The sequence below is a fragment of the Lygodium microphyllum genome, chromosome 18, assembly GCF_053477565.2.
Source record: "Lygodium microphyllum isolate KBCC chromosome 18, Lygodium_microphyllum_v1.1.10, whole genome shotgun sequence".
NCBI classification, from domain to species: domain Eukaryota; kingdom Viridiplantae; phylum Streptophyta; class Polypodiopsida; order Schizaeales; family Lygodiaceae; genus Lygodium; species Lygodium microphyllum.
In genome coordinates this window covers 45,973,149-46,045,237 of record NC_141152.1, presented here as the reverse complement: position 1 = coordinate 46,045,237, position 72,089 = coordinate 45,973,149, and the positions used below count along the sequence as shown (strand labels likewise).

The 72,089-nt window shown below is 39.1% G+C and overlaps 1 protein-coding gene across 1 annotated transcript; it reads right to left on the bottom strand.

Moving 5' to 3' along the window:
* Positions 1-30,856: 30,856 nt before the first annotated feature.
* Positions 30,857-48,598, bottom strand: LOC148020825 (gibberellin 3-beta-dioxygenase 3-like). Its single transcript, XM_087698635.1, has 3 exons — positions 47,183-48,598; positions 31,279-31,606; positions 30,857-31,133 (listed from the first exon to the last, which is right to left on the bottom strand). Exons 1-3 carry the CDS (start codon positions 48,064-48,066, stop codon positions 30,903-30,905), a joined length of 1,443 nt encoding a protein of 480 aa, XP_087554761.1. The 5' UTR covers positions 48,067-48,598; the 3' UTR covers positions 30,857-30,902.
* Between the last annotated feature and the right edge of the window lie 23,491 nt (positions 48,599-72,089).

The following is a 72,089-nucleotide window of genomic DNA, read 5'->3' as shown; positions in this document are numbered from 1 at the left end:
TGGTCAAATGGCAGATCAAGGATTGCAGGTGAGAATCAATAAGTTTGGATGTTTCATTGAAGAGTTCCATAATGGGAGAACTGGCAGGGTGATTGCTCATGGTAGAAAGAAAGGGAGATTGTTTGCTTTGGATGCAGGTACCCCAGTGATTTAAAACTCTATGTATGTTGAGAGAGGACATGGGCAAGATAAGGATGTGGAATTATGGCATAGATGGATTGGTCATGTTAATTTGCAAAGATTGAAGCAAATGCAATCAAAACAGATAGTCCGTGGTTTACCGCATCTAGGATATGTGAATTTTGATCATGTATGTGAGGCTTGTCAATTTGGCAAGCAGTCCAGATTGTCATTTCCAAAGTGGGGGAGAATAAGCAGCTATCCTTTGGAAATAATACACTCGGATATTTGGGGCCCATGTAGAATGTTTCCATGAGTGGAAAATGTAGATTCTATATCACTTTCATTGATGATTTCAGCAGGATGACTTGGGTGTACTTTATGCAGCATAAAAGTGAAGCATTTGAAAAGTTCTTGGAATTTAAATCTATGGTTGAAAAGCAGTTTGGATGCTACATAAAATGTTTGAGGTCAGATAATGGTGGAGAGTACATGTCATATGAGTTTTGTGACTTCTTGAGAGATCATGGTATCAAAAGGCAATTGACATGCAGGTATACACCTCAGCAAAATGGTGTGGCTGAAAGGAAGAATCGGATTATTGCAGAGGTTGCAAGGGCAATGATGAACCAAATGAACATGCCATTGTCATATTGGGCAGAAGCAATGCATACTGCAGTTCACATTATGAATAGAACACCTACAGCCTTGATTCATAATATGTCACCATATGAGAGAATGTATGGCATGAAACCCACTGTTGCATACTTTAGAGTCTTTGGATGTGTCTGTTATGTTCATGTTCCAGATGATTTGAGAAAGAAGATGGAACCTAAGGCTGTAAAATGCATTTTCCTTGGATATCCTAATGAGAAGAAGGGAACAAATGCTATGATCCAGTGAAATTCAGTGAATATGAATCATGATACAAGCCCAAAATTGTAGTGGATGTTTATTCCTATGAAAGCAATGATGATAATGGCTATGGAAGAAAAATTTCAGCAAACAACAAGGCTGAAAATCAGCATGTGGAAGATGCTTCAGGACCTCAAGAGAATGTGGAAAGCAGTGGCAGCTACAGTCCATGGAGTGGTAGATTGAGAAATGCACAAAGGAGTGCAGAAGCTGCAAAAGGTAAGAGACCAATGAGTGAAATTTCAGAAGATGAATCTATAGATGATAAGTATGGCATTCCGCATGTTAAAACACCTGGCACTAGAAGTGCAGGAAAGTATGTGCCACCACATGCCACACGGTAGTGCACCTCAATTGAGAAGGTCAGAAAGAGTAAGGTATCCAGTTGATAGATTGACTTACAATGGGTTCATGAAGATGCATTATGCATACATGGTTTCTTATGTACAACATGTGGAGCCTACTTGCTTTGAAGAAGCAGTAGAGAGGAAAGAGTGGAGACAAGCAATGGATGAAGAGATGAATGCACTAAGGAAAAACAAGACTTGGGATTTGGTGAAACTACCTTATGGCAAGAAGTCCATTGGATGTAAATGGGTTTACAAGGTCGGATGGTTCTCTTGAAAGGTATAAACCAAGGCTAGTTGCAAAAGGATATGCACAAACTTATGGTTTGGACTATGAAGAAACATTCAGTCCAGTAGCTAAAATGATGACAGTAAGATCAGTAATTTCTTTGGCTTCTATCTATGGTTGGAGGCTTTATCAAGTGGATGTGAAAAATGCATTTTTGAATGGCAACTTAGAAGAGGAAGTGTACATGGATCAACCAGAGGGCTATGTGGATCCAAAATACCCACATTATGTATGTAGGTTGAAGAAGGCTTTATATGGATTGAAGCAAGCACCAAGAGCATGGTGTGATAGAATCAGTAAATTCTTATGTAGTATGGGATTTCAGCAGAGCACAGCTGATTATTCACTTTATGTGAGGCATACAAAAGATGGTATGGTTGTTGTGGTCATCTATGTTGATGATCTCATTATTACAAGTACACTTGAGAAGGAGATTATTGAAGTCAAGCATGGGTTACATAAAGAGTTTGATATAAAGGATCTTGGTTTGTTGAGATACTTCTTGGGTATTGAGGTTATTGACACACCTCATGGTATATGGCTGATACAAAGGCAATATGCATTGGAGATGTTGGAAAAATATGGCATGACAGGATGCAAACCGGTTGATACACCATTGGATCAAAATTGATGGATGATGGATCTTATGTTGAGGATGTTACTATGTTCAGAAAGATGGTTGGTAGTCTTATCTACTTGACCATTACAAGACCAGACTTGAGTTACGTTGTTGGATTGGTAAGTCAGTTTATGCAGAAACCATGCAAATCACATTTGGATGTAGTAAGAAGAGTTCTTAGATATGTGAAAAAGACAGCTGGATTTGGGCTGTTTTATGAAAAAGGAATCAAGCCTACATTGTTTGGATACTCAGATGCAGACTGGGCAGGTAGCTCTATGGATAGAAGATCTACTAGTGGCTATGCATTCTCATTTGGATTAGCCATGGTAAGTTGGAGCAGTAAGAATCAACCTCCAGTTGCTTTATCAAGCACTGAAGCAGAATATAGAGGCATTGCATTGGCAGCATGTGAGCAAACATGGCTGAGATTGATCCTATATGACATGGGGATAGAGATTGATGGTGGAGTTATTATGTCTTGTGACAATGTTAGCAGCATTATGTTGGCAAAGAACCCAGTCTACCATGCAAGGACAAAACACATAGAAGTGCACTATCATTTCATTAGAGAAAAAGTCATTGATGGAGAGATTGACTTGGTCCATGTGAAGACCAATGACCAAGTTGCTAATATCTTTACCAAAGCATTAGGTAAAGATAAGTTTGAGTACTTCAGGAGTGCACTTGGAGTCTTATGTGTGCAAGCTCATTCTGAGCTTGAGGGGGAGTGTTGAGAAATAAGCTAAAGTCTAAGGCATAGTCTAAGCCTTATCATATTGGTGTATGTAAATGTAATATTCCGCATTAAAAAAAAACGAATTGGATAAATGGAAATTTTCTTATTTCCCCCTATCCCTCCACCCGACTGACGAGCTGGAGGGGGAGGGAAATAGTAGGAGCCATTAAGCTCCTTGTTGGAGCCTTATGGAGGGAGGGGGGACATGCGTGTCGACACGCAGGGGAGGGAAGATCCCCCTCCCCTCCACTATTTAAATAACGGACTAGAGATGAGGGAGGAAAAAAAAAAGGCTGCTGCCGCCTGCTGTGCCGTCAGGAGATGCCATTGTTTAGCCTGAGGGAGGGAGAAAGTCGTGTAGTGCTGTGTGGAGGAGAGGAGCTGCAAGGTTGAAGGGGAGTCGTGAGGATCGGATTTCGAGAGGCCGTGGAGGTGAGGAGCTGAAGGGCTGGATCTGCTGCGTCTCTGCCAACATCTGAAGCTAACGAGACAGGTCGAAGACCGCCGTGAAGTGAGAGGGCCAAAACTGGCCGCCAACAAGCATCGCCAAACCATCTTCTTCCTCCACGCGTCGAAATCACGAGCCCCAGAAGCTTTAGAAGCTTCTTGGGAAGCTTCTAAAGCCCCCTTAGGAAGCCCCCCTTCTTGTGGGCTTCCATAAGCTCTTCTAAGTGGATGCTATACCCCCTCCCCCGTGTTTTATTCCACTAAGCCCTTTCACCCCCCCCTCTTATGCCCTTTTTAAAACCCTTCCCCCCCCCCCCCCCCCTCGGGTTTAATCCCCCCCTAATCCCCCTTGTTTCCACCCCCCCCCCCCCCCCCCCCCCCCCCCCCCCCCGCGGGTTTAATCCCCCCCTAAGCCCCCTTGTTTCCCCCCCCCCCCAGTTTTAAACCGGGGAAAGTAGCCGTGAGATAAATTATAGGGAGGGAAAGTAGAGGGAGTGAAAAGAAGGAGCGAAGGAGGAAGAGTCGGAAAAAGATAAAACGAAAGGGAAGGAAGGAGAAGACGGTGGAACTCCAGAAGAAAGAGGAAAAGGCTATCTCACATTCGAACTACGATGCCGCCGAAGAAAGTCCAAGGTGTAGCTGTGGGAGGGTCATCTCCCGGTATCCATGTGGATATCTCACCCCAAAACCAGGCTTTTCTTCTTGGATTTAATTCGGTTTTAAGTCGATCATGCAAAGAAAAATTGTTAAGGATAGGTTATAATTGTTCGAGTTATTTGTAACGAAGGAGTTTAGCTTATGAATGACAATGTATACAACTTAGCTTTCTTCAAATTGCATCAAGCATTATAAATTACGAGCAAGATTAGCCATTTACTATAGTAGTATATTTTACTTAAATCCTAAGGTGTTGAAATTATATCTTGCACCATTAGTCTTATTCCTTTCGCAACGAATCGTTGTAAACGGTTAAATTCATGAAAGGTTTCTTTCGATGCTCAAATCACTAGGAAGTTATCTTTGTTAATTGCACATCTTAGCAAGGCAAATGTTGTTATTTGGCATGAGTTCATCTATAAGGAAACAGAAGTTTAAATTGAACTGTATTAACTGAAAAAAGTAAATAGTCACAAGAATAGCAAAACTGTGACAAGACGATTAATATTATCTTCCAAAAATTATCCAAACCAATCTAGACATAGAAATATTCATACCCTAAGCACTTGACTATTTTCCTTATTGTAGAGTCAAACAATTTCGTAAAGATAAGGAATTAGGGCTGTCCCTAAGATCCTTAAAAAGAAACCCTAGGCCCGACATATGTCAGCTTAAAGGATCTATAACGAATTACTCTATCACAGGACTTGCGCAGCAAGTACGAAATCATTTAGTCTTGTGATTGATTCACAAGGAGGAAGGGTAAAAAAAAACCCTCATCAAGGATGGCAGATCCCTATGCAAGCTATCTTGCAAAAAGACGTATTTTTGAATATCCTTCTAAATAAGGAAAGTTGTAAACCGGAAACTAGCATATCTAAGAAACTTTAGGGTTAACCAAGTTGGGTATGCCCTACACCGGAATGTAAATGATCTTGCCAATTTACAAGACACCTTGGGAATGAGTGCTAATACACTCAAAAGGAAAGAACACTTCCTTAGTAGTTTGCCAAACAACTCGGTTGATTAACGGAAATGTTTGTGGTTGCTAGAGATTTTAGAGCTCTGTTTGAATTATGAATTACAAATTAAATGAGTGCCTATACTTCAGGTTAAAGGCCTGAAGGGAGAGGCAGGTTTAGTTACCCCCCACTGCCTGCCTGACCCTAACCAAGGGGGTTGTTGACCGCGCCGGGAACGTGGACCGAACCCGCCGCGAGAGGTCTCTCCGTTGAGTTCTACTTGGAGCAGGAGGACGCCTGGGTGCTAGGGGGGGCTCTGGTCATAGATCCCTCGCCTTCCGGGTCCTGCACAAGAGGCTAACGTAACTCGGGATTGGATCTCGAGGCCCACATACTAGTTGACGGGCGGAAGCTTGGAATAGTGATCCCTGAGGATTACTGGATAGCCTTCGGGCGGATTATGGACAAGCCTACGGGCGGAACTCCTTGTATTTCAAAGATAAAATGATGAAATGTAAAGAAAGAACTTGCTTGATATTGTTTTTCTATGTCACGTGATAAGATTATGTGAAAGAACCAGTGCTTAAAGGGATTAATTAAAGGAACTGATTGTTATGTCAAATTAATGTGTTAGATAATTACATAACTAAAACAAACCGAGGAAAGTACGGAGGATGGGCCATGGGTCCGTCCTACGGTTGGGTGGTCCCGGTTAGCCGGGAACTTTTCTCAAAAATCTCGAAGAATAGCGGAATGATCATCATCATCAAAACGAATAAAGAGAACGATGACCTAAAGTTACGTCTTACCCGATTTACGCTGTTTTAGGGGAACGAAATGGAACTATGCCTTATGGCAGAGAGGTTGAGCTTTGCATCCCTCTCGTTTCCCATTCTCCTTGAACCAAGTGCAGCGTGAATCCACTTCGGACCTGGCGTTTCTGCGTAAAGTAGTTTGCTCGGGTCTGATGCTAGTTGCTGTTAGCTAATGACCAAACAGGAAAACCCTAATTCCAGTCGATCCTAAGTGGGAAACGGCCAGGATACTTCTGCTACGTGGCAGACGCGGGAAGACCTAGATCTCAAACCCCGTAACGTTCCTTGGGAGTGCCGGGCGGAGTTTTCTAGACATCCTTTCCGATGGACTGCTAAGACGTGTCCTGGATGATATCAGGGGACACGTTACAAGTTGGTATCAGAGCCGACCAACAACGGAATTGTTTTTACGAGATCTCAATAAAATGAAGTAAAGAAATTGTTGCTGTCCAAACATTTTCTCATCTTTAAAATGCTGACTTGCAGAACTATGAAGCGTGGAACAAGTTTTTGGTAGTTCGGGTCATGTTTATGACTGCAATGCATTCTCCCCTTTATAGACAAAGAATTGGGATGATGAACATCTTGGAGCAGATTTATAATCCATCACCTTTATATATAGAACGAAGATGGATGGGGTCTTCAAGAATCTACTATATAGCCGCCCACCGGTTTGCTTATCTACAGACTAACCTAAAGAGGATTAAGTGGTTGGAGGCAATGTCCCAAGCTCAGCGGAGGACATCGTCAAACGCCTTTCCAAGGTGCAGACCGCGGTCAAGGAGCCGCCACCCGTGGAAGAGGAAGAACTGCTTGCATTGCCAATAGGCAAAAATGCGAAGAAGAAGAAGAGGAAGATCCGACTATGGAAGCAGAATTTGAAAGAGCGACAGTCCATGCCGCTTTACATAAGAAAGGACCAAATTGCCAGTTCTCGGTGATTTAGACACCGTCGGACTATCAAGGTAAAAGTTTCAAAACCTTGATTGATTGTGGCAGTACACATTCCTTTATCTCACCAGCATGTGCAAAAAGATTAGGAATAGCCACAGTAGAAGCACCTATCCTGCTTGTGGAATTGGCAAACGGTCGCGAGGTAACTTGTACCAGGCAAACTGCTAAGGTGAAATTCTTTCTGGGAAGAAAGAAAACCTCAGTCAAATTCAGAGTCATGAATTTAGGTATCCATGAGTGTCTACTCGGGATGGATTGGCTTAAGCCTAATGACGCCCACATCCATTGTGGAAAGGGTCAAGTCTCCTTTCGAAACTCTGAAAGGGAGTTTGTCACAACTCAAGGTGAGGCAGGAGTGCCAAGAATCCAATTAGCCAAAGTATCTAGGATCATAAAAGGAGTCAGAAAAGGATTACCCGTTTACCTGATCAAACTCAACAAGTTAGATCAAAAGCAAGAGTCTCATGAAGGACCTTCTTGGCTAAAGGAATAAGCTGACGTATTCCCTGAGGAATTGATTGAACTTTCGCCTCCAAGAGAAGTAGATCATGAGATTAGGCTAGTGCCTGGAGCTACACCAATTGCAAGGAGACCTTATAGAATGTCCATACCGGAAGCAATTGAGTTGAAGGAACAACTCAAGCAACTGTTAGATCAAGGTTACATCCGGCCTAGCAACTCACCGTGGGGAGCTCCAGTACTATTCCAGAAAAAGAAAGATGGGACACTTCGACTATGTATTGATTACCGAGGGTTGAATCAATCAACAGTCAAGAACAAGTATTCTATTCCTAGAATAGATGAGCTTCTTGATCGTCTTCAGGGTGCAAAGATCTTCTCCAAGATTGATCTCAGGTCAGGTTACTATAAGATAAGGATCAAGGAAGAAGATATTCCAAAGACGGCCTTCAATACAAGATATGGGCACTTTGAGTTCTTGGTTATGTCATTCGGGCTTAGAAACGCACATGTCACCTTCAACAGATTAATGCAAGATATCTTTAGACCATATCTTGATGATTTCGTGCTTATCTTCTTTGATGACACTTTAATCTATTCTAAACAGGAAGAAGATCATGAACCTCAACTTCGGATTGTCCTTGAGACAATGAGGTCTCATAAGCTGTATGCAAAAATGAAGAAGTATGCATTCTTCAAGCGTCAGATTGAATATCTGGGATTCATAGTATCATCAGAAGGAATATCAGTAGACCCAACCAAGGTCAGAGATGTGCTTGAATGGCTAATACCAGTATCCGTCAAAGAGATACGTAGCTTTCTTGGATTGACAGGATGGTATAGGGTCTTCATCAAAAACTATGCTTTGATTGTAGCACCTCTTACAGACTTACTAAAGAAGCAGACTTCTATTACATGGTCAACTTCCGAACAAAATAGCTTCGAAAAATTGAAGCAAAGTTTGGTATCAACACCTATTCTAAAACTTCCTGACCTCAATAAGGAGTTCGAGGTAGTAACTGATGCTAGCATTCTTGCCTTGGGATATGTACTTATGCAGGAAGGTCATCCAGTAGCATACTCTTCAAGGAAATTGAAGAGTCATGAAAAGAATTATGCCACGCATGATCTGGAATTACTAGCTGTCATCCATGCTCTAAAGCTTTGGAGACACTACCAGTTGGGTAATAAGTTTACTCTAATAACCGATCATAAGAGTCTCAAATGGATTTTTACCCAGAACGAGCTCAACATGAGGCAACGTCGGTGGATTGAAGTATTGGAGGAATATGATTTTGAAATCAAGTACCGACCAGGGAGGGAGAATGTAGTTGCCGATGCACTCAGTCGCAAGGCATTCCTAAATTCCCTAATCTTGCAAAATCCATCAACGGCCAGATCTCTGGCTACAAAAGTATCTATGCCAAACAACCCTATACTTGAACTAGCTAGAGAGGAAGCATGCCATGATTTGGCCTACCAAACAATGATAAAGGAAATATCTACCAAGGAGCAGAATCAGAAGTTGCAAGCTAAGTAGCAGGAATTTTCCATTGATAATGGACTTGTCTACTACAGAACAAGGTTGTGTATACCAGCAAGCCAGTCACTTAAGCAGAAGATATTATGGGAAGCTCATGATTCTCCTTTCACAGGACATCTTGGCTATGCTAAAACTCTTAATGCAGTTAGGAAGAGCTACCATTGGGAGAGGCTTAAAGGTGACGTTCTCAAGTATGTCACTGAGTGTTTGTCTTGCCAACGTATCAAAGCCGAACATGTCATGATGCCACGGAAACTACAACCGCTTGACATTCCCCAAATGAAATGGGAATTCATCAGTTTGGATTTTGTTGTGGGCTTACCCCAAGTCCAAGGAGGATACAATTCCATTATGGTTGTGGTTGACATGCTTACCAAGGTTGCACACCTGATTCCAGTAAAGACAAACTATAAAGCCTTCGACATTGCAAGATTGTTTATCAAGGAGATATTCAAGCTACATGGGTTACCTAGAAGAATCATTAGTGATCGAGATTCTCTCTTCACATCACACTTCTGGAGAGCTATCTTTGAAGCTATTGGGACTCAACTCTGTTTTAGCACCGCCTACCATCCCCAAAAGGATGGCCAAACAGAGCGAGTAAATCAAATCATTGAGGATATGCTTAGGGCATACTGCTTTCAAATGACCCCTTTCCAGGCATTGTATGGTCATGATTGTCGAAGTCCCCTAAACTTTTCTGATCCAAACCTCAGAGTTGAAGCTTAAGACAAATGTTGGAGGACATGGATGATCAAATAAGGTCAATAAGACAAGACATACATCAAATCTGACTTGGAAGGAGACCTTGAGTTGCCATGGGAACTTCTATAAAGAGTGCTTTTAGGGTGTCAAAGGAAGCTTCTGCTACGAGCTCATTCTCAGCTTTGATTTTTGCATTTTCTCTTCTCACATATCTTTGGACTCATTCTAACGCTTGTCTCTTGATTGCGTCATTCATTAGGGGGTTGGCTCCAACCAGTTGGTCTGTACTCAACATGATAGTATTAGAGAGGGCTTCAGTCTCTCTGGAGGATTCTCTGGCCAATATTTCTTCTACTTCCTTCTTTTCAACATCTCTGAATTTGGCTTTCAAACCATCTACAGAGGGGGAGATATTCCATTTTGAAAGTATCAAAACTCATTCTTCTTAGGATCATTGTTGTGTCATTATAATAATGCCAGCTTCTGAGGGTTTCAACAGTGTACATTGTGAAAAACACTCTGTCTACCAACTTCTAGTGGGTTGCTAATTGGACAAATAGAAGATTATCAGTGCACCAAGCATCCCACGTATCTCGCTGTTGAGCATCCACGAACAAATTCCAACTCTTTTCCTTCTTGTTTTCGTGAACCTCCACAGACCACAACTCCTGAAGCTTCTTCACGATCTCCCACTTGGAAACTTCTCAATGAATAGCAAATCTTCCATGGATGGTCATTCTCTCTATTTTTGCTCTTTAGTTTATTTCCAAACAATTTTTCACCAAGATGCAAGTTTCTACTGCTTCAACAGGAAGAGGAAACAATCCACCGCATAGAGCTTGTATCATGATGATAATATGTTTCCGCCATTGTGGGATGATGGAAAGTGGCTTTGATAATGAGAATCTCCAACTCTCCAATGGAAGAAGGAACTTTGCAAACATCCATTGAATTCTCCTCTTCTTGGCAATGCCATTTCCTTCATTTTCAGCCTCTTCTTATGCTTGTTGATGGCAAGTTTCCTCGGCTGTGCTATGGACCAAAAACATGGAGCCCCAAGAGAGACACCAAGGAAAAGGAGATTCTACTACAAGAAAATCTATCTTGTAACATCAACAAGCTTTCATTTCATTCTTCTGATGACCAAAACAAAGAAAATAACAATTCTTCAAGCAGCATCATAGTAGATATCTCCCATGAATTTGATAGAATCAACCATAATCTTCAACTTCTTCATAGAATCCTTCAATATAATAATGACCATAAAACAATACACCATTTTTGAATGGAAATCAATCACATAGTATTCATCTTCAATGTCTTCATAGTTTTCTCTCTCAATCTCTCATATACAGTTACATTGTTTTGATAGAATTAACTATCTTTGGCTCTCCCTCTCTCTCTCTCTATCAATAGTACATCATCTCCTCACTACAATACTCTCATAATGACTCTCAATAATCCTTCTTAGGTCGTGGATGCACCTCCCAAGAGGTATGTCTGATGTGAAGAGGCACCAGAGCCACTAGAGTGTCTCTTCACAGCTCACTACTGTCACTGTCACTCTAGTCTTCTCTCCAGTCTTCAATAGTTGCTTCTTCCATTTGTTTTTAGCTCTTTTGAACTTAGATTCATCCTTTCCAAAAGTTAGAAAACTTTCCCAAAGTCACACATACATTCTATAGAACACTTACAGAAGATCTACAAAATAGTACAGTACAGTACCAGAGCAGAACAATTACAAAGCAGTTACAGAGCAGAGATAGAGGCTCTATAGAAGGTTTACAGAGGGTTATACAAGGTTATCAGAACCTTATAACTTATACTAAAACCATTCCAAACTATAAAAAACTATTCAATAAGCTTCCAAAAGATTTCAATCTTCATCAATCCATCAATCCATGCTTCATACAGAATAAAATCAAAATAAAACAGAAGCTATATAGAAGATATATAGAACCAATCAGAACCTCAACAGAACCTATCAGAACATCAGTGAGCTTCATATCTTCAGTAAGAATCATCATGAACTTCCAAAACATAATCAATATCATCCAAAATACTCTCAAACACTTCCATTATCAACCATACATCACTCTAAATCCATCAAAAATCAATCATTCAGACCTCAAAAACAACAAAAATCAGTCAAAAATTCAGTCTTTTTTCACTCTCAACAAAATGAGTACCTTTGTCACTTACCAGCTCGAGGGGACTACCAAAATGGGTGATAATATTCTCGTACATGAACAGGGCTATGCTATTACCATCGTCCCACTTCAGAGCTTTAGCTTCACACCACTTTGTAACATAATCCGTACATACCTAGATGTATCTGTTCTGGTTCCATTTGGAGGTGGATCAATGGGATCCACGAAATCAATCCCCCACTTCTCGAAGGGCTTTAGGGGAAGAATAGGTAATAGTGGTGGATGACAAGCATCGCATCTCTTGCAGTAGTCATAGGCATCCTTGTGGAGGGTCGACCACCAGTATCTCGCTAATAGAGCCCTCTTGGCTATTGCTTCTCCTGCAAAGTGTCCACCACATGGTTTGTCATGGCATGCTTTTAATACTATACTGATTTCTATCCTGCAACACATCTTCGCAACACTTCATCTTTGCCTCTCTTGTATACTGCACCGCCTAGCAAGGTGTAGGGGGACTGATTTTAACAGAAGCTTCTTCTTCTCATGGCTTGAGATGCAAGGAGGATACTGTTGAGTTTCTAGGAGGTTGGTATGTCTGCATAACATGGAGTAACTGTGTCGACTAGAAACAAGGAAGCATCAAGAAGGTCTGGATCATCATGTTCCTCTTCTGCAGTTTGAGGAAGTCGGGGTTGAGAGAAATCCCATACTCTCGGCATCTGTCAAAACATTGCTCTAGGTGTCCCGAATGCTCACAGATTAAGCTATAGACACAGAAGTCATCGAGATACACCTCAATGAAATCATGCAGATGATTTTTGAAGGCAGTCATCATTACTCATTGGAAGGTGGTAGGAGTATTACAGAGCCCAAACGACATCGCTCTATAGACATAGGTTCCCCATTCTGTTGTGAAGGTTGTTTTGGATTGGTCCTCTTCTGTGATTTGGACTTGGTTATATTTGCTGAATCCATCTAAGAAGAAATAAAGCTCATGGCCTACCATTGTGTCCAATAGTTGGTCTGCGAAAGGGATAGGGAAACGATCCTTCTTTGTTTTCGAGTTCATCTTTCAAAAGTCCACACATATTGAAAGTTTCCTATTCTTATTGGGTACAACCACAATGGATGAAACCCATTCACTATTAGCCACGGGATAAATGAACTCTACTTCAAGTAGCTTCAATAATTCAACTGTGGGATCAATCTCCTTTAGATCTTTATATGACCAAGCAAACATGTCTAGGTTCTCCTTTAGTAAGTCTCGCAGGATCACTAATTCTTCTTTTGGAAGATTGAGACCCACTTTCAGGTGACGTTCAGTACCGTCAGTATCCAAGAATGTAACTTGCCTTTCACCTTCCACTTTGCGGATAAATGTCCCACAGATTGCTTCTGGATAGATGTCTCACTCCTTCAAGGGAGTAGTGTCATTGTCTAATGTTCTACTAGAACTAGTGTCCTTCTGAACAAATGACTCATTTGTCTGTTGGGATTGCTGGAAGGGTATTAGAGCTTTGTTTGTTTGTGTGAGTGGTGATTTCTTCTGGACTTAGAGATTCATCTTTATAGGATGTGTCTAGGAATGTCACATAGCACGGACCTTCTATAAGCCGTGGCTCTGATTATCTGACTTCTATTGACAAGGGGCATTATTATCATCTTTTCTCCAAAATGAATGGTCAGGGTGACAAGAGCCACTGGTGAACTTAATTTTTACACATTTGATCCATTGCTTATGTAGATTCTACATACTTTGTGGTCCATTGGTCAACCCAAATGGAACCATGGTCATTCCATCCAACACCTCGAGATCTTCACTCTTTGAGGTCTCTAGGAACATCAATAAGATCATCCACTATCAAAGGAACTTCTTCATCTACACTTTCATAACCTGCTTCGTTTTCTTCCTCATCATTGTCATCCTCTTCCTTTGGAGGCTTTGTCTCTGCTTCTATAGAGGCTCTGTAAAAGAACAAACAGGTCCTCTGTCTCTGTGTCTACTTCTGCTTCTGCCTCTGTCTCTACTTTTGTCTCTGCTTCTGACTCTACTTCTGTCTCTGCGACTGCAATGTAACAGGGAGAATAGTACATCCATACTTCTATCTCACTGTTAGAGGTGATTTCAGAAGTCAATTCAGTTGAGGCAGGAGGTATTCTCCCATGGACAAAGACTTTGCTTCCTTTGGTAGTTGGCTTACAGTGCCCACTATTAGGGACTGTGCCTCTGTTTTCTTGGGAAATATCTATTTAACAGTCTCTTTGTCTCCTGATGTACCATCTGTTACTTCATTGGAGGAGTCTATTATGGCTTCGATGGATATGGATCCATTTTCTTTTTGCGATCCATACAATTTCAACACCACTTTATTGGGTCCTCTGCCTAGGGTTAGGATGCCTTTGAACCAGTCCGTCCTGGCTCTTGATTCAAAAAGCTAAGGTCTTCCCAAGAGTAGAGGGTATGAGGTCCCATAAGAATTTGGTTTAACCACCAAATATGTTAGCCAATAGTCTCTTCCTGCAAGGGTTGTTTTTATGTATGGGAGGATACTCAACGGTTTGATTCTGCTTTGGTTTGCCAATCTGATAAGCCAGTGGGTAGGTTGCATTCCTTGCAAACCTAGATCCTTCATTGTCACATCTATCATGATGTCTACTGATGAGCCTCCATGAATCAATGCATCTAAAATAAAGCATCCTTCTATCCATACACTAGTCTCTAGGGTTCCAGGATCTAGGAAGGCATTAGCCACCTCCACTTCCTTCGCAGGTTCTAAGGCCCTACTAAACTTTGTTGTTGTTCGGGGAGCAATCCTGTCTGTGTCTTCTTGTCAATATGCTTTTGAATCTTTTTCGGCAACTGGGAGATAGCATCAGCAACTGTTGGAAGGTTAGGTTTGGTTTAAAGGTGTCTAGGTCTTTGACCAAATCATACTCTTTGATAGGATCCACAGGCCTTTCCAATCGACTGGGAAATGGGGCCACACCCATTTTTATCTTCCCTTTTTCTTCTAGGAGCGGCAACATATACGTTTCGTCTTCATGAGGAGGGACTTCTGCATCTCTATTCCTGGACCTCTAGTCCTACCTCTGCAACTGTCTCTGTAGCTCTTTGTGGCTTTGTGGTGCTCTATATCTCCTTATTTTGGATTGCATTGTTCTATTTTTCCCGAGGGAGGTTGAACTTCATAGTCTTGGCAGAAGGAACGTTCTCTTTTGGAACTACAGGTTCTCCTTTCTTTGCTCGCATTATTGCGGCCACTTCCAATTCCACCAACTTAGAAGTAGGTTCTTGGGTCTTCTGTTGGGTATCACAAGTAGATTTGATAGGAGTTGGGCTTGGACAATCCTTTGCAATATGGCCTTCTTCTTTGTATCGGCTGCATAAGGGCTTGTAATCCATAGATCTTCTAGGGTTTGGACAATTCGGTGAGATATAACCCTTTTCTCCACATCTGTAACATTCCACCTCTAATCTCTGACCACCGCCAGACTGTCATCCTCTGTAACTTTGAGAGGGACACCTCCTTGGACCAAAATTAGGACCAAACTCCCTAGGCTTTGGTCCAATGTCTTGTGTTGTCATTTTGGATTCTAGCAAGTTGAATCTTGCATTTTTATCCTTCTGTCTTCGTTTGTGCATCTCTTTCACAGAGTAGATATCCTCTGTATGGTTCTTCCTCAAACAATAGGAATAGAAAGCTACAAGAATGGTTGGTTTTCGAGTACATTCAGTGGCTAAATGTCCTGCTTGATGGCACTTTCTGCACCATATATTAGAATGCATCACATCTCTCCCACCTCCCGCATGAGTGGATATATTGGCGGTATTCACCTTCAGCATATGTAGCTGCTCTGTAATCACATCCATAAGCTCTTTCTTGATACTTGCGATTGAGTTCGATAAGTAGTCCTTTAGATTTTCACTTCTTGGAGTACTTGTAGTAGGGTTTTGAGAAGCTTCTGTTATTGCTGCATACACTAGTTGGGTTGATCCAGAGGGTCCTTTGTTCTAGTTCTAATTCAGAGCTCCTGTTGAGACTTGGGGTTGTTGATTCCAATTGGTGGGGTTCCACTGTTGTTGAGTCACCATTGGAGGAACTGTTTGAGGCCACTGATGTTGTGGTTGAACCATTATTTGAGGCATTGTTATTTGCGGCCATTTTGGATTAGGTGCATTGTACTGCGACACTATTTGCATATGGGAATAGGGGTAGGGAACTGTCCCTGGGACTGCATTTGGTGGGTATACCATTGCTGGCATGGGAGGAGGTAAGACTTCTCTTCCTGTAGTCATTGAAAACCTTGCTTCAACTTCATCATACAATCTTCGTCCCATGTGCCAAAAGTTCATGGTGCTGGTCTCTCGTACCATTGAAACGCCACTCCCTTGAAAGTGGCGGGGAATATCGCTAACCAATGCTCAGGGGTTCTAGCATTGTTAGCCAAACATGCTACCATGAATTTTGCTACATGAAGATCGGGGTCTTCATTGTACTTTCCCTTAAAAATTGGCAATGGGACTACATTTTCTGGCTTGTCATCAATATTTCCAGGACGAATTTGACTAGGAAGGGGACCTTGAGTTGCCATGGGGACTTTTGTAAAGAGTGCTTTTAGGGCGTCAAAGGAGGCTTCTGCTACAAGCTCGTTCTCAACCTTGATTCTTTCCTTCTCTCTTCTCACGTACCTCTGGACTCATTCTAGCACTTGCCTCTTGATTGCGTCATTCATCAGGGGGTTGGATCCAACCACTTGGTTTTACTCAACAGAATAGAATCAGAGGGGGCTTCAGTCTCTGGAGGATTCTCTTTCCAACATCTCTTCTACTTCCTTCTTTTCAACATCTCTGAATTCAGTTTTCAAACCACTATAGAGGGGGAGATATTCCATTCTGAAAGTGTCAAAACTCATTCTTCTTAAGATCGTTGTTGTGCCATCATTATAATAATGCCAGCTTCTGAGGGTTTCAACAGTGTATGTTGTGAAAAACACTCTGTCTACTAACTTCCAGTGGGTTGTTAATTGAACAAACAGGAGGCTGTCACAACACCAAGTATCCCACGCATCTTGCTGTTGAGCATCCACGAACAAATTCCAACTCTTTTCTTTCTTGTTTTCGTGAACCTCCACTAACCACGACTCCTAAAGCTTCTTCACAATCTTCCACTTGATGATGTCTGAAAACTTCTCAATGAATGCCAAATCTTCCATGGATGGTCATTCTCTTTGTTTCTACCCTTCAGTTTGTTCCCAAACAATTTGCCTCCAAGATGCAAGTTTCTGCTGCTTCAATAGGAAGAGGAAATAATCCACCACATAGAGCTTGCATCATGATGGTAATATGTTTCCGCCATTGTGGGATGAACTTTTTGTAGAAAGTGGCTTTGATAATGAGAATCTCCAACTCTTTAGTGAAAGAAGGAACTTTGCAAACATCCATTGAATTCTCCTCTTCTTGGAAATGCCATTTCCTTCATTTTCAGCCTCTTCTGATGCTTGTTAATGGCAAATTTCCCTGGATGTGCACCCAAAATATGGAGCCCCAAGAGGAACACCAAGGAAAAGGGGTTTCTATTACAAGAAAATCTATCTTGTATTATCAAAAATATTTTATTTCATTCTTTAGAGAACCATAACAAGGAAAATAACAAATCTTCACACAGCATCATAGTAGATATCTCCCACGGATTTGATAGAATCAACCATAATCTTCAAATTTTTCATAAAATCCATCATAACAAACAAGAACACGAAGGAATACACCAATTTTGAATGGAAATAAATCACATAGTATTCATCTTCAATGTCTTCATAGTTCTCTCTCTATCTCTCATAGTAGATACATTGTTTTTAGGCATAGAACTAAGTTTCTCTCACTTCTCTCTTTCACATATTCTTGCTCTCTCAATAATGCATCATAGCCTCACTATAATACTCAAGAATGGCACTCAATTATCCTCTCTTGGTCATGGATACACCTCCCAAAAGGTATGTCAGATGCGAAAAGACACCAGAGACATCATAGTGTCTTGTGAGATCTGGCTTCTGTCACTGTTCTTCTATAACCTTCTGTGAATCTTCATCAACTACTTATTCACTTCAATTAGCTTGAATAGAGCTTCCATTAATCCTTTCCTAAAACAAAAACACTTCCCAAAACATCCATACATTCAACATAACACTCCATAGAAATGAATAGAACAAACCACAGAGCAATAGAAATACAGAACAACAAAACCACAAAACCTTATAGAAGATCAATAGAGACCATAAAAACCATAAAAACAAAACCCAAAAAAATTCAACATTTCATAAACCTTTCAGCACAACCTCAAAGATCTCTCAAAACATTCATTCAACCATTTCAACTACCAAAATAGAAAGAAAAGAGAAGAAAACAGAAGAAAATAAGACCTTACAGAACCAAAAAGAAAAAATTACAAAACCCTACAGAACAACATATCCTCATCAAAAACCATCACAAACCCTTCAAACATACTCATAAAATTCCAAACACTTCAATTCAAACAATCCATTACCAAAAACAACCATTCAGTCAACAAAAGCAACAAAAAATCAGCCCAAAAAAACATATCATTTCAGCACTCAACAGTAAGATCTGAAATCAATCATTCTTTGGGTGACAAAGATGCCCTATTCGAGTAATGGGGCAGTATATCTAGAGAAAAAATATCATCAAGGGAAGCTTATCTAGTGGAGCAAAGGATACAAAGTGATTGAGCAAGAAGACGGAACCTTTGTGTGGAAAATCAAAGTTTTCTGCCATCATTGTTTACAAATTTTGACAAGCATCCCTGTTGAGTTTAATGAAGAAGATGGGATGGAGCCATCAGTTCATCCTCTAAGTATGTTGAATTTTGACTATCATGATTATGAATAGGGGAGTTCTTGATGGCATGTTGTGTAAACCCATTGTGGACGTACACATTATACTTTGATGGAAAGTCCAGGGGCCCTAATAAAAAAGGGAGTATTGGAGTAGTTATCCAAGATCCCTGACATAGAGTTACAATGAAATTAGTTGTTTATCTTGGGGTAGGATTCACTAACAACATGGCGGAGTATAAAGCCTTGATTATGGGATTAAACATTGCCAAGAAAGGTTGTATTCAGCGGTTGTTAGTAAAAAGGGATTCCCAGTTGATCTTAATTCAAATAAATGAGACATACACAGTCTAGAATCCTATCCTTTGCATGTATCATCGAACTGCTATGACCCTACTTGATGAATTTGAGAGAGTCTCTCTTTAGATGATCCCATGATCTTGGAATTAGTTTGCAGATTCATTAGCCAAATTTTCTTATGAAGATGATCTCTTCTTCAACTGTGGTCCTAGTCCGGATGTTGCTATTGATAATGAGATAGTATAAGGTTATTTGTGGGAAATTTTATCAAACCAAGTATTATATGGCAAGCGATGGTTGGTATGGGTAATGCGAAGAGTGGATGAGACCCATCTACCATTGTTATCTTGGATCCATAGGTTGATCAAACGACATGTTATTTGTACGCCTCTTGTTATATATGCAGGAGGGATGGGTCACAATTTGATACATTTAGTTTAGGGCGAGAGCCTTATTTCCTCCTTGGGCTGCTGGAGCATCTGGTTGCCTATTTACAAAATTCTCCAAGGAGAGATGTATATAAGCTGGTTTGCTTGATTTCTTTAGGCCAAAAGGGCCAGTTTCTTTAAGAGTTTTAATGCTTGATTTCTTTAGGCTAAGAGGGCCAGTCAGTTTTGTAGTGACATGATCTCTTTCATTAGGCCAAGAGGGCCAGTTAGTTTGTAGTGAAATGTGCTATTTCTTTAGGCCAAGAGGGCCCTGTGTTTGTTTGGTGCAGGTATGTTTAATGGTTTTCTATTTTAGTGATTGCATCATACATGTTGATGAAGTCATTGGAGGGAGCCTTTACTGCAGAGGAGCTTCTTGTGGCCATTCTAGGTGGTTTCATCCCCTTCCTGAGTCTTTTCCCTTAAGTAGATAATGATATATGTGTATGTAGGGGTTACTTTCTTTTTGTTGTTGGGGACCAACAATCATGGCATGAAGTCTTGGGTTTAGGTTACGTATGTCTTTGATGCCTCCTGCAAAGGCATTGTCAGGCAAGACCTGTTTTAGAAGGTAATCCTAGTGACTCTATTCTATTGACCTGCTAGGTGGCCATTCTAGGAGTTCTTGTTAGTGTGCGATAATCATAGAAGACTGCCCTTAAATATCCAAAGAAGAGCAAGTTCTAAACCTATCTAAAAATACATATACGGAGGTGTGTAAAAGGGGTTCTAACCCCTCTTTTAAAAAATAAAAAATGAAAGAAAGAAAAAATTGTGCGCAGTTGTTCATCGCCTTGCGAAGGCCTCGTAGATTCCTGTGGACAAGTTAGACCCGATGCCGATGCCTTATCTTCCTAGGGATGGAGTCTAGCTATAAAAATAATGAAAGGAAAGGAAGATTGGAGTGAAAATAATAGTGAGCGTTAAAAAATGATTGAGTGTCGCCTTGCGAGGGCTTGGTAGGTTCTTGGGTATTGAGATAGGACATGAGGCCGATGCCCTGTTCTCCTTGGGTCACTACACTTAGCTCTCTCCTTTTTACATGCCTAAGTATGGAAAAATACAGGCCTAAAAGAAAAGAATGTACTCAAAGAAAATATTTCTTGATCAGGCTATAGGGGTCTTTGCCTAGTAGGAACTCCTGGTTGAGTTGTTCTCAGTTAGCATGGTAGTTCAGACCACCACTTAGGATGACCTCTTTGATAGTTCTTTTTAGTATGCCTGTGTTGGAACAATTGGTTATTGGCTAGCTTTCAGCTTTTTATCAGATTATACTAGACCTACCCCTCGTGGATTTCATGCCTTGGTCTTGACAGGGGATAGGGTGAGCGCTGTGATGTGTTTTGTTGAGTATTTTCTGTGTCAACTTGATGCTTTTTGTGGTTGTGTTGATGTGGAGATTTGTTCGTGGGGTTTGACGGGTTGAGTCACCCTATCCTGTGGTTGCCAATGCGAGCTTATTTTTTGACTTTGTGAAGTGCTTAAAATTTGCCAAAAAATCCAAATTTCAAGGGGAAAATAAACTCCGTCGAAGGCAATAGCTGTAGTCAGTTCGATTTTAAGCGGTAAGCAAAAGACGGTTTTCAAAAGCGCTTTGAAGGCCACTCGAGCATCAATTACAGATTTTTAGTTATTTTTTCGAGCACATGGGTGAGTTAGAGTAGCTACCCGATAGTGGAGGACTTCGAAACGGGTGTACAAAAATTTTCAGTTTGCAAAATGGGCGCCGAACGCGGGAGATAGGCGGAAAAGAGGGCCAAGATTGAGAACTAAAGGGGTGTGACCCTTGGGACCCCAAAATTTGATGAGGGGGCATTTTTCAATCGCGCGTGGAGAAAAATTGATGCCATTGTTACAGGTGATGTGATTTTGGAGATGGAGGAGGCTATGCCACCTCAATACCACCCTATGAAGTGAATCCACCTAGTAGATGCTACTTCTCTTTGCTCTCCATTGCCACCCTTCACTCCTCCAATGGCTGTCCGGATTGAAAGATCATGTTTTAGTCTTTCTCTCTCCTCCCTCTCTCTCCCCTAAGAGGCAATTCATGTGGAAGAAGCCCGAATGGTGAATGCTCATCCAGCGGTGTACCGGATTGCTTCCAAATCGAGTGGGGCTGAAGATGGATGAGTGAAAAAGGACTGATCATCAATGTTGGACTATTTTGTTGTTCCGAGTTAGATTTTAAAAACCCGCAACATGCATATAAGCGGTATGCCTCATTTTTACAATAAAAGAAATTCATAACCATAATAATAAATAGTCACAATAATTAAATTACAACTTGAAAAGCGTATTTTTAGAGTAAAAATGAAGATTTTGTTGGTTTCGGGTGGGAAAAAGAGATACACATGGAATTAAATTATGATAAAAACCATTTTTTAACTATCATAATCACCCAATAATCATAGATCAGAAAATAACCCATTTTTATGTACAAATAAATAGTAAAAATTAGCAAAAAGGAAAAAAATAAGATTTTCGCATTATAGAAATCTAGAAAAGTATGATTAGAAGGGAAGCTAAATGTTGGACTGTGTCCTATTATAAATGCAAGATCAATATTAGAGTTTAGTGTAGTGTGAGCCTTAGACGCTCCTATCCGCGAGGCCGTGTGGGGTGTCTTGTGTGTCTTAGAGGTCCGACTAGTGCTAGAGAGCTAATGTCGGGCCCATATTAGGTCCCGAAAAAATTTCAATAACCAAAATACCAGCAAAACCAAACAACTATGTCTCTTGTAACATCAAATATACCAAAATCACATATTAAGTAGAGCATTGACAAACATCAAAGCATAAAGATACAAGTCCAGAAAAAAACATAACCTCTTTCTATCTCTAGTTTTTGTGATGAGAAATTGAACAAATTGATTTTTGTGCTTGAAGACACTCAATAGATGTCTACCTAGCTCCAAATTTTTGTATAAAACCCTATTCTTCTCACAAAGACAAGAAAATGCAATTCCAAGACAAGGATCCCTTCCCCTAATGCTTAAGGGGTTTATAAGGTTTAACAATTTTCTTGAGTATTAAGGCTTTTTAAAAAGCCTTATCATGTCATTATTTTCCCTTGGTTTTGCATAAGCCTTTGAATTAGATTTTTCCTTTAAAGTGTTTTTTACTTTTCCTGGTTCTTGCATTAGCCGCCACCCTTTTTTTGTCCTTATTTGGCATCCGCCCGCCGCAATATCGACCCTTCCACCTACGTACTCTCCTCGTCTATGCTAGGAACATTGCTTTCATCATACACTCTCACACTCCAAGGATTTGACAGCACAACATACCACCATCAAGGTTGTTAGAGATTTCGATAGAAGATTACCTGTTCAATATCACATATAAGAGTGAGTCAATATTTGTGATTATTTCGTGCCATGAAAAAATAACAAATAAAAAGATCATGTAGTTGTTCACAATGGGCCGGTAGGACAAACGTGTCATGCAGATCCATCCATCGTTTCTCGGAATCTATTTTGAGAAATCCAGATGGACCTTGCCAAATGGTTACTGTAGCTCCTTCCATTACCACTTTAAATCACTATACATCAAACATGATCATGGAGAAGCTATGGTAATCCATTGAGATAACACTTTGCAAGTTCCCAAAAATACTCCATCTCCTCTACAAACAATGGTGTTCGGATTCATGACCCACCATCGGCTCTCTTACTTAAACTTTTCCATGATACCACAATCCATTGTGGAGTGCATTTTGTTGATACACTTACCACAGAAATATGGCCCATGCAACCACGCCGCACTATAGATCTTATAATGTACAATGAAATGGTTAGATTAGTTGTTGCATATAAAATCTAGATATGGTAGCTTATAAAACATGCAGTCACCTTCAAACTACATCCCCTTGAGGATTCCAACTCCTCGATAGAGATCTCTATCTCTTCTTGTGAGAAGCTACCATCAAAACTCCATGTAACCATCACATAGACATAAACCATTGCATCTCCTCCATACCCTCAAGATATCAAATTGGTCGATGGCCTATCCTGTGTTGAAATTCAGATCACACTTCTTCCCAATCTTTTTTGACCTGCTCGTACCTAGCGAGCCACTTTTGCATGATGCAACATATAAAAATGATTCACTTTCTCCTCCATGGTAGCATCCATCATTTTTTCTACTCCATTTCCAACTACCACATCTCAGATAAGTCTATCATCATTCTTTGGCGACCATAGCATATAGTTGTCTTAATCCACCATTGGTAGCCACCCTGAAAGATGCACTAATGTCTCCCACACTAGCCAACCTTTAGCCATGCTACCTTCTGGCTAACGAGTTTATTGTCGCACAAAGCCCTTCAAGATTTTCATGAACCACTCTAGGAAGAACATCCATCATGTATGGACAGGTCTTGCAATCTCCACTTCATCTACAAGATGCACCAAGAGATGAGTTTGTATCGTGAGCATGTTGGTGGATAGGTACTTCTCGAAGAGGCAGACCATCTCCACCGCTTCCTGCATTGCAGATTCAATAGAGGATGTCTTTATCTCCTTCTATGAGATCCATGCCAAATTTACTTAAGTTTATTTTAGATCTTATTTCAATTAAACTCTCATATGTGTTGTGTAATGAACTTTTCATGTTAGTTTTGGTTAGATGTGTCCTCGGGGAGTTCACTATATATATATTCTCTATATAACGTGCGTTTATGGCCTATTTATAAATATCCTAACCTGTGAATTTTTCTTGAATAAAACACAACCCTTTCCTATTCAATCAGCAAGTAACCCCTTTATATGACACCCTTCTTTATGTAAAAAATGGTATTTTAAAAATCTCTTTTTTTGAACTCACATTATATATACATATATTCATGAGTGACCTCCCCGAGGATGTGTCCACATGGTCAAATCTCTTCTCTTATAATCTTTTTTACTACATCACTAGTGTATGTTTATGCATGTACCTTAGGATAAGAGAGCCAACAATATATTGCACATACCAAAAAAGTTTCACCTCATCCCCCAAAGGAGTTTTACCTCACTAGCAAATATTACAATAAACATTTCACCTCTGATGTGTCTTTTGAGATGTGTATATGGAATATTAAGATAAAATGCTTGTTATAATTCATAGGCTTAAATATCTATGGGATATAACTAGTTCAAAAATAGAATGGTTAGTCCTTAAGAAGAAACTATGAAAACTTTATCCAAATAGAGTATATCTTATCTCAATTAAATTGTCATGTGTCACTTATACGTGACAATAGTTTTGGTCACATAGTCAAATGTATCATGTTTAAATTTTCTTTTAATAATTAGGACTAATAAACACCTTCTTTGTATATGCCATTTTGAAGGCCTTTTTAGAATCTAATTATGTTTAATATTATAATTATAAGATAATTTTGCAACTAATTACAATCCTCTATTGTTAGTTGCCCAAGTATACTTATAATTAGCGATATAAAGTAGGTATGGAAAAATGACTTTATCAAAATAGATTTACCTCAAAGAAATCATTGTATATATTTTCTTCACCTCATGATATTAGTCTAGGTTAGATTGGTGTTATGGTTTGGTCCATAGTCATTTGTAGACTTGAACATAAGAGAGAGCCTACTAAGAAGCAAGCATGTGTTGGTTATGTTAAGACGTGCTAAAGCAGTCTGCCAACTTGGCTTGCATAAAGCTAATATGTAAGAGACAAAGGGGCTAATGCCCTCATGGAAAGTCTACAAGGATAGTTGCATAACACAAAGGCATCTTTGCAACTGGGACGTGACAAAGGAGATGCATAGGATGCATCTAAAGTGGAAATTCCAATAAGTTCAATTCACATGCTATCGCTCACTATACAAACATTGTAGGAAATAATATTTGACAAAGCCTCGACAAAAGCTTTAGATTACTTACAAGAAGAGCGTGATCAACCTAAATATGAGGAGATGCTTGCACATGTGCATCTCAACTTTGTTCAATGTATGCAATTGAAGAGAGATACAATTGTTCTATTCCATGTCCTGGCACCAAAATTGCCATGCACTGATAGTTTTGTATGTGAAGAGGAAAAGATTTGTACTTGTGGCCTTCTAATGTATGATGAGGATGTTGTTGTGAGAATCATACTACCATGTAGCCATACTTATCATATTTATTGTTTGGCACATGCTGCTACCATGCATCGGAGCACATGCATAGATTCATGTTATAAACAAGGAATATCATACATAATGAGGTTGTCATTTGTCATGCAGAGTACTAATGCACAAGAAATACTATCTTTAATGCTAGTCAATAATTCTAATCCTAAAAAAGGTCAAAAGTCAGGCATACCCCTTAAGTTTTCTTTTGAGCTTTAAAAAGTAACCATCTTTTATTTATGCAATGATAGGTCTTGAAGTGGTAATTAGCAATTCCAAACCAATTAGATGACTTGTAGCTATATGTCCTAGACTCATAGCTACCACTCCTAGCTTAGAAGGTACCAAACTAGGGTTCTACTATTGCCATTTTCTAGGAGAGTCTACCACCCCTAGCTGTGGTAGCCACTAGTCCAATACTTGTAGCTACTACTGGGATGGGCAACTAGTAGCTACTAAATGAGATACAACAGCTAGATGGGCTACCAATAGCAACCAACTAGATACAATAGCTAGACTATTATTTCCAAATCTAGACTTGATAGCTACTTGCTAGCCACCACTTCTAGCTATGAGTTCTAATGCTAGCTACCATTTCCAAACTAATAGATTGGTAGCTACTAGTTCCATCTTTGTGGGTACCCCAAACTAGTAAACTAATAGCTATCACTCCCATTGTAGTAGCTACCAGTCCAGACTGGTAGATTGGTAGCTCCTTCTCTAGGAATGGTACATACCAGAGTCCTAGATTAGTAAATTGGTAGCTATCAAACTACCAGTCTAGGATTGATAGCTTTGAGTCTAGGTTTGGTAGCTACAAGGTTAGTAATGGTAGCTACCACTAGGGATGTTAGATTTCAACTTGGACTAATAGCTATTAGTCTATAAGTGGTAGCTATCGGTTTGGGATTAATAGCTACAATTGTACTAGTCAAGGATTGGTAACTACCATAGGTGGGACTAGCTTTTCTAGTCTTCAATTGGTAGTTGAATGCAAGCTACCATCCTTGCTACTAGTGCTACAATGATAGATTGATACCTACCACTAGTAGCAGCCTGTTGTTGCATTGTTTCCACTCCTTTGACTAGTGATTTCATGCTTGCAACTTGTTATGAGTGTAGAACGTGAGTTTGTATCAAAGAATATGACAAAGGAGGAGATTGCTCAAGAACAGTCGATAGATAGTAACACAAAGGAGATATATGCACATGTAGATGGACGTAAAGAGCACACAATTGCCACAAATGATGATGTAGGGGTGGAGCAAGGTGTTATCGACCCATCTCACAATGAAGCAAACAATATTACTAACCCCTCAAACATGCATATCAACGATGGCAATGCCATGCCCTCCATCAAAATCAACAACCCTCAATAATTGTTGAGAATTTTGATGTGTGGAGGTGGAATGAAACACACTCCATCTCTGCTTCTTGGCCTACAACTTAACAAAATCCATGGTTCCCAGTCAACTTGTCCGAGGTTGTGAATTTTGTCTTAGGTCAAAAAGGCCAAACACTTCACACTGCAACTTCTCCTATCCAGGGAGAACAATCCTTGATCAGAAAATAATAATAAAGCAATAAATTTACAATGATATTTGTGTGCAACACTTCAAATTACTAACATTCATATATGTATGCAAAAATATCCATAGATACACCAACACCATCATGCGATACCTCTATGCTTGGGGTGTTCAGATTGGCCATGTTGTGTTTCTACTTCTTTGAAGCACTAGTCAATGAGGGTGAAGATATGGAACTATTTTTTCTCTTCATATTGGATGGTAAAGGTATATCCAAATCGCTCCTAGAATATGTAATGGATGATGGTGAGTAGACTGGGGAGTGAGAGGAAAGTAGAGGTCTCTTCATACTCCTAGAAGAACACTGCTAGGGGGGCAATTTTACCTTTGCCATTATTTTGATTTCATTGTGTAGATGACTTATTTCCCACCTAATGGGTTCATTATTGCTACTTCATGTTGTTGGCCCATGGAGACAATTTCATAGTGGCACAGACCACTACCTTTGGCCTTCAATAGCCAATGTAATCATAGTTGATTTGTTGAGCACTAGAAAAATCATTTTTCTCATTTGTAACATTTAATGATAGCATTTGGAGGATTATCCAATTTTCCCAAAGGTAATATGAAAGTTTTTTCCTCCTTGAAACTAAAGCGTTTCTTTTTTCTAGAATCACTAGCTATAGGAGCACTAAACCTCTTATCACCATCCCCAAGAGTGGGAGGGGTGATCACTATCAACTAGACTACTTATGTTGGTACATCCAAGAGCCATATCCTGGTGCCTCATTAAGGGACTTGGGGATATGGGAATAAGAGCTCCCTCTAGTGTAGTAGATGGAAAAACTTGGAGGTAGATTAGCAATACCAAAATGCACAAAAACATACTCTTGTAGGCCCAATGTGCTAGTCCCCCCCCCCCCCCCCCCCTAATGCAAGTGGTGATGAAGATGAATGAGAGGTCATGGTAGAAGGTGGATGTGATGGCTTGATGGAAAAAGGGAGTGAATAGTCATTTGGTGGTGTTTTTATTTGTGAGGTGGAGGGAAGGGGGGTTGCATTATGCTACACACCATGGGGGTGGTGAGATATTATTGTTGCCACCACAAGGATTGTAGCACCACCACAATTGTGAGCACCTGAGAAGTGCCAACCCCAAGTGCATTGGCTCTATACTTTAGAGTTGTTTTCTCTAACTCTGCGCATGAAGTAGACCATAACAAAAATCATGTGATGTGATGATGAATGTTTGAATGGACTTGAGATCTATGAAGCATTATATTTCCTCATCTATGCAATGTGTGCTCATGTTGACAATTATGATAGCAACCTCTAAAAAAGAAAAGGATCAATATGTAGCGTTGATCCTCTATTGAAGACTTCCTCTCTTCTCCATCTATCTCTTCCAATCTTGCTTCTTGCTCTTGCTCATCAATAAAAGGCATGTCATTGTATCAAAGCACCATAGAATAATATGAAACTTGATAAAGTTGAGGAATTGTAGAGTTTGAATCATTATATGAAAATCCAAAAAATATATTACATGCATAGGTTGCTTTTGATTCTATAAGGATTTAGAGATCTTAATATTATTCTTCATTTCATTGCAATGTAAATAATTGGAAATTTCTAAATCTGCATCTCTCTCTCTATTGAGAGACAACTACAATTCTCATCACATCGGGGTCCTCATCCTCATCCATGCAAGCAAACCCTTCGTCATCCTTCTCTGTAAAATAGCAAATGTTTGTGTTCTCCTCCTTTTGTTCAATGTTGTAAGTCAAGACAAAATGCCATAAAATTGTTGCAAATCAAGAGAAAATTCAATTAAATACTATGCATATATTAGTGAATATTTAGTTTAGTATTTATCTTTGTATTATAGCGTTGATAATTAGACTATAGTTGGATATTTATTGTTAAGACTAGTCACAATATCCTAGAGATGTGAATGACCCATAGGTATTTGTAAAGTAATCATAATACTCCAATCATAAATATATGCCTTTTATTATAATATAAGCAATACATTATATAAAATATTTATTATAAAAATTATTAATTTATTTATGAATTATGATTCACTATTAATTTACTTTTGTTAGATCATTCGGCCAATAATGTTAATTTATTCTATGTAGTCTATTTTTGGAAGTCTTTCCTGGCTTTTTAAAAAAATCAACACAACAAGATCACATGAAAAAGTAAAAGAACAAGGCAAAAGATAGATTATTATTTATTGCACACCCAATACTAGAATCAAAGCTTTGAGTTGTTTTAGTGGTTCAACATGATCCAATGGCAATGCTAAAAAATCTCTACAACTACCACCACCACCTTTAGGAGATACTCTCATATACTCTTATAACCTAGTTCTCAATTGGTATTTATATATCTTTGAAATATAAGCATGATAAATGAATATATAGATCTGCTCACAGCAATCATTTTCCTAGAGTTGCAAAGGCATATCCATCACTCTAGTCCTCTAAACTAGATTTATTTTAGGTTACAAGTCACTCCCATTCGAGAGAACCAAACTTTGTTAGTATATATACACACACAACCTTACTTATTCCAATGTAGAGTTCTTCAAAGAACATCATACACATACCATGAAAACATTGAAATAAACCAAGTCTCTTCATTTATGTAGACCTCTAATTACAAAATATGTTTATTGAGCTATGGTTCTCTATCAAAAATTTCCACCCCTCTTTATTGAATTGTTCACATCTCTTTCATAATTGTGTCCTAGGCCATGCATGGTCACATTATTTTCCCATGTCATAAGGGAGAGAGACTTGTATAGAAGTCCTCTAAGCTTTTTAACCAACTCAAAATAATAATTTCATTCCCATCATTAAACACCAATTTTTTTAATGTTTTTCACAAAAACTATTTTCTGCTTGAAATTTGATATTAGAACTCATCTATCACCTTTCTTTCTACGGGTATGTGGGATACATTTTAAATGTATGTCACTAATACTTTTTGTCAAATCCAATGAATCTAAACTTATCCTTGGTTAAATTCAAGCTCATGTTTTAACCACATCATAAGATTATATGAAAAAAGATTAGTATAACAAAGTTGTCTACATTTGGCATTTCCATTCGCCAATAATCAAAAGGGTTTTCTTATTCCAAAACTAATTCCTTATAAAGCCCCTTTGTGGGTATAAACTTTTCGAGCAAGTTTGATTACACTTTTCTGTTCCTATGCATTCCATCATTTCACCTCATCTCTTTTATTAAGCTAGGGCTATGATACAAATTCATATGGTTGGCTTACAAGATAGAAGTGTCATATTCATATGGATTACTATGTGCACACTTTTAGTATTGACTAACCTCCATAGCTCTAGAGGTGTAAGAAATTAGGTACTCCCACTCATAGTGTTTTGGATTTACCCTACTCTAGAGGGGTAAGAAATTAGATACTCCCACTCATAATCCTTTGGAGTTACCCTCTTCATAGATATGTAGAAGTTGTAATGAATAATGGGGAGGCCCTAACAACATAAGGAGCTCAAAAGAGAGTAAGAAATTATTTGCATATTAAATCAAAAAGTTTTGACAAGTTTTCAAAATATGTCAAGGTCAATCTTCCACTCAACAAACTCTTCCTAGTGTAAACCTAAAAGTAAAGACTTATTGCAAGTAATGTTTTTTAGCAATTTAGAGGTTAACAATATGAGTATGATAACTGACATAGGATCTTAACAAAAGGAAAATGATTGCGGATAAGAGCTTGGTACCTTACCATGTCACCAATAGAATGTAATAAAGAGATTTAAAAAAAAAAGAAATGACACTTAGAAGAGTTCGAAAGGTCTACTATGAGAAGATATCTACAATCTCTTTAGAATTTCTCGTGAGACTTGAATAATCATCCATCACAACTAAAGAGTTTAAATCAATAGAGATATTGAAATAGAATTTAATATTTTAGTAAAAATAGACTACTTAATCTTAAAGTACTCAAGGGCACCCATAAAGTACTTGCCTTTAGCTTGAACGTAGTCAAGCCAACTTAAGGGCTTGTACAATGACCTTGAATCAATGCCTTTGTGGATGGGATAGAGAGTTTTGGTTGGCGGAGGTGGAAATAGATACACAACAGAGAGCCTTTCTTTTCTCTTATTCACAAGTGCTCGATGCAAGGGGCTTTTGTATTTGTCATTGCTGATCATCTACAAAACAAAATGAGTCTTGATCAATCAAGACAAAATAGCTACTTTGCTACCACATTAACTACTCTCAATGACATGTATAGTAGCACTCAAAAATCAACATGGACACCTACTTTATATGTTTGTGTCTCATAATACAAATTACCTGAAGTAAGTCACCAACATGAACAATAAGTGAGTCCTTTATAGAGGCAACAAGTTTCCATTGTCCTTTCCATGTCTCCAATCCAACAATATCACCTTGATAAAGAATAGTTAGAAGTGTGGAGTCTGTATGAGGTGCGAGGCCAATAGTCATCATTGGTTGTGGGCAAGGAGGGTAATGATTCAAATGAATGTATGAAGGGCAATCTCTTAGTTCAAATTGTGTAGACTCAAATTGCTTCATGCCCACATTCAATCCAAATAGCATTGCACCCAAAATCTTGGATGAAAGATCCCTCAAAGTATTTGCATATTCTTCAAATGATGACCTACAATATGAGATAAAAAGAGAAGATAAAGATTGATTTAGTGGGGGGGAGAGTGTGTGTGCGTGAAAGTGTGTGCATGCATGCGCACAGCATGCATGTGTGTAAATGTGCATGCTTTTGGCATAGATTTGCAAAGTCTTTACGAATCTAGTTCCACAAACATAACATCTTAACATGAACCAAAAGTCATACCCAAAAGTTGTAAGAAAAGTAATAGGGTTCCTTATATCATAGCATACTACATATGATTTACATATAAAAGAAATATCAAAGTAAAAAAGAAAGTTTGTAATAATATTGAGTATCAACCTAATGGGGTACTCATCACATCAGCAAAGCCATATGATTTATTAAGTATTAAGTTCATTAATAAGTCTCTACTTTTGTCCTTATTTTAGGAAATGTAAAACTACTACTTGCATGTGGCATGCAAATATAAAATAAGGAGTTTCAAATATTTTTTTAAAAAAACATGCAAAGATGCAATCTATAAAGAAGGTGCAAACAACCAAACATAAGAATGTGTAAGGATATATGTGCATCCATGCATATGAAAATTTGTCCAAATTCCACCAATCAATAGCATCATGTCCTTGGGTAGGCTAGATCGATCGGGGTTTTGGGTCCAATAAAAACATGGATGCAAATGCAGCGGTTCCTTCTAGGGAAAGTGTTAGATTACGGGGACAGATTTCTTGAAACTGATGGAAGCACGAGACAGTTCATCCTCCCAGCCACGCCTAGATAAGTGCTGGCCCTCAAGCTTATCTTTTTACCAGCCGTCAACTTGCTGGAGTCCTACTATTCTTGGACTCCGTTACTTTCTAGGCTCCCCTTAACCCCGTTCGGGCGCCCAAGAGCCCGGACGGTCATGCTCGTGCATGTTCCCCTAAATTTACCTTATTGTAACATTAAATATCCCTTTTAATGTCACATTCCACACTTATGACCTTAATGTGACATTAAATATCACTTTTAATGTCACATTAATGTCACATTTCCTTCCCCTTAAGAATCGGTTTCGTCCTCGAAAACGATATTTGGAAGGTCTAACTGTAAATCGGGAAACCTTTTCTTTAAAGTACTTACTCGCTCCCATGTTGAGCTTTCCTCTGAACAATCTTTCCACTTAACCAAACATTCTTGATAAATAGTATTCCTCGTTTGTCTATTACGAACATTTAATATTTTTTCTGGTTCATGTGGATTAGATTGGTCATAGAATAACTCCTCAATATCATCATTTAAGATTAGATTATCCAAATCACCCAGCTTCTTCCTTAGTTTGCTTACATGAAAAACTGGATGTATTTTACTACCAGCAGGTAGTTGGAGCTTGTAAGCCAATTCTCCCACCCTTTTAAGTATTATGAAAGGACCACAATACCTTGGTGAAAGCTTTGGACAATGTCCCTTTTTCATAGTTTTAGTTTGTTCAGGCACCTTAAGATAGACCCATTCTCCTTCTTTAAAGGAGATGTCTCTTCGGTGAGGATCTGCATATGCTCTAGCTCGACTTTGAGCCTTTTTAATATTTTCTTGAGCAAATTTTAACATACTATTCATATCCTCCAAAAAGTCTTTAGCTGCCTGAACCTTTTTCTTATGCAGTCCTACTGCAAAAGGAGCTCTGGGCTGAAATCCATACAACATAAATGGACTATATCCAGTGGAAGAGTGTTTGGCACTGTTATATGCAAACTCTGCTATCGGTAAATACTCTTCCCAATTAGTTTGCCTTTTGCTTACATATGCCCTAAGCATATCTTCAAGAATTTGGTTAACCCTTTCAGTTTGCCCATCTGTTTGCGGATGATCCGCTGTACTCATGCTAAGTTTAGTATCCAATTTCCTAAATACCGCACGCCAAAAATGGCTATCAAATTTTCTATCCCGATCAGAAACTATATTTGCCGGAAGGCCATACAATCGGTATATGTTCTCTACGAACAATCTAGCCAATTCTGGTGTTTTAACATCAGTTGAAGTTGGAATAAACCTAGCCATTTTGGTTAACCTATCCACAATTACCCACACAGAGTCGTGCCCCCTCTGTGTTCTAGGTAGAGCAACAATAAAATCCATGGAGATACTCTCCCATTTTCCCGAAGGAATTTCTAATGGATGGAGAAGTCCTCCCATTTTTAATTTTTCAGTTTTATTAACCTGGCATTTATTACATTTGACCACATAGTCAAGGACGTCCTTATTCATTCCAAGCCAATAGAACTGCCTTTTAATAAGACTATAAGTCTTATTAACTCCTGGATGTCCCGCACTAGGGGTATCATGACACTCAAAGAGTATCTGGCGCCTTATTTCTATATCTTTCGGGACACATACCCTACCCTTGTAGAGTAAATAACCATTATCAATGGTAAAATTCTTCCACTTGAATCCAGTTTGAGCAACCCCTGACGCTCCATTTCCTAGTTGAACATCCTCAGATATTCCTTCCTTAGTAGAAGCATTTTCATTTGGATCCCCATTTTTTATTGCTTCCTATATGTTGGAATATGCCGGATCAACCTGGCATTTCCCTTTTAAAGATTCAAGCAAACTGGAAGTGAACTGAGTAAAACTCAATTCATTAATGATGGGCATTCTGCTGAGTGCATCAGCTACTATATTATACTTTCCTCTTCTATATCTTATTTCATAGTCGAACTCTTGGAGGAGTTCGGCCCATCTGGCTTTACGCCCATGTAAATCTGGTTGATCATTAAGCCACTTAATGCTTTCATGATCCGATAAAATCAAAAGTTTGGCACCATACAAATAGTGCCTCCATTTCTTCATTGCATGTACTATTGCATACAGCTCCCTCTCATAAACAAAATAATTTTGTTTTGCACGATCTAATTTCTTGCTTTCAAAAGCAACTGGTCGACCTTCTTGTAATAAGACCGCGCCTATTGCCTTATCACTGGCATCAGCTTCAACCACAAATGGTTTATTGGGATCCACTATTAATAATATTGGAGCTGTAGCAATAGCTACCTTAAGTTTTTGAAAACTTTCATTTTGGTCTGTTCCCCAATTAAAACTTTTCCCTTTCCCTTTAAGTTGGTCTGTCATTGGAACAGCTATTTTGGCATAATCTCGAATGAATCTACGATAAAATCCAGATAAACCTAGGAAGATCTACAGCTCTTCCAGGTTCCGTGGAGGTGGCCATTCAATAATTGCCCTTACTTTTTCTGGATCCATGTTGATTCCCTCTTTCGAGATTATATGCCCTAAATATCTGACCTCTTGTGCAAAGAATTCACATTTAGTTTTCTTCGCATAAAGGGAATGTGTTCTTAACAGTTGGAATACTAATTGTAAGTGTTCCAAATGTTGTTCTCTTGATTTACTAAAGATCAAGATATCATCCAAAAAGACTACTACAAAATGTTCTAGATAGGGCCGTAAAACACTATTCATGAGCTTCATAAAGGTAGCTGGTGCATTAGTGAGACCAAAAGGCATCACCAAAAAATCATAATGCTCGTATCTAGTACGAAATGCCGTTTTGGAAATATCTTGTGCCTTAATTCTTATTTGGTGATAACCTGATCTTAAGTCTATCTTTGTGAAGAATTTTGCCCCTTGCAATTGATCAAAAAGATCTTCCATTCTGGGCATAGGAAATTTATTCTTCACCGTTATTTTATTAAGTGCTCTATAGTCAACACAAAGTCGCATAGAACCATCTTTTTTCTTTACCAATAAAATTGGTGAAGCCCAAGGTGAATTACTGGGTTGAATAAATCCTTTATCCAAGTAATCCTTAATTTGTCTCTCAACTTCTTGATGCTATGTTTCACTTAACCTATACGGTGGTTTTGAAAATGGGTGTGTATCCTTATTTATATCAATTGGGTGATTTATTTCACCCCTATCTGGTGGAAGGCCACTAGGTAAATCAGAAGGAAACACATCTTTAAAATCATCTAACAAACTGATCAATTCATTATTTACATTCAATTCGCAAACATAAGAAAATTGTTGCTTTATATTACAGAAAGTAAAAGTATTCTGTACAGGAAGAGACCATAACATATATACCTCACAAACTTCCTTCTTTATCAGCTTCTGAACTTCAGTAGAACACAGCAAAGGATTATTAGATACTTCATGTTCACCTTGAATGACAAAAGTCTTACCATCCCTTTCAAATTCCAGTGTATTATGGTGATAGCTACGTTTTAAGGATGGTTCCAATCCCCATAGCCACTCCCTCCCTAGAGCAATATCAGCTCTTTCCATATTCATTATTTGGAAATCAAGCTTATCTTTATATCCTTGAATCTCGATTTCCAAATTGGATACCATTGTATCCCATATTTTATTGTCTTGGCCTTGCATCATACGCACAACGTATTGATGCTCACTGTTTTGTTGGGGAAGTTTCAATTTTTTGACAAGTGCATAATTTATAAAATTATGTGTGGCAGAGTCATCAATCATGACTCTAACCCAAACCCGTTTTCCAGCTATCAATCCATGTACTCTAAGTAAATCATGTGGCCCAAAAGTAGGCTGCCACAAAGAAGTTGACATACAACACTTATGTTGTATATCCTTGTGCAAGACCTCTAAAGATTTTTACTTTTCATGACCCTTTAATTCTAAGGTTTGCACTACATGGATTTGTTTTTCTTTTCCCTTGCCCTTGTCCTTTCCTTTGTCTTCCCCCTTTTTCTTTTAAGGGCAATTCCAAGCAGCATGGTTAGGGGATAGGCAACTAAAACACAATTTTTCTTTTTTGGCCTTATCAAAGTCATCAGGACTTAGCTTTGGCCTCATATATGGTTTCTTTTCAAAAGGTTGTTTTTTACCCTTGAAAAATTTCATTTTTCTTTTAAATTTTCCCACAAATTTTGAGGTTTCTAATTCCTTAGACTTGGGCTCCATATCAGTGAGACTGGTGAGTGTACCTGGACGCGTACTATCTTCATAAATTAATGCAAATTTAATTGCCTCTTCAAGTGTCTTAGGTAAACTCCGTTTTACTTCCTTTTTACAGGCTTTATCCAGTCCCCTAATGAATCCTCTTGTTTTTTGGAATTCATCAATTCCTTCCAGTTTGAGGATTATCTCACGATATTCCTCCAGATATGTCGGTAGGGGCCGTCCCTTTTGTCTGACATAATCCCAATCTTCCCAATTTCTTTCCATTTCATTTTCAGGAAGAAATTCCTTTAAAAAGACAGATTCAAATTGAGCCCAAGTTTCAGGTATTTTATTCGCCTCCTTTAAAGTTCGCCACCACTTATATGCTTTGGGCCCCAAAGTTAAACTGGCCTTCAGTGCTTGGAGATGTGGTGGGGTATTTTTTAATTTATGTAAATCTTCCCATTTTTGGAGGAAATTAAAGATTGTATCTTTATTCCTATCTTTTTCCTCCCCGTAAAATTGAGGTGGTTTCATATCTTTTAAAACTGGATTATCCCTCAATTTATGGTAGGTTTGGGGTTCCTTAGGATCTCGCATAGTCACATCTAAATCTTTCGATGAAGATGGGACATCCGAGGTTTCTATCTTATTTTTATCTCTTTCCAACAATAAAGTTAGTTGAGATTTTATTTCAGTAAGTGTTTGAGTTAAAAACTCCATTTGAACCCCCTGAGTTTGCACACGAGCAGAAAGATTATCAAATTGCTCTCTCGTGGCAAAAAATTCTTCCCATTGTTCTTCTTGTATGTCTGGTTCATGGGGATCTGCCATAGGTTGATCCCCGGAACTAGAACTTTCCATTACCCTTTCTTTCCCTTTTTCTGCCATTAATACACTGGAATTGGAAAGCAAAAATAAGAATTTTGCATACAAGATAAAATACTTCCCAGATTTTTAATGGTAGGCTGTGGCTTTAGTTATGTATGAAGGCTGTAGCTTCAGTTGTGTATGAAATTTTCTGCCTGTCTCACAGCAGTTGCAGTCCTATCCGTCTCAGGAGCAGTCCTATCCGTGAACAGCAATCTGATACTGGTGGCTCCACTTCTGATCTAGTTCTCGCAGCTGCTGGCAGCTTCACATCTAATTTGGTTGGTCTTCGCGAATGCTGGCGACTCCCCGCCTGGTCTGGTTAGTCTTCGCGACCCTGGTCCTTACGCTTTTTTTATGTTTCTGGCCGTTTCTGCCCGTAACGTGACGGGTCACCTTTATGTGACGTGACGTAGCTTCTCCCTTTTTATTTCTCTTCACGGCCCGTTTTCTCACGCGACGGACCGGACAGAAGTGACGGCCCGTTTTCTTACGTGACGGGGCAGGGCAGAAGTGCCACGTCAGATCGCGTGACCATCTAGAACTAAGTGTCGTGAAGACGCGACGGGACGGGACGCTTCTGCCTTCCGTTCTTCTTCACAACTGGCTTCCGTTCTTCTTCACATTCGTCACTGTTCTTCTGTTGAGACCTTCAGGAATCCTTACGGCTACCAGCTCTGATACCAATGTTAGATTACGGGGACAGATTTCTTGAAACTGATGGAAGCACGAGACAGTTCATCCTCCCAGCCACGCCTAGATAAGTGCTGGCCCTCAAGCTTATCTTTTTGCCAGCCGTCAACTTGCTGGAGTCCTACTATTCTTGGACTCCCTTACTTTCTAGGCTCCCCTTAACCCCGTTCGGGCGCCCAAGAGCCCGGACGGTCATGCTCGTGCATGTTCCCCTAAATTTACCTTATTGTAACATTAAATATCCCTTTTAATGTCACATTCCACACTTATGACCTTAATGTGACATTAAATATCACTTTTAATGTCACATTAATGTCACAGAAAGTGACTTCCTTTAGCTATTTAAGGAAAGTATGTAAGTTAGTTTTGTGGAAGTGGCTAGGGCTCACAAGCTCAACCCACATGATAATTGATGTTACATATACAAAAGATCTCAAATCCAAATGGTATGGAACAATTTTATTTAATTGTAGATGAGCTAAAGAAAATTCAAGCGCACTTATGCAAGCAAGATTTGGGCAAAAGGAACAAGTTTCGTGTCCTGAGGAAGTTGGCATGATGTGGAAGAACTTAGGAACCCGGTCTCTTGATGTTTTCCTTAGGATAAGCTTTCCAAGGTTTTCTCCCATGACTAGCATGGTTTTCACTTGAAATTGTGATGCACTATCATCATGCTCTAAGGCTTTGAAAATGCAAGGACAATGAGTGGTCAAACAAGGGCCTATGAGAGCAAGGTAGAATGGAAGGAATCAATGCCATCGAGTCCTTGTAAGGGGTGTTAAGGACTAGAAGCATGAATTGTCTTATTTGCTGACTAAAAGGTTTCATTAAAGGAATTCAAGTCATCGTCTAGGTGCACCCTATTTATAAACTCAAGGGAGTGATCTTCCTTATGTTCTATGGCCTTCATGACCTTTGAAGAGGATGGATCATCACCAATAACAATTCTATAGTATGAGAGTATCATTTTCCAAACTATGTATCTCATTAGGCTAATTGATTCAAAGAGTGAGCATTTTCATCATAGTTTTGAAGATGTCTTTCGACAAGTCCACAGTTCTTACAAGGAGGTAAGAGTATAATTGGCGAAAGCGATGCGGATGTTTGAGTGAGAACAGAGAAACTTTGTGCTTTCACTGGAACTCTTGTCACATGTGAACAAGGACTTGATGATAAGCCATTGAGCTTATAACGTCTAAGGTCAAAAGCCTATTTCGGCTTATAAGAAAAATATTACAAAACGAGCTACGAGGTAAATAACAAAATTTTCTTATCAATGACCTGATAGAAATGGCGGTTGTTCATCGTGCAACGTCAGCCAATATGTTTTTTCCACACAGATTATGAAGAAAGTTGGGTCGACAAGGACATATATTTGATGCTCACAGAGAGCAGCGATGAATTCAGAGGACGGAGCTTCGGAGCTTGTACATCAGCCTTTCTCACTAGAGACTATATAAAGGATATTTCTTTCTGATTCATCACAGTACACAGGGGGGCAGCACCTATGGAGATGAGATGAACACAAGGTGGGCGGCGTTAAGAGGCAAGGAGGAGCCGCCGTTAAGAGAGGTGGTCGGCTAGAAGCTGAGGAAGCAGGATCGTCACTATGACCCATAGGCGGCGTGACGTGTCGGCGGGCTGGCAGACGGTTTGTTTCACCAGCAGTTGTCGGCAGGTGCGGCGGGGAGGGACTACCAGCAAGGAAATGTGGTGAGGAGCATGAGAGGAATCGGATAGGGAGTGGTGCAGAAGAATCAGATCAGCCATGGTGTGGAATCTAAGAAGGCCGCCTTGTGGAGCGCCTTGAGAAGAGTTCAGGGTAATAATAGGCCAAGAGAACGAACTAAGGTGGTGCAAAACGACTTCTCAATAATTAACCAAAGACTGCAAGACATCAAGGATACAGGACCAAGGGGGCAGTGAGAGCTCCACGCAGTTATTTATGTGGAATATAGACGACATGCATTGGAAGCTTAGCCTTCCGAGATCGACAATAGTATAAGAGGTCCCAAGAAGATCTTCCTGAACTTGGGATAAGTGGAAGAAAGGCTAGAACTCTTTTTACTATTTATGTTGTTGGTATTTATGTTGATGTTAATCTTTTGGGAGTCTTGGGTTGAGAATATTATTGTTTTGTATTTTGATTGGGTGTAATCACGTCTAAATAGAAGAGTTTCTTTGTTTACACTCTCCCTCACAGTGTAGCCCTTCATATCCTTATCCTAATGGCATAATTGATATCAATTCTTTTCCCAAATAGCTTATAAGATTGGTTTTGAACCCCTCAAGAATGAGATATGTGTGTGTCTTAAGCTTAGGTAATAAATTTGCTCAAGGGAGTCACTCATAAACATGTGTGTGTATCATGTGGTTTCAACATGCAAGATTCTTTAGATATCACTCTCATTTTTTACATACACAAGGTTGCTATATAAAGAAGATATTTACAAATCGAATAGAAAGGGGGCATGTTTTATTCAATAAAAATTCCTAGATAAGGGTATGTACAAATAGAACTTAAGTGCACGTGATATATATAGAGGATATGATAGAGTGACCCCCCTCCCCCCCCCCCCCCCCCCCCCCCAAAAAAAAGCAATTTGTTTAAAATTTTGATTGTGGGGGTTGTTTGTGTTGAGTAATTGTTGGGAGGTCCCTATGATAAGGTTTTCTTTGTTTTTCTATTTGTTTCTCACATCCTCTAGTTCCCCCTTTTGAGATTCTTAATACAAGATTCAAACACTAAAAATGGCATACAAAATTCAAGATGTTATTCTAAACAATTTCATGGCTAAAGTAACAACTAACAACCAACTATGGAGGTAGATTATTAGGAATTACAATGCTACCTTTAACTACCAATTCTTGTAAACTAGAGACCTGAACATGATGTGTCATGAGCTTCTATCTTATGTGCAAAATGAAAATCAAATAGTGAAATACCAATTAATAAACTACCTTTTGAACTACCAATTCTTGTAAACTAGAGATGTGAACATGATGTGTCGTGAGCTTCTATCTTATGTGCAAAATGAAAATCAAATAGTGAAATACCAATTATTGAACTACCTTGAACTACCAATTCTTGTAAACTAGAGATGCGAACATGATGTGTCATGAGCTGCAAAATGAAAATCAAATAGTGAAGTTACAGTTTGCCCAACAATTTGATTTGCTTTGGGATCAATGGGTAGAAAGAAAGGCCATCTTCTATGTTGAAGAAAGACCAATTTATGATAAACCTTAGAGTTTCTTTGTCACTTAATGGAAGTCATACAATAAGGCCTTGAGATGGCTAATAAGGAGTGGAAAATTCTTAGGTTGGGACACTTAAGTAAAAGGCAATCCTCTAGTACTTCACCAACATTATCAAGTTAAAGAAGCACCTCAAAAAAAAGTTCATGTTGAAACAAATTATGAAACATTCAAAGAAAACAGAAGCCTTAATTATGGACAAAAGTGAATCCAATCACTACAAGACTCCAGAATACATGTGATGGAACAGACACAAAGACAATAGGGTAGAGAATGTTGGGGATGCAATGGTTTCAATGAAGATACCATCATTGTAAAACTAATTGTCCTTGTTTGCCTCAGAAAGGAGGCGATATGTATCTTAGGTGAAGAAGCTTTAGAAATAGGAGGGATGACTATGTTGTTAAAATATAAGATGAAGCCGAACCTAATTGTGTGAAAGAGTAAGATAAAGGGAAGAATGTGGTGAACTTGATTGGCATGAAGAAAGAAATAGTAGCATCAATAGATAGAGAGAGAGAGAGAGAGAGAGAGAGAGAGAGAGAGAGAGAGAGAGAGAGAGAGAGAGAGAGAGAGAGAGATCCAAGATTTTAGGTAAAAGTTTTTGGAATGCCTGAAAAAAAGTTAGGTAATGCATGCAAGTCTACATGCTTCCCACTTATTTTGAAAAGGCCCTGGTTGTGAGCTATTGGTCCAATCCATGATTGGGAAAGAAGCATTGTTACCCTGATTTGTTACCCTTGATAATAAAAATGAATTGGACAAAAAGTTCAATAGGTTTATTAGAAAACTAATTGATGTTAGTGGAGAAAGATGACAAAGTAGAAGGGGAAACCACCATTTTAAAAGGGGAAGAGGAAGAGAAGAGCTTTGAATAAAAAGTTAATTTCACATCTGAAGTGTCAACTGTTTTTCTAGAGAATCATGAAGCTATTCTCAAACAAAAAGAGACTCAACAAGTAGAGTAAAGGAGATTAGATTCTCTTGATGACAAATGTCCAAAAGATAGAAAACAAGACTCTCATGGAAAAGATGCTCAATGGATAAGGCTTATAAATATTGGCTTTGTAAGCACCCAAGCCTATAGATCCCTTCATGTAAAGAGATTGATGGATACAAAGGAGAGTATTAGCACATGATTTTGAATGATGAAGCTAAGTCTATGTGTTAATAAGAGGGAGCAAGGCCCTTTTTTTTAGAGAGAGAGAGAGAGAGAGAGAGAGAGAGAGAGAGAGAGAGAGAGAGAGAGAGTTCCTAAAGCATGTTTTAATTATCTAGTAGAAGGTTTCAAAAAAGTAAAACCCATATTCATTCAAGCAAAGATGATTGATTGATGGAGAACGTGTGTGACATTTTAAGCCACTGAATGTTGCAACTCAAAGGGATCATTACCCTTTCTCTTTCATAGGCCATATTTTAGGTGAAGTGGTGATCTATGAAAGATATATAAGCTTGTATAATGGGTATTTGTGTTATTTCTAATTAGCCATTACTCAAGATGATCAAAAGAAAACAACTTTTATTACCCCTTAGGGTTATTTTGGTTATAGGTATTTGCCTTTTGCTTTGCCTTGTGGCCCTACTTATTTTCAATGAAGAGTTTCTATAGTGTTTTCTCCCTACTTAGGAAAATTCATGACATATCTTTTGTATTTAGATTTGTTGATCTCAACATTTTAAATAATTGAGTCTCGCTTTTTGCAAATTCAATTAACTCTTGTTTTCAACTAGATCTGAATTAAGTACAAAGTAGCTAGAGCATGAGTAAAGCTATTGGGCCATGTGGACTCCAAAATGCAATTTGAAGCATGTCCTATCAAATTGAAAACTTTATGCTACTTCCTCCCCTTGAAGACACTAAATACTTGATGTCTTATTTATTCAAAAAGTAAAGTATCTATCAAGGTTTATATGTTTGGCCTCTTAGCTCTTATTCCCTTTTCAAAAAGTAGTAAAGTTAGATCCTCTTATATGGACAAAGGAATGTGAGGAAGTACACTTGAAAGAAAATTTATATTATTGAGGCCTAGACAAGTTACAACCACTTGATTGGGACAAAGTTTCCTATGTGAATCCTTCAATAGCCGTTGATGCAATAGGGATTGTACTTCTACAAAAAGGAAAAGATTTAGAGTAGTTAAGGCCATATCTATAATGCAAGCTATATTACAAAAGTAGAGTCCCAACCAAATCAAAGAAGAAAAATTTTACAAGGTAAGAAAATTACCTTGAAAGTGGGATTCTCTTGTGGAATATTTAGATATGACATATTTCCTAAATCTTCTTTTCCCTCGACAACTTACTCCCTACTACTTGAATTCAATGATGCCAAGCTATCAAAAGAGCCAATGAAATGAGTCATGGAGTTGGAAGTTATTCTTTGATGGGTCATGTAGGATACACAACAAATCCTCACTAGATCTTGTGTCCTTCAATCTAGACTAACAATTGATAAGGAAGCAAGAAATGAGGTTGAATATATAATGCAACAATGAGGAAAAATGTGGGGCATATTGGAGAAACTTTGTAGTGGGCCTTAGATATGCAAATACAAATATTGAAGATAAAAGGAGAGGCATGATTGTGGTGAAATAGGTCCTTGGGGTATTGTAGCTAAAGAACCCTAGTCAAAAGCAAAGGCGTAACCAAATAATAAAGTTCTTACAAAGTTTTGAAGCTTGGATTATATGACACATCGATAGAAAAGAGCACATATTACCTCACAAAGTGGTGAAAGAGGCAACCATTATCATGTTTGTTGCTAAAGCAAAGATTCATTTCAATCACGGAAAAGAGTCTTTGGATTTGGAAGAAGAGTTTTTGTTATTAGGCACACAATGAGTAGAAAGGGAAATAAAGAATTCTATATCTCCCTCAAGCAACTTGAGCAAAAGAAATATGTCTTTATGAGGAGGATTGAGAAGTATCTCAAGATAAATGATTATCTATTTATGAGAGATGGTAATTTGGTCCTAAGAAGCTTTTCCTAGACAAAAGAGAGATTGGGATATTGGAAGAGAATTTTGAGGGATTCTTATTCTTTTAAAATTACCTTCCAAAAGATACTACAAGGAGGATATCTATGGCTTGCCTTCAAAAAGAAGTTAATCATTGGTGTAAAACATGTTTGTCAACAAATGGGGAATCTAGTTTTAATGTGTAAACTCAAGAATCGTTTTCTAGCTCATGATATTTTCACATGACTGATTTCAAGAAAGGATGTGTATAATACACTTATAGTAAAATATAGGTGGAAGCCAAATATCCAACCAGTATCACCAAGAAGGACATGATGAGCTTTATCTATGACATATGTTGTGGGGTTCCTTTAGAAATTTTGTCCGCCAAAGGATTGAGCATTTGAAAAGAACTAGTGGATTACTTTTGTGAAAGAATGAAAACCAACCATCAATGGAAAGAATGAATGAATAAATCAATTTTCTTGCCATTTGGAATAACTTAGTCCACTATATGCTTGTAGAATATAACTATAAAAGGTTGCAACAACTTTTCGCCTTTTCAACTACTTTTCATTAAGGAGGCTATGGGCTTATAGAATAACTATTAGAACTGGCACCAACTTTTCACCTTTTCAACTACTTTTGGGTGAGGAGGCTCTCTATCCCAGCGAAGTCCAAATCCCCTCGAAGTTTTGATAAAGCTACATGCAAAAATAAGGATGCATATTAGAAACCACTTTTGAAGCTGCAAATGCAACTAGAATAGGGATGCAATGAAAAGAGCGTAGAGTAAAGGAATGAAAGAATGAACAAAGGATACAAAGACAAGTGTATCAAAGAGGGAAGTCTTGTAATTAAGTATAATAGCAAATTAGATCACATTTTTCAAAAGAAATTCCAACTAAGGTGGGAAGCCCCTTTTAAGGTGGGTAAGAAAGTATGTTAACAAGACTTATCATCTTCCAAATTTGGATCGAGAGTTGCATAAGAAGTATGTCCAAAGTGTTAACCATGGTTAAAGGTGCGTGGATCAATGAGAAACTCGACAAAGATACTTCGTCTTTAGAGGATGAAGAGGTCTATGTTTATTGCTTGGAATGCCTTTTTATCTAATAAACAAGAATGCCTTACTGAACTAGGGAGCTAGCTAACTATGTTGATCATTTAAGTTAATGTAAAATAAGCTAATGAAGATATAATGGCATTTGTGCAAAGCTATGATGAGGGTCGAAGGAAGTGGTTGTACACCTTAAGGTAGGCATGCATAATCTGCAAGATTTTAGAAACTAGGTTTATTGATGCTTTTCCTAGGAGAAATAGCTCAATATTTTCACATGACTAGCAAAACTATCACTAAGGGAGTGATATCTTGTTGTCAATATGCTCTAGAGTCTTGGTAATGTCAAGGACAAAGAGAGGTTAAGGAGGAAACTAAAGCGCAATAGGACTATATGTCTCAATAGGTCCAAGTAAGATCCAAGTAATATATACAGGACAAGTATTTTCAACATGTCTTTAGAATAGATCTTCCAACAAGAATGCACGTCTATTATGGGAAGGTAAGAGTAATTGAACGGGCGATTGGGGATGTTTGAATGAAAACCGGCAAGGCTTTGGTGTTGCCAGAAATGGCATTCACGCAACGTCATCCACGATGCTCCAATACGTAAATTGGAAGAGAGAAGGATCAACGAGACCATCTCGACTCACAGAGACGGACTTAGGGAACTATAAAGAGTATTTCTTCAACACACGCACACACACACACACTCGAGGAGTGCTGGTGGAGATGAATCAAATACCAGGCGATTGTCACAAGTGACGAGCCAATGCAAAGAGAGGTGGTCGGCCAGAAGCTGTGGAAGGATCATCACTATGAGCCACAGACCGTTGAGACGGCTTCTTTCCCCTACAGCCTTTACCCGGTGTTGCAGGGAGGGATCATAGTACAGCAAAATCGTGCAGTGAGGAGGATGAGAAGAAACCCGTAGAGTTGGACACAGAAGAATCGGCTGCATTGCACAGATTGGAGAGAGCTTCAAGGTAAAGATTGGCCCAAAGGACCGAGTACCGTGGCCTCAAAGGAGTCATTCGTGCGGAACATGAAATTTGTGTCTTGAATGGTGTAAAAATGTTCATGAAATGGCCAAGTTCATCTTCATCTACATGGCAAAGTCTGCATTAGAAAAAGATACGAGGCAGGGATGTGCTTCAAACCCTTCAGCATTTGCTCTTCACACCTCCTTGCTTGGTGGGTCTTGATGGGATGAAGCCGGAAGGAGGTGGCATTGTTGGTTAAAATTTGTTTCCCGACAATGCTTTCATACTGTATAGAATCCGTATGGATATGACCACGCAAGTAGCTCGAGCATTTCCAGCTTCGAGCAGTGTAAGTAAATCCGTATGGATATGACCATGCAGGTAGTTGGAGCATTTCCAGCTTCGAGCAATGTAAGTAAATCCTCTCAGGTGAGGATTGTACAAAAATTCGCGTCTCAATAATCGTACTGTTTTCTAAGACCCTAGTAAGTAAAAAATTTATAGGTTTGTGATTCGGATACATAGATGCCACTTCTTTGAGAAAAGAGCTTTGGCAAAGAGAAAACCAACTACAGCGACAGCGGGAGTGGAACTTGATGCCAGTGGAAAGTGATACCCTAATTTATTTATTCGGAGTGTAGCAGAGCAGATCTATGGTATGCAGGTAGAAAGGGCAGCTTTAACGACTACCCAAAATCCAAAATCTTCTGACGGGTGAATTAGTTACCGTCTTTCTCTGAAGCGTAAACGAAAAGCAAATTTTCTGCCAAAGGAAAATTTAAGAAAACACTAGCGGTACTGAAGCAGGTGCGAAACCACGATAAGAGAAGGCGTATCCGTAGACAGAGATGGTCCATAGCGGAGGTTTACTTACGTGAAGTGGAGGTGGGCGGCGGCATCGGCAGCGAAGAGGCTGCGGGAGATGGTGGCGATGGAGTCGCAGGCGAGGGTGAAGCCCTCGGACCACATGAGGCTGTCGTAGAACTTGGATATGTGGGGCTTGCCGAAGCCCGAGAGGGAGCCGGCGCGGCGGGCGTTGGCGGCTTTGGCGTCCGGGGGGAGGCGGAACACGCGCGAGGCGGCACCGTGGGCCCGCCGCATGACCTGAGCTGGTACGCCGTGATTCACCACGTAGAACACCCCCCACTCCTCGCACGCCCGCGCTATGGCCGTGCGCACGGCCTCGGACTCCACCCCTTCCGACAGGTCGATCACCGGTATATCTATCTTTATATGGCTCTCCTCTTCCGTCTCCATACATGACCTAACATCCTCTTGGGTGCGCACGGCCTCGGACTCCACCCCTTCCGACATGTCGATCGCCGGTATATCCATCGTTATATCGCTCTCCTCTTCCTTCTTCATACATGACTTAATATCCTCTTCCATGCGCATGCCCTCGGACTCCACCCCTTCTGACTGGTCGATCGCCGGTATATCCATCATTCTATCGCTCTCCTCTTCCTTCTTCATACATGACCTAATATCTTGTTCCGCTCCCTCCAGCCCCTCATCATCTTCTTCTTCTTCATCTCCTTCCTCCTCCCGTGCATCCTCTGCTACGGCCCTCCCCTCGTAACTGCGCGTCGGTCGCAACTCCTCCGGCCATACATACGCCTCCGGCAGGCTACCCCCCACCTCCTCGAATGGATATGGCCGGTAGCCGTGTTCGGGCCTGAGGTATGCCTCTGGAACGGAGCTCTCTTCCCGCCTCTCCCCCTGCTGCGGCCCCCGACTCCTTACTATGGAGAGACTCATATCTTCCCCAACTCGTGAAAACAGAGTGAAGTAGAACACACTCGTAAACCGCGTAGGGGCTTAATAAGTTGCTATATCTGGCGCATGCCTTAACGTGCGACGGTCCCGCCACCGTAACCACCTTCACGTTTATTCGCGTCAGCTTTTCTCTCTCATTCTTTTGTAAACTCTGGAGTGTGCAGTGTCAGCCATCATCAGTGGCCAGTGGCCACCCTTGGAAGTTCGAAGAAGAATACACCCACCCTTCCTATGCCAGCTTCAGGGACCTCTTACTATCTTTGGCGTCGGATTGACAATTTGCGTACTTTCCATGAGGCTTTCACGTTTCTTACGAGTTGCCACAATCATGAGCCACCGCTCTCCCAAGATCAACAATTCTCATGAGCCATGCAGTCCAGCGCGGCCTATCCAAAATTCCGAAGATTTACAGAAAGCTCTCATCAAATGTAGTGTCATTAGAGTGCAGCCACTCGCAGACCTGCCAGACACTTCAAAAGTCGAACGAGTCAAGTTTCCATTGTAAGGTATGGCCTTTTCCTCTCCTCCTTACTAAAATTATAGTAACCTTTATTTTCAAACTGCAAGTAGTGACTAAATGTGTGGCAAGACTCTTACATCACAGCCGTTGCCTACCAAGCCCACTAATCATGCCATGCGTGATTGTTATCACTCCAAAGCTAGTGAGCTTAAAATACTCTTATGAGTAAAGGGAAGCAATTGTGCCATTCCCTTTAATCACCAAAATTATGTTGAATAATGCTTTGTATGTCCAACAAACAATACACTTAGTACATAATAATGTAACTTTTAAGATACTTTTACGTTCTGGATATATATTCAATGTACTCAAAGGTACAATATTCTCATTGGATAAATGAAACAAACTTCAAAGGATCACATCATGTCGAAGAATTGTCTAATGACGACAACGACAATGTTAAGAAAGCTCCCACAAGGATCTCTCTCTCTCTCTCTCTCTCTCTCTCTCACACACACACACACACACACACACACACACACATTGTGAACTTACATTTTCCTCTTAAGTGATTATACAAAATCAAAACATTTGCCTACTTGCTCACATAGTCTATTATGTACTTGCATTCAATTATACTTGTTGCAAAGCATTCACAAACCCGTCAGTGCAACTCTTGAAAATGATCTACAAATGTGTTTATTGAGTGCCTATGATATTATATTTTTAAGTATGCTTCCGCCATGTTGTTAGGACTAAAAAACCAATAGGCTTAATAGGTTTAATTCATCTCCACATGTTTTCTTTCTTTTGTTGTGGTTCATGTAGGAAAGTGTTTGTATTCATCTCGTCATTATATTAAAAACACATGGCTATAAGTATAAACTAGGCACTCCGTGCCTAGACGCGGGTGCGATTTTTGTGGGAGGGGGTGGGTGCTGGACGCGTGGCACCCGCCCCCGCATTCTCTTTTTTTTTGTGGGGGAGGTGGGGGGCTGCCACGTGGCACCCGCCCCCACCTCTCGTTAACTAATAGTATAGATGTGTGCACGCATAAGTCCACCAAGTACTTTTTTATGGTATATGTTTTGACTACAACTTTGTGTATGGATATTGTATAAGGTAAAAGAAGGTGCTATATATGGTCTATTGAAAAACATGCTTTACATACCTTTGTATAGCATGAAGCCTAGTCCATGAAAAACACGATCAACCTTAACATGAGTTGTCAAGTCTCTCAAATTTAGATAGTTTAGACCATGATTGGAAATGGGCCTAAGTCTCCCCTCTCTCCCCCCCTTCTCTCTCTCTCTCTCTGTCTCTCTCTCTCTCTCTCTCATGTTGAGCTTTTTTCTAATCCTTTAAATTCCCAATAAGTTAAAAATAAGGGAAAACAATATGCATGTAAACACCTCATGTCATGTCAAAATACGTAAGTGCTCCACCAAGTAGTTTGTTTTTGACATTATATGTTTTGGTTGCAATTTTGAGTGCCAACGTTGTATAGGTAAAAGGAGGCAAAAGGATATGCTATTAAAAGATATTGTACATGTAAAAGGGTATGCTATATATGTTATATTGAAAAAAGTGTATATATCATGTCATAGCATGAATCCTAGCATAAAAAATAATATAATGAGCCTTAAGACATGTTGTTAGGACTCGCAAATTTAGGTTTTTGTGACCATGATGAGCAATGGGTTTATGAGAGAGAGAGAGAGAGTGTGTGTGTGTGTGTGTGTGTGTGTGCGCGCGCGCGCATGCACGCTATAGAGAAGTCTTTTGAATGTAAATTGTGGGATAAGGGCTCTTAACATTGGTAATTGTGTGAAGCTTCTTTCTAATTAAAGATTGGAAAGCGTTGTGCATGTAAAGACCTCATGTCACATCAAATTGCGTAAGTGGTTCACCAAGTAGTTCCTTCCACTGGTCTCATGTCACATCAAATTGCGTAAGTAGTTCACCAGGTAGTTCCTTCCAATGGTATATGTTCCAAGGAACATTGTATAGCTTTTATGTTGATATTGTATGGGTAAAAGAATATGATATGTTGGAAAACGTGTTTTGTATGATGTGGCAAAGCATGAAGCCAAGCCCAAAAAGAATACAAAGAGCCTTAACACGTGTTGTTGCCCCTAAAAAAGTTAGGTGTTTTTTTTCTTCATGATAGTCAATGGGAGTAAGTGAGTCTCCCTAGTAGTGTAGTTGTGGTATAAGAGTTATTAACATTGCTAATTATGCAAAGCTTATTTTTAATCATTTTATTTTCCAATAAGTTTAAAAATTTTGAAATTATGATTTGAATGACCTCACGGTTTATTAAAATGCATGAATGATGTCTCACTAAGCTTTGGGAAGTATACAAACTCACTAGATATAGATACATGTCTAGGTACATGGTACCTTGGAAAAATTAGAAGTCCCTAGCAATACGGTAATCTATCTTACAAATCATGGTTGCTAGATATTATATGCCTCAAATAATGTGTCAACATTAATTTCTTCCACCCAAACATTAACTTTAACAAAAAGTTAAAACATGTGATGGCCATGGATACAATATCATTATATAGCAAGAGTCAACTTTCTCCTAATTTGTATTATTTTTCAAGTCAAAATTATATTCAACTGCCAATGGGGTCATAGCCTATTGGTTTGAGTGTGGGTCAAGTATTGTGGGTGTGTGAGCTCAAACCCTCAATTCTACGTCCTTGGTGACACATATCTATTCGCATCTAAAATTCGATTTAGCTAACATTTAAAAGGTTAAATGTGATTACAATAATTACATTATCAAAGTAATGCAATCCAATGTAATGTGTCATATTGTTATATTCATTCATGCTAAAGTATAACTTTAGCAAATAGATTTATGCTTATATTTATTACTTATTCGTTTTTATCATTTTCTTTTAGATCATTCTCTTTATTCTTGTCAAGACTTTAGTACAACAAATGTATTTCCTTTAGGTAATTTTCTTTATGAAATGTCAATGACTATTCTATACCATGTAGGTGTTGAATCAACTCTAGCTTGTACTATGTAAGTATCAATTGGGGTGCCCAACTTTGAGGAGATTATCAGCATGATAATGTTTATGATTTTTTGAGTTAATGTTAGTGATGAAAACAATAGACTAAGCATATTAAATATCACGCCAATGTTGTATTCAACATGTTTTCTTGACACACATTGTTGGACCAAAGAATCTTGTTGAAACATAGCACACAGCATTTATTTCTCTTATATGTTAAATATAATAGAGTGAAACTAAAACTTACTAACATATGGGTCTCATAAAAAACAATCAAGACAAGCATCAAAATAAATGAAGAAACTTTGAGAAAACTAGCAAAAAAGCACACTTGTTATAACATATTTGAGATCTTGCTTTAATACATTTATTAGGATAAGTCATTTCACATTTATTAAGATAAGTTTTTTCACATTTGCATCACATTGCATTTAAAGATGCACACTCTTGTAGATGTCTCACTAACTCTCTCTTTAATGCATGAAAATGGCATAGTATTTCACGGAACTCACATATTAAGCTCTAAAGAAAAAAATCTTATCAAATATGTATAGTCCAAAGCCTATGCCTAAATGTTGAAGGTTCCAACTCCTTCAAATTACCCAAAAATCTCATCAAATGTGATCTCTATAGTAGGATCTAGAACAATTGATGGCATGTATTTGAACATAGAACCATTGTGAGTCCTAGTTTAGTAAGGCCTACACATGCAAGTTAATAGATTTGAATGTTTTATGTGATTGCTTTAGAAAGTTTTTACAATGCACCAACTAATGAAATTACTTGATTATTAGGATGTTAAACATTGTTCTAAACTAATGGATACACTTGGTGTTGGGGTATCATAAATTCTCTCTCTTTGCATTATGTTACATATTGTGAAAGATGCTATGGAAAAGATAGTACTATTTTCTAATGTTGAGTCTCATCAACCATAAGTGGGTTTTTGATAGTGTTACATTTTGTTTCATCCTTACCAAGAAATTATAGGGGTCTTAAGTGAAAATTCTCCAACAAAGAGTACAATAGTAGGGTGACACATTGCAACATGCACTTGCAAGGGAATAAACACTCCTTTAAAGCATAGATGTGGCATTTATTTCTTTTAACTTTGCCTTACATGTTACAACTTGCATGTACACAAGCTATTAGGGATAGCAAGAACGTCATAAAAAAGAGCTTCTTTGAAACTCACAATGGGAAGAAATAGGCCTTAACAAATGGGACATCCATGGATTTGGACTTTACAATTGCTATTTGCCAGGTATAAGTATGGATATGGAACTCAAGGTTGGTAAGGAGCAAGCAATAATCAATGATAGGGGGAGGGTTGAAGCAACGACTATTGGGAAGAAATGCGTTTTGGGTTCCTATGGCACTATCCATGAATAGGACTCAACAGAGATTCACTAACTATGCTTTATTGAGATTCTTCTTCTATTTCATGGGATGGATAGTGTTTGAGGAAGACTTCAATAGAGGTGGTTCTTTGTAAGCTACAAATGCTAGGTATTCATGCAACAATGCTACTTCATCAGTGAGGGGTTTTCTATGGCATTTCTTAGCTCACCAAATGAAAAAGAACGTGTCTTGGGATGTGTGGTTGGGTATTATAGAAACTTGGTATTGTCCATTCCTTGGACACTTTCATTTTCCTTGAATCTATTGTCCAATATGAGAGAGCTCCATTTGAGTTCCATTTCCTGATCTACTTATATGGCTTGATGATGTGGTTGCTACAATCACTAATGATCATAGAAAAGTGTTGTATATACCTACTCTAGCATCTACCTATGGAGCCCTCAAACTTGAGAATATATGTGTTTTATGGGATGGAAGGAAGGAACCATTGGAATACTTGGAGCTCCATGATTAATGTAAGTAATGTAGCCATTTTACTAAATATTGTCCTAATAAGAAAATGAAGGAAGCAGACAAACAAGGAGGAGTTGATTCTAGTAATGGTTTATAGAGGAGAATGAAACTGGGTGATTATAGCTAGCCAAGGAGCTCCTAAATTAGAGAATGATGAAATAAAGTTAGAGGGAAACAATGGTGGGATATGAGGTAGAAGCAACGGAATGCAAGAGGGCTGAGAGAGAGAACACAAGAGAGTTATGTGAGTACAAAATAAATGTCATCCTTATTCTTTGTTATCTTCACTCATATATGATTGTACGATATGCACATATATAAGGGATTCCTACTAGCTATAGGCCATTGGCCTTTACCTCCAACAACCTCCCACTTAAAGGCCAATGCACCTTTATGGAAGTATATGTTGAAATTGAATATACTATCTGATACCCATCAACATGCTATAGTGTGCAAAGTGATCAGAAGGTAAAATCTTTGTGAGGATTTCTGCAAGGCTATCATCCATATGGATCTTGATAATATCAATGTACTTGTCCTTGAGAACCTCCTTGATGATGTTATATTTTACCTCAATATGATTTGTGTTTGCATGATAGGCATGGTTCCATGCCAATCAAATGGCACCCTAACTATTGGAGTTCAATGTAGGAAGCTTTCTTGGAATGTCCAAATCTCTCACTAGATGAGTAAGCCATATAGCTTCCTTCTAGTTCTCTCTGGCTACAACATACTCTACCTTAGTGGTGGATAAAGTCATACTACATGGTTGCACTTGAGAGATCCAAGAGATTGCACCACCTATGAAAGTGAAGATAGAACCTATCGTAGATCTTCTAGACTACACTCTTTGTAAAATCAACATCTACATATCCAAGAATAGATGCATTATTTCTTTTAAAGTATATGCACATAGACCTAGTGTTATTAAAGTATCTCATGAGACTCTTTACTACCTCTCAATGCTTCTTGCAAGGGTTTGCGATATACCTACTAATCACTTCCACTCCCTAGGAAATGTCTAGATGTGTAGCAACCATGGCCTGCATCAATTTACCAACTATAGATGCATATATGTGCTAACCACTCCCACAGCATAGGTAGCATCTAGACATATGGCAACCATGGCATACATCAACCTACTGACTACGAATGCATAAGGAACCTTTGCCATTTTAGCCTTATGCTCATTTGACTTCAATTTGTCCTTAGCTATGTTTCATAGCATGGAGGAAAGGAAATACTTACAAATTTCTCTCTCCATAAGCAATGCCACTATGTATAACAACCATGGTGTATATCAAGTAACCATTTTCAGCCTTATCCTCATGTGACTTGAGGTTGTCCTGTTGGCTAAGTTTCAAGCGTGGATTAATGGAATAGTGAAAACCTTCTTCCTCTGCATATTGAAATGCTCTAATATATTCCCAATGTATTTCTTTTGAGACAAATATAATATCTTGTTGCCTCAATCTTATAATGCACATACTAAGAATGTAACCAACATTCACGAAGTTCTTCATATTAAAGGTTTCGTGCATCCTTTTCTTTAGATCATCCACATCCACGATAGACTTTCTAGCATGCCATCCACATTAGCGTGTCATCCACATGTAGTATCACAAGTGCATAAGTCTTCTATCCCTAGCCTTTCTCATGTTTAGGAAATTGGGTCTCACTCCTAGTGTAGCCCTAATATTGCATAAAAGCATTGAAGTTATGATACATGCCCTAGGGGTCTTGTTTTAAACCATATAGTCTCTTATAGAACTTACACACCAATTATTCTTTAGCTTCCACAACTCAGGTTGTTGCATGTAAATATCCTCTTGCAAGTCCCCATGCAAGAAAGTAGTCTCATATCCATCTGAACCAACTCCATATCCTCTCTAACAACCAAAGTAATAACTCTAATGAAGGCTTGTTAGCTTGACTATTGGTGAGAATATCTCATCAAAGTTAATCCCCCTTTCTTGCTTAAATCCTTCAGCCCACCAATATTGCTTCTACTTAGGTAATAAATTAAATGAAGAACCTTCAGCTTGTACATCCACCTACATGGCAATGCATATTTGTCCTTAACAAAGAAATTAATTCCCATGTAGCATTCTTTGCTAAAGTATCCATATATGACTACATAGCCCTCTTTCACTTATGAGTGTCATCCCTTGTCATAGCATTGACATAACAAGAAGATTCACCACAATATATGACCATGACATAGTCTAGAGAGAGAGTATATTTATCTAGTGGTCTAGAAACCCTTGTAGACCTATGTAAAATTGGCTCAACAGGAGCCTTTGGTTGTCCCACGTATCTATTCTATATGGCATGGGTCTATCCACAATCATGTGGCACTTCCACCTTAGCATTTATTAGATGTTGAAGCCCTACATCATGTGGAGCAAGTCGTACAATCTAATCAAAGCTGGATACTAATCCACCTAAAATATCACTCTAAGGATCTCAACTAGTTTGATAGGCTACTTATTTATCTTATTCTCATTAAAGATGATATCATGGTTGCACACTACCTTCTTTGATTTAAGATATCACAAATAATAGCCCATTTTACTTGACTCTCCATAGCCAAGAAAAATGCATTTCTTAGAATTAAGATTAAGCTTAATCTGCTTGTCCCTAGGTATATGCATAAATGTCTCACATCCAAAAACATGCAAGTGATCATAACTATAGACCATAACTCCTTTGGTATCTTGCCATCTAATGGCTTGCTAGGATACCTATTGATCAAGTTGACTCACAATCTATTCATGATGGACATTGACAAGATCTACATTGTCATAGGGGTTTTAGTCAAAAAGTCATATCCATCACTAGAGATTAGAGAGAGAAGGAAGTAGAGAATAGGTGATAGAAGAGAAGAAAAATAATGGGCAAGAGATTCAAATAAATCCCAAGAATGCTAAAAATTAAGTTCTCTTCAAGACATGTCCATACATCATGAACCAATCTTAAAATTTTCTACCAACTCTGCCAAAGTCTTTACATAATATGAAGATAAAGCTCAATGATTCACCGCACTATGTATTGATAGAAATTGAGAAGGTAAACAAATGAGAAACAAATCCTTGTATGAAACTCCAAATACACTTCAACCTTGTGTATTCTTGATTAGTACATCACTCATAAGCTGATTATTTCATGGCTAAACTCCAAGAAAAATGGTTCTTGGATTATCTAGACAATGCCTACTACTACTCAAAAGCAATCTCCAAGCATTAGATCTCTTGAAGCTCCTTGTTACACCAAAAATGCATAGCAAATACTAGCTTCTTCTCTACTACTTAGGCATCAAATCTGATAGTTCCATTGGCTCTAAAAGGGAGGTAAAACTCTAGGACACCTACTTAAAATTGTCCCAAATCGCTCCTTCTTTTCCAATCCCGAGCGCTATTTGCTGCATGAAAACTATAATCATGCATTCGCATAAATTCGAGAGCCCTTCTTATTTCCATGAGATCTTCCAAACTATCTTAAAATCAAATTACTTTTTGCATGACATCCTATTCTACAAGTTTTCTACACCTTTTGAAGGTATTTACAAAAAATAATATCTAAAATATCAAAAATAGGCTAAAATTATCCAAAAATCCCATTATTTTGAGCCATCTATACTATGGACACTAAAAATAATGACATTGACTCCCTAGATTAATAAGAAAGCTAGATGACAATGCACTCTACGGTTTTTCATACTGTGTCCACATAGCAACACAACATCCAACCCCTTCTAAATTTGCGCATCCTCTGGTACGTGCCAAAGTCCTAGTTGTTACCAGATTCAGAGTCCTCGTCCTCTACAACCATATCCTTTGCTTCTTCATCTTCCATATCTTCCTCCTTCACCCTAATGTCTCTTACCCCTGTAGTAGACTTTCGACCCCAAATGCTCCGACAGTGGTGAACCCAACGTGAAAGTCGGATAGCAGGTGTGTAAAGATGGGGGATTCTGCAAGTTCAAGTGGTGGTGATGCTTTACAACAAATGATTGCTTTGTTGCAGCAACAACAACACCAGTAGTTGTTGTTACAACAACAAATGCAAACTTGGCAGGAAGCAAAAATAATTGATTCCTTAGCTATGAATGTATTGCAGGGGCAATGGGATAGGAATTGAAGCAGTTTAAGGGTCAAAATGTTTCGGCCTTCATCTGATTGTATGAAGAAAAGATATTGTTTCATGGGGTACCACAGTATGCATGGAGTCGGTATTTCTCCCGTTTGGCTAAACATGTATTGCACGATCGGATTGATGAGTTACATAGAAGAGAGGATGTTTGGAAAAGTTTTAAGAAAGCTTTGAGAGAAGAGTTTTTCTTGGAAGATGTAGGATTGGTAACTAAAAAGACATTTACAGATTGGATTGAAAAGCCCCATAAAGGGTTGGCTGCAATAGCTTTGCTCTGTGAATTTGAAAGTCAGTATGCGCAATTGGATGCCGATGAGCAGCAATCGTTGGAGAGTCAAAAAATTGATTTTTTTAAAAAGGCTGCAGATCGTGTCTTACAAGAGAAGATGACTAATCGTTTAGAACATGCCTCTTCTAAAATGGGGCTAAAATCAAATTGGGCTAATGTAACTGAGGCAATGCATATGTTGGTAAAGAGAGAGCAAATGAAATTAAGATGGAGTACATGCACCACACCTGCCAGTGCTCAAAAGGGGGCTGAAATTGCAACCAAGGTGCCTGTGGCTAAGGTAGAACAACCAGCTATACATGTTGGTCCAACTCTTAAAGGTGATGTTGTGGATGAATTAATCAAAGGCATGCGTGATTTGAGGTTGAATTTGATAGAAATCTATGAAAATGTCAAAAAGTTGGATGATAAGGTAGAAGAGAAGGGCTCAGCAATAGTCCAAAGACCGTATAAAGAAGGATACAAGAGGAGATGCATTTGGTGTCTCAATTTATAGCATGAAAAGCAAGATTGTATAGCCTACCATGAACCAAAAGTGAAAAGGTTAGTCTTTTGGAAATATGGCAAAATACATGCAACAAAAACTGGCCTTCCAATGGAGTCAAATTTTGAAAATGGTGGCATGCAAAAGAGGTTGGAAGAGATGGCAACAAGGATAGCATTTGTTGACATAGATGCAACCACATATGAGTTGAGAATTGAAAGGACTGAAGAAGCTCATAAAGGAGGTATGGCTGAAGAAAAATCTCGTGTTTCGATGCAAGCATTAGATTACATGGAAAAAGGTAAAATAGCAAAGTTTGAATTGGCTAATGCAAGTCGGACTACACAAGGGAGAACAGGATGGAGTGCACCAGTGGATTCATTTTCAGCCTATGCTTATTTGGCTGAGGTTCATAATCAAGAAGCTCTTGTGGAAGAAAAGAAAAGAAAAGATGAGGACACTGCTAGTCCTTCCTCTTCAGGCCCATCTAAACACATAGCATGAAGTAAAATGGAGTAGCAGAAAGGGGCTAAAAAAGCCATACTTGAGTATGTTATGGAGGATGCATCTCAAGAGAAGAAACAAAAAGGGAAGGAAAGGAGCAAGCAGCCCGATTATAGGTTATAATCCGATCTTGAGACTACCACAAACCTTGAAAAGGTTCTGGAAAATCGCATACTTGGAAGAAGAGTGGAATTGACACTTGGCGAAGTTCTTGGAATCATGAAGCATGAATTTCATGATGCAATCATTAATATGTTGAAATAAAAAAGATAGTTTGATGGTGAAGTTTTGCAAGCATTGATGTAGGTTGACAAAGACATAGAGAAACAACTTCAGAGAGAATATGATGATGCATGTAATGCTGATTTGGAGCAGGCTGATGTTGAAAATGGGTTAAATGGGAGTGTAGACAGCAAGCTTGTGGTGACTGGAATTAGTCTTATGGGCATCAGTAAAGCATAGAGAGAAGGCTATGTATAATCAGGATATCCATCAACAAGTACATGAAGAAGATGCTCATTTTATTCCAAGCAATCATTATTCACGAACGCATTGGGCTCGTGCTACAACAAAGACAATTGTTAAAGTGGGAGAAAGAGAGACTCTTGCATAGCTCTCTTGGATCATGGTTTCGAAATCAATGTTATGGCATGCAGCTTGTATGGGAATGGAGGTTGGCCGATTGATGTAGATTTGGGATGGCACATGCAGGTAGCCAACAATTCATTAGGGGATGTTTATGCGGCTTGTTCGAATGTACCCGTGACTATTGGAGCTTGTTCGAATGTACCCATGATTATTTGGTGATTTCAAAATCAAGGCTAGAAACAAAAGCCTTGGATGATGGTTCTTCATATGCTCGGGTTCAGAGTAAAGATAATACAAAGGTAGTACAATTTCTCACTATTTTTGTGAATCATCTGTGCAATCGGGATAGGCAATGGGATAATCCAATGCCACCTAATGCACGAGAGTTTAAGGGTTTTTAAATAGCACTACTATAAGTGGACGCTATGGTAGTGCCTCTAGGAAGATAAGTATGCCTGCAAGAAAGGTGGAAAAACAATGTTTGTGTCTAGATTACAAGAATGCACAGCACGTAGTCTTGGTAGTTTTAAGAATACTTCAGCCATGTGCAAGGTTGAATATGTAGGATGGGCTGAAAAAGAACTGAAGACATATGGTTTGATGGCTGCAAATGAAGGTATTTCAGGGCTATTTTCAAGGCTGGTTGATGTTGATATAGTGGTTGAAATTTTTATAGCAATTAATGTTGAAAACAGGACAAAAAACGGGTTATTTATGTTGACACTTTAGAGATGTATGAAGTCATTCAAGAGTTTGAAGTATGAATGTTATGGGCTACAAAATAGGACTAAAGCAAGGGTGGATACAAAGTACAAAATAGTTGCAAAGAAGGTTAAACAATAATCCGCAATACTCTTCATGTGCCACATAATCCTCCTTATTGCATTTAGGTGTGGCTTATGAGTCTTCTACATAAATTAACCGATCAGCTCCACTGCATAACTCAAGTCAGAACGAGTGTAGTAAGGTAGATCAAGCTGCCCACCATTTGTTTATACATAGTTACATTCTCTATTTCAGTCCCAACATCAATTTCTAGCTTGACATTTTGATCCAAGGGTGTCTCCATAGCTTTACACTCTGTCATGTCATACTTCTGCAACATATCATGAGCATATTGTTTTTGCAACAACCATATACCCTGCAGTGTAGGTATAACTTTAATCCCAAGAAAATACCTCAGCTCTCTAAGATCTTTAACTTTAAATTCAACGTATGACAAGATGGAAGAACCTTCAAGCACAATTTCCAATGATGTTTTGCAGCATATAGTGCAAAATATGAACATGCTTATGCAGGTACAATAACAACAGGTGATGCAAGCTTCTACTCAAACAGAAACTACTGTGATAAATGCTTTGTTGGCAATAGAACCTGAGATGAAGCTATTTAATGGCAAGAATGTATCTGCATATGTACATACCTATGCTCAAAAGATGAAATTCTTTGGAGTGGCTCAACTTGCATAGAGACGGTGTTTTGTTCGGATCACTGTACATGAACTGAAAGCGCGAATTATTGAATTATACATGTAGGATGCTGACTAGGTAGCTAAGAAGACACTCAATGAAGAATTTTACATTAAAGATACCATTTTGATTTCGTGCAAGACTTTTCAGGAGTGGGTTTTACAACCCAAAAAGGGTCTTGTGGCTATAGAATTGTGAAGAGAATTTGAAAGTCTATTTGAGCAATTAGATCTTGCAGAATAGCAAGCTCTTGCAAGTCAGAAAATTGAATTGTTTCTACAAGCAGCAGATCTTGAGCTTCAAGAGAAGCTTGATGATTTGCTAGAGGTTCAAACTACAGAGACAAGTCTTAAAACAGATTGGAGGTATGCCAAGGAAGTTGTTACTGCACTTGTGAAAAAGTATAGAAGAAGAGAAAGATTGCATGTCTCTAGCTTTGACCACTATTATGGGAAAAATAGTTGATGTATCTAGTAAGCCGCCCACTTCTGTTGGCTAACCCTATGGTTGTACGTACTATTGTTTCCACTATTAGGGAAGATGTATTACATGAATTGGTCAAAGGCATGTGGGATCTTCAATTGAAGGTCGAAAAATTGGATGAAAAAGGACAAGAGGAAAGAGGATAGGCAGCAGTCCCTAAGTCAGAAAAAAGATGTATGTGGTGTGATAGTTTGCAGCATGAGAGAAAAGATTGTGTTGCTTATCAGGAGGCATTGGCACAATAGCTCATCTTTTGGAAAGATGGCAACATCCATGCACAAGAAACGGGATTGCCTCTTGCTTTGAATTTTGGAAGGGAGATATGTAGAAGTTGTTGGAAGACTTGGCTATTCGAAATGCTTATATAGATGTGCATGCTTCTACTTTTGGTCTACAATTGGATAGAATGCATGGCCAAGTGATGGTTGTGGTCCAAAGGCTAAAATATGGACATGTTCTTTACATGCAACTCAAAAGAGAAAAGTTACTGATAGTGAAATGTCTCATGTAGGGCAAGACATTCATGACATAACTGATTGGGAATCACCGATAGATGCATATTCAGTGGATACATATTCAACAAAAGGGAAAAACACGGATGCACTTGTGGAAGAGAAATAGAAAAGAGATGAAGATAATGCAGGGATATCTAAGTAAGTGACAAGGAGTGTGGATTTTTCTAAAGCTACAAATCAGCCACCTTTCGAGCATGTTATGGAAGAGATTGTGCAGGAGCAAAAACATGATAGCAAGCAAGAGGGAAAACAATTGGGATATAAGCTATAGTTTGATATCAAGATAAGCACCAATGCCTTGGAAGATCATGTAGTGGAAGGGTCAGTGATTGCATCTACAGATTTTCTTAATGTATCTAAAGAGGTTTGTAAAGATCATGTTTTACTTGATGTAGGGACTCAATGACTTGTTGGATGTACATGATTTGCAAGATGATAAAGTTATCCTTTCTGAAACAGTTCATGAGCTCAAGGATATGCATTTACAAGATGTTAGATGTAATGCTTTATAGCTAGAAAATGTTTCGGATGCTTTATCAAAGGCCTTGATTGACAATTCTAAGATGCTTCAAGATATGGATTGTTTCACTATTTTCGGTGATGGTGAGAATGTGTTGAATGCAAGTGAGACTCAGTTTATGCTGGATGAGGAGCAAAAAGGTTATCAGAAGCAACTTCCTATGCAATGGACTTTCAAAGAGCAGGCATGTTGCTATGTATATGTTGCTTGGTGCATTGACAGCATGTATATGGAGATTCAACAACCTCTAGTGTATGATATGCACCCAAGGCCTTATGACCCTAGAGGGGGTACTAGGTATGGCTCAAGAGTTATACAAATACCGATTATTTTGATCTATGATCCAGGGGGATGCCTTCTTATATGCATGATAAGCAACAAGTTGATGCTATGGGTGTTTGATTCGGGTGGTGCATTGGTGACACATACCAGAGGATGTGCAAATTCAGAGGGGGTGGATGTTGTGCCACTATGCGGACAGTGTGAAAAGTTTTGGAGTGCATCATCATCCAACTTTCTTATTAATGTAGAGAGTCAATGTGATCTGAGTCATTAGGGCTGGTGTGAGTGGCATGAATGGTCCAAAAATACTAGATTTTTGGACAATTGTAGCCTATTTTTTATATTATTTATTGTAAAAACCCTAAAAAGTTAGGAAAGCTTCTAGATTAGGATGGCAAGCAAAAAGTAAGTTATTTTTTTAGTCAATTTTGGATTTTTCATAAAAAATAAAGATGGGTGAAATCGCATGCGTCGCGATCACAGTTGACAGTATGAAAATAACACTTTGAATTAGAAGAGAAAGGAGTGAACCGGGAGATTTTGATCAAGTGTCCTAGGGTTTTACCCCCTTTTTAAAGTGTCTTCAAGAACTAATGTCATATAACTTCTATATTGTTCACGCATAGCCAATATTCATGTCAATGCAATTGATTTTTAGCTCCAAAAGTTAGCATTCAATGCTCTTTTCAGTTCATACAACATCCACAATTCAGGACAAATTTCCAACATGTTAAATCCTTCAAAAGCTGAGTATTTGACACTCTAGAACCATGCTCAAATTCTTGAGAATAAGGGCATATACATTGTTAGGATGAAAGCCACCAGTGCCTTGGAACCACTTACTATTTACTGTAGTAAATAGCCAGTTTGCATAAGTCTGTAGTAAATATCTCAAAATTTGTGAAGAATTTGAAAAAATTTTCTTATGCAAAGTTGTAGACCATGTCAAAATGGTCAGGTAATTCGGGCCCTTTCTCTAAAATCCATTTCTATAGCAAGATATGACTTCTACAAAAAAATGGCTACATGCACAGTCTCCTTTGATGACGTTTTTTCAAATCTGATGTCTTTGATGTCATATGGCCACTCACAAGTGCTCAATGAAGCCTTATGAAGCTCCAAAACAAGCCACAACAAGCTCTTACACAAGCACAAAGCATAAACCCTGATGGATACCTTGATAGAAACAATGGCAGCCTTTCTTCTTCAGCAAAGACTCTTATCTTCAAGCTCCAGATCTAGACTCCTTCAATGCCATGCTCTAGAGAGCCCATTCATGTTGGCTCTGATACCATGTTCAAAGATAAGAGAAATAGAGTGAAGCCAAAGAGTGAGCAGTCAACTCATCTCATTCATCTCATTCTCCTTCAATGCCATGCTCCATAGAGCCCATTCATGCTGGCTCTGATACCATGTTCAAAGATAAGAGAAATAGAGTGAAGCCAAAGAGTGAGAAGTCAACTCATCTCATTCATCTTCATTATTTAATCTCTACTAACATGAAAGAGATAGTACAACTAGGTTACCACTAACCATGAGTAACTGTGGTTATGTCAACACCGACTTATTTAATGTCCCACACATGAGTACAACTAGACACAGCTATAGGTAATCTTGGTCACGCACACATACATATAAGCAGTTGAGCTTGAAGTCTCAACAATAAGCCCCCTTTGAATCATTTTGAACCACATTCAAAGAAAGTGCCAAGACCGCAACACTGATTGAGAGGATAAGTTAACCATTGAGCCCATAATTTCATGACTTGCACTTAATGAAAGATCACAAGACCAATTGACCAATGAGAGACAAATTTGAAGGATAGAAACTCCAAGAAATGGAGTTGTGAAATCTAAGAAGAACCTACAAGCCTAGAGAGTTAAATGAGAATACCCACACCAAGAATCACACAAGACCATTGTAAGAAGAGTTGAAGGATTTTTCATATGGCGATTAAGAGCCTTACACTTTTTTGACATGCCTCATAGTGGACTCAGCCTTAGGTCTTGAAGTCCTAAAACTTGATGAGTCAACACAAATGAGTGAACATTCCCATCCATCTATCCATTCACATGTTTCCTGAGCTAGTAACACAAGAGCCTAGGCCAAAGCTAGTAGACCAGATGGTGATAGATAAATTTCCAAGGACTGATCTTAGATGCATTGAGTGCAACATCACTCACATGTATCATGACTATCCAATATGCAAGGTTTCATGTAGTACCCTAACTAGGTCTACCATGCCTAATATACGAAAGGTACAAGCCACAAACATAAACCTAGAAGATGAAGAGCTAATCCCTCCTGCATATTTTAGGGTCAAACTAATTGACAAGCAAGAGCTCATCATTGACTCTCTCATAGATGAAGGTTCAGATTATAACATCTTGACCTATGAGGTATATTGAACAAATTGAACTCATCCCAACCAATGCAGCTGTCAAGCCATATGGAGGATTAGCCTATTCCCTCTTAGGACGATGCAAACTTCTCTTAACTATTGAGACTAAAAGCATGTCCATAGTGTTTTATGTGCTTCCAAATGGAGAAGATATGGGCAAGGAAGTCTTGCTTGGAAGACCTTTCAAGCTTGCAACCACATGCATTGTGAACTACAAAGCACACTGTATAGACCTAAGCTTACAAGACGTGGAGAAGGGGACCTTGTCTCTTCTCTAGAGAAGGGTAAGTAGCTTGTCTCAGAGTTAGATCACACACCTAGAGAGGAAAACCAGAGAGTTCTTCATGAACTACTCAAGGCACACAAGAAAAAGAAAGAACCGCTCAGTAGGAAGCCTCCTAGAACTAAAGGAAAGCCCACAGCTACTAGAAACACTATGATAGCTTCTCAAGTTGTTGGGAATATAACTGCATCTAAAAGGGGGAAGAGATTTAGGGCAAGTAATCAGAAGCGTCGATGGAGAGCTAGCACAAGGTTGCGATGGTTACCCAAAGCATTGCTTCGTGTCAAGGGTTTTATATGGGAAATTGTTGGATTTGGTTACCAGAACCTCCCGCAAAAGCCACCTCCCATGATCACAGATCTAGGTCATGGACCAAGATACTTGAGGAGACAAAACTAGATAAGTTAGTGACTGATGAGCTAGTTCCTGTGACACTTGAGTCCAAACTTCCAAAAGAGCAACCACTTGAAGTTGCTTCTACTCCACAAAAGGAACTGGTAGTGTCCAAAAAGTCATCGAGCAAGGAGGAAAAGCTAGAGCCAAGAACCAAAGCAATCACTTCCATGTGAGGCTACTCCAACTAGAACAAAAAGTCCAAGGATAGATGAGATAAAGCCCTCCTCAAGTGTTGATAAGCAATAACCCTAGGTTGTTCCTAGTTCTTCAAAACAACCAAAGTCTCCTCGAAACCAAGAACCTTTGTCACCCAAACCAAAACAGAAAATCTGCTAGTAGTCTAGTATAACTACTCAATCTAAGGAAAAGGATCCACAAGGGACAGCTCCGAAAACATCAAAAGAGCAATGACCTCTCTCTATGAGTGTTGTCACAAATAAATCTAGAAATACCACAGCCATGAATGCTTCCACTCAATCCAAGGATCCAAGTGCACAATCATCTTTGATTGTCACGATTGACCACTCCACTAAATTGAAAGTTACTACTTCCATTCTGAGATGGAATCCATACAATCTCAACCATTGGCTATGACCAAGATTGTTCTTCAACTGAAGAAGAAGCCTCTAGTACTTCAATCTTGCACAAGGATATAGAATCTAGTGTAGAGAGCATAATGAATCCATTGATTCACGAGTAATGTTCTTCTCAACCAAAAGCTCCAATACACTTGAAAATAGCTAAACTATCAATCACGGAGATGTTAGAAAAGAGGGGGAAACACAGAGATCAATCAAAAGCTACAAGTTTTCAAGAACTAGATGGAACACTCTTGACTTCACTTGCTCCTACATATATTCATGCAGACCTTGGAATTTAGGTTGCTGAGCATCAAGAACTCTAAGAAAAGTCTTTGACATGGTCAAAGTAATCACACATTTGTTGGATTTACCCAGCAGTCATGGGATAAGCTATAAAGCAAATGACCAAGGTAGAGTAGGAGAAGCATCACTTAATTCCTGTGTTCTACACTGGAAAGCACATAGCAAGTTGGAAAGATGTTGCATCATTGGCCAAGAAAGGACAAGGACAAAGACAAAGTGAGTTTGAACGGAAATGGTGTTCTAGTGAAGGGTTATTTGGACTTCAATGCATGATCCTACATATGTTATTGCTACATCTCTCCAAGTGCTTGCACTTGTCTGTGGTGTCAACATTTCTAAATTGGCTAAACTTGATCTCTCTAATCCCCCAGCCCTTTTTTCATTTTCCTACACATTTACTTAGGGCATATCAAGGTCAAGACATACCTAGGAAGTCTCAGCTAGCCTTGGTTAGATTTATCTCCTAGAGTCACTTGCACTTTCTCCCTTTCCACTCCATTTTATCATAGCACCCGCAATTCCACTCCAACGCAAGGTGGAAAAGGTTCTTCAATCTAGATATCGCAATTGCATTAGCTACCATGAATGGTTGGTCCAATGGAGAACCATGCACTTCAAGAGAATATTGGATTGGACTCTCTAGCTCCTATCCCTCTCTCATTAGTGTTTTTCCATACTCTTCATCAAGAATCCATTTTCCCTCACCAACGATAGTTCTTCCCATCCTCATAAGCTTCAAGGTTCCTTACTTCATCTACCAACATCATCAGAAGTGCTCCTGAAAGCAATCTTTTAACTATGTATTAGACAATGTATGCATGTGCATGCACAGTATATTTGGACCATAACCTATTCACGGTTTTGGGTCCTCAAGTGTGGGGCAACACTTCAAGCTTTCCCATCATATGTCCTTTGCATGAATAGAAGACTAGCACTTTTCATAGGAAGTGATTATACGTGAGGTTTTACTTTGCAGCTAGAAAAGTTCATGGAGAATTATGAGCCATCACTTCTACATCAACATCAAATCTCCCATCTTCCACAATATCTCAATCATTTCCAATGACCATTCCAACTATCTCCATCACCGAGATCAACCCTCAAGTGCGTCTCCAGAACCACCAACTTCTACAGGATTGTCACCAACAACAACATTAGTCACTATCTAGCACCATACAAAGAACACCATTTGTCCCAACCACAGTAGAAAGAATATCATGTGAAGGAGTGATGGCATTGGATCATGTTGATCATGGTCATGGAACCATCATCAAGTCTTCGAGTCATCAAATGCAAGAAGGTAAGTTAGGTGAGTTCACTACAACTCGAGCTAGTCTTGTGTTCTTGCTTTCTTGGGTTGGAGAGGAGGATGAGCCTTTGAGTCATCAAACGCAAGAAGGTAAGTTAGGTGAGTTCACTACAACTCGAGCTAGTCTTGTGTTCTTGCTTTCTTGGGTTGGAGAGGAGGATGTTTGGTTAGTTAGAGTGGAGAGTTGAGAGACAAAATGAGAGATTGTTGCCGAAGTGAGTTGCAACTTCCTTCTGAAACAATAGAAGTCCGTCCAAAGTCCCGACTATTGGTGTGTTTGGCTCAACAAATTCCATGCTCTCCTTGGGTCACAACATGCTCAGCTCTCTCATTTTTATCACCCTGCCTATGGTTTCTGTCAACAGGTTTTACATTATCTTTGTTGCCTTCTCTATGTTTTTGGCCTCTTGTTATGGCACATAGTGTAGAAGCTTCAGTGCCATTAACGTGCATAGCCTCGATAGGCTCACCCCACTGCCACCTTCCTTGATAGTAGCCTTATCCCTTTAGAGTATTTGTTTCAGCCCATCATCCTGCTGAAAATTGTTTCCTTACACACGATGATTAATAGGCCCTGGTTGCCGGCTACCTTGCTAGAGAGAACTGATCTTGCTCCAACAGGTGGCTGCTAAACGGCTAGACTTCCCATAAATGTCACACATAATATTTGGGCGATTACGTGGATAATGTTGCCCACCACACCATTTGCAGTTGAATCTAGAGGGTGCACCCTCTTCAAGGCATCAACTCCCTATTAGATTCTATTGTTTCTTTAAGAAATTAACATCAACGACTATTTGCCGATATTATTAAAAGATCATATCCGTGTAGTGCTTCATCATGTCCTTGCATCATGTCCTTGACTTCGCTAAGGACATTTGACGAACTCGACTCATAGCCCTGATCATCTATCCGTCGGTCCCTAGACTGCACAATTTGATTAGGCATTGGTTGCATTGGTTGCTAACCCATAGGAATGACGTTAGGGTTCGTTGCTTGGTCTCCTACATTTAGAGGCATTTGACTAGCCATAGGTATAGTCACATTAGGTGGAGCTAGCAATAAAGGCACATTTGGCACCACGTTTCCTCTCCCGTTAGGGTTGACCATCTCCATCCCTTGGCTTCCACTGCCATTGATCAATTGCAAATTATTTCCCGATGCTAGGCCCATATTGGGATTGATTCGAGAAGCATAGGGCGCTTGCAGACGGGATTCTATTTCTTTTGCTTGTCTAATGGCAGTGTCTATATCCACTAAGGTGACACTACTCAGCTGCACCTGGATGTAAAAATCAAGACCATGCAAGAAGTATTGCAACTGGGCAGCAGGTGGGATAGGGATAGAGGCATCCAATTTACAGACAACCTCTTTGATATTCTTATCATACGCTCATATATCTTCATGTGGTTCTTGGCATGTCACATTCAACATGGGTAGTCAATATTGGCCACCTCTCTCAGGGGCAAACTCCCTTTGGAAGGATTCATAGAATAAATCAACGATGGTTATGGTTCTGACCTCAAGGCCATGATACCATACTCGGGGAAGTTACTATATGTATATCCTCTACATCACGTGCATTCATCAAGGCCTATTTATAAATATCCTTATCTATGAAATTTTCCTAAATAAAACATAACCCTTTTCTATTCAATCTATAAATAATTCCTTTATATTACACCCTTCTGTATGTAAAGAATGTACAAAAATAGTATTTTAAAAATATCTTATTTTGAACCCACGTGATGCACACATATATTCATGAGCAACTATATAGCTTCCCTTCCCTTTAGGGTCATATTGAAGAACATCATTAGATGCCCATCTTCTCGGATGCGGCAATTAAACATCAGCTTTTGGAACTCCCTTATATGAAGCTCTGCATCCTCTTCCACTAACCCATTAAAATTGGGTAGGGGGAAACCTAAGGCTGGCAAATCCATCATTCCTGCAAAGATTGCGATAGGTTGCGCCATGGCGATGATCAGATTTGCTAGCAGAATCGGGACATGCAAAGTTGTCACACCACTCAAAGTGGGCAGATTAATTGGGAGGGGGAAAGTATTAGAACTTTCACATCGTGATGGACTTTGATTTAGGCTAAGGTTACTAAGACCCCACCCGAATAGCTTCAGGACTACTCATTTTAGGAGAATAATGCCTATTGATTTTGGCCCTCCGTCTAGCCCTCTCGACTCTCACCTATTTCTGAAGTTCACCTTAACGGATCTCTTCAAAGGACATCAACTAACAAGTAGGTCCCAAGAGACCTTAGATTCAGAAACCACCACTTTGAGATGGCTCTGAACAGACGCACCACTGATGGGACCGAAAATGGGCTGGCACTGGCTATGGCACTAGCTAGACCCTCATGCATATAACAGACACCTTCACCACCTCACGGCCTTGTGGGCCAGGAGCGTCTATAATAACTAAATGCACACTAGATACATCTAATTGCATTTGTAGCTAGATAAGAGTCCAACGACACCTTTCCTAAAACTCTTAAAACAGGGTATCCCACACATATTGGCAATAAGTGCCACGTATCACATACACACGACACCCCATCGACTGATTGCCATGGCTCCACTACAGCTCTCCTACATCTTGGGGATTGGCCCCTCGATGCGTTGCTTTTACATACAGATACATTCGCACAAAACTCCTCCCTTTGTCAGCGAGATCCAGGAGATACTATGTTTCTCACCAATAATTTTCCCCAAGAAACGAATGGCTATCCTACAACAAGGGAAATCTCACCCTCTCAAATGTGGGTCAAGTATAATTCAAACAATTGCTATGCATTTCCAGGAGTTGATACCACATGTATGATCAATGCAATAGTGGATGCCTCATCGTGTATAAATAGTTATGTTTCAAAATCAGCCTACGTGCTAGTACACAAATAGTCTTTCCATGAATTCCAACTAATGCGTATATGCTTCATTGTAAGAATCTAGCACCAAGGTGAACCTTGTGCTACTAGATCCCTTGTTTCCAAATAGGCCGTTTCCTAAATGCTATGCATAGAAAAAACCAATCAGAATTTATATTATTTCAGCCCTCAAAGTGTTGCACAAAATCCTACTCTCCCTCACCATTTAAGTTTTGCTTCATTGCATAGGTGTATAGAGATTATTTTGTCATGATTTAGTGTATAAACAGTAATAAATCACACACTGTAACAAAAAGATAGGAAAAACTAAGGCCAAACCTTATGATTTTCCCTACCACACATCCACAACCACTTATTATATTTTTACGTATTTTTCTAAGGTATATTCCTATTTTTTCTCTTATTTTTTTCATTTTTTCTCTATTTTCCTCTATTTTTCCAATAAAAATTTGATTTTTTAAAAGAGTTATGGCTCTTGATTCTTACAACAGTATAAATACAAATTTTATTGGCATTTTATCCCATGTGTATTGGTTTATCCCACCCGAAAACACCAAAAACCCTATTTTCCTCGTAAAAACCATGTATTACGAGTTTTCAAAAAATATTTTCAGCATTTTGACTTTATGTTTTCTGATTTTTTTCATCATGCAAGCATATAAAAAATAGTAAAAATAATTTCTACCAATTTTCATTCCATAAGAACAACATTGACTCAATCAAATGTCAAAAACAAGTAATTTTCCTTTGTAAAATAGAATTACCGGTTTTTTCCTTCTTTGTGGGTTTTAAAATCTTATGCAGGACTGCAGATCAGCCCTCATTCAAGGCTTAGCCCGCCTCCGAACAACCAACTCTAGCCCTCCACCAATCTGGGAGTGATCCGGTACCATGCCGTACAAGCGGTCTTCAATCGGTCTTCAATCCTCTTCATGGGCATGAAGTGCCTCTTAAGGGAAGAGAGAGGGAGGAGAGAGAAAGAATGAATTTGGATCTCAACAATTGGGTAGCCATTGGAGGAGTAGAGACGGGCAATATAGAGCGAAGAAAGAGTGCATCAGGCCAATGTAATAAGTGGGGGGGGAGGGGGGTACATTGAGGCTCTCCAACCCCCCTCCACCAAAACGTTGCCATCTCCAAGCATGGCGCCTTCATCTTTGATCAGCATGCAAAA

Coding starts and splice junctions, on each gene's coding strand:
- LOC148020825 (XM_087698635.1), bottom strand. CDS start 48,066: ATGAGTCTCTCCATAGTAAGGAGTCGGGGGCCGCAGCAGGGGGAGAGG. Junction 31,607..47,182: donor GCCGCCCACCTCCACTTCAC/GTAAGTAAACCT, acceptor CTCATATTGTAG/GTCATCATTTGAAGAATATG. Junction 31,134..31,278: donor ATGTTGGTGACTTACTTCAG/GTAATTTGTATT, acceptor TTTGTTTTGTAG/ATGATCAGCAATGACAAATA.